The sequence below is a fragment of the Dermacentor albipictus genome, chromosome 7 (assembly GCF_038994185.2).
Source record: "Dermacentor albipictus isolate Rhodes 1998 colony chromosome 7, USDA_Dalb.pri_finalv2, whole genome shotgun sequence".
Lineage (NCBI taxonomy): Eukaryota > Metazoa > Arthropoda > Arachnida > Ixodida > Ixodidae > Dermacentor > Dermacentor albipictus.
The window spans coordinates 91,276,312-91,348,400 of NC_091827.1; the positions used below are offsets into that span (position 1 = coordinate 91,276,312).

The 72,089-nt window shown below is 46.0% G+C and overlaps 1 protein-coding gene and 1 pseudogene across 1 annotated transcript; one reads left to right on the forward strand and one right to left on the reverse strand.

Moving 5' to 3' along the window:
* Window positions 1-7,789: 7,789 nt before the first annotated feature.
* LOC139048067 (uncharacterized) lies at window positions 7,790-58,062 on the reverse strand. Its single transcript, XM_070522461.1, has 6 exons — window positions 57,962-58,062; window positions 31,166-31,272; window positions 25,218-25,286; window positions 14,333-14,410; window positions 10,115-10,171; window positions 7,790-8,011 (listed from the first exon to the last, which is right to left on the reverse strand). The coding sequence occupies exons 2-6, from the start codon at window positions 31,175-31,177 to the stop codon at window positions 7,925-7,927; spliced, it is 303 nt and encodes a 100-aa protein (XP_070378562.1). The 5' UTR covers window positions 31,178-31,272; window positions 57,962-58,062; the 3' UTR covers window positions 7,790-7,924.
* On the forward strand, window positions 38,366-39,657 carry LOC139047433 (uncharacterized; annotated as a pseudogene).
* Window positions 58,063-72,089: the final 14,027 nt, after the last annotated feature.

A 72,089-nucleotide genomic window follows, 5' to 3' on the forward strand; every position in this document is an offset into this window, starting at 1 on the left:
TAGTCCTCCAGAAAGAAAGCAACAAAATCCGAATAAAGAAAGGCGTCAGACAGGGAGATACGATCTCTCCAATGCTATTCACAGCATGTGTACAGGAGGTATTCAGAGACCTGGAGTGGGAAGAATTGGGGATAAAGTTAATGGAGAATACCTTAGCAACTTGCGATTCGCTGATGATATTGCCCTGCTTAGTAGCTCAGGAGACCAATTGCAATGCATGCTCGAAGACCTGGAGAGGCAAAGCCGAAGGGTGGGTATGAAAATTAATCCGCAGAAAATTAAAGCAATGTTGAACAGTCTCAGAAGAGAACGGCAGTTTACGATAGGTAGCGAGGCACTGGAAGTGGTAAGGGAATACATTTACTTAAGCAGGAGACACACGGTACGATTCGGCGTCCGATCCGACGTGCGGCGCCGCATGCTCCGGCATGCGGCATACGATGATTCGGGACACACGGTGCGTGCATCCGAAAGATTGAGTGGCGCGTAAGCTCCGCCCACATCCAGCTCCCCAGCTTGAGTTCATGTCCACGTCGAGAAACGCAATATAAACAACTCTGCACAACACTGCGTCGCTTTACGCGAACACTTCCAATAACGTTATGCCCCTGCGAGTGACAGAACACTTCACGACGGCCCGTCGTCCACTGACGACTCCGCTAACAGCCAGCGATAGGGCCGGTAGGCCTAGCTAGGCAGACGCCGCGGCCGACGGCGCTTACGATCCAACCCGAGCTCGTCGAAGAGCGCTTATGTTTGCCAAAACAATTAACACTGTACACTTAGGTCGCCCGTAATTAAATACAATTGGTTTACTCGACGCAGTCATTGCGAAGGGCAAACGTGCAAGCAAAGCGAGCAGCCTCGCTCAGACGGTCGGTGTGTGCTGTCTGCCCGCGAAATGCCCTCGCGTCGCGTCTCCTGATCTCGCCAGTAGCCTAGTCCTAGTGTACTAGGCGTTGCTTTGAATAACAGGCACACGTCGAGATAATTTTACTGAACTAGTAACCATTTCGTGTCGGAAACAAACTGCAGCAGGCAAGGAAAAAAAAAAAACACTGTGAGAAACCGGCCAGCCAGCGCCGCCTCCGTGGAGGGAACGTCACATGCCAGCCGCGCTGTCATTGGCTGCGGCCAGACGACGGTGCGGTTGTCGGACGCGTCGGACGATGAAAATCTGCCCGGTTTGTCGCACGCCGGACGTCCGATCCGGCGCTCCGGCACGGCAAAACACCTCGATTCCGGCTGCCATTCCGGCGCGTCGGACGCCGGATCGGACACCAAATCGGACCGTGTGTCTCCCGCTTTAGGGCAGGTAGTGACCACGGATCCGGATCATGAGACTGAAATAACCAGAAGAATAAGAATGGGCTGGGGGGGCGTTTGGCAAGCACTCTCAAATCATGAACAGCAAGTCGCCACTATCCCTCAAGAGAAAAGTGTATAACAGCTGTGTCTTACCAGTGCTCACGTATGGGGCGGAAACGTGGGGGCTAACGAAAAGGGTTCTGCTTAAATTCAGGACGACGCAACGAGCTATGGAAAGAAGAATGATGGGTGTAACATTAAGGGATAAGAAAATAGCAGATTGGGTGAGGGAACAAACGCGGGTGAATGACATCATAGTTGAAATCAAGAAAAAGAAACGGGCATGGGCAGGACATGTAATGAGGAGAGAAGATAACCGATAGTCAATAAAGCTTACGGACAGGATTCCAAAGGAAGGGAAGCATAGCAGGGGGCGGCAGAAAGTTAGGTGGGCGGATGAGATTAAGAAGTTTGCATGGACAACATGGCCACAATTGGTACATGACCGGTGTAGTTGGAGAAGTATGGGAGAGGCCTTTGCCCTGCAGTGGGCGTAACCAGGCTGATGATGATGATGAATGTCCTCCTGTCTGAATAGTTCAGTTTAATGACTAGAATCAAGTCATGTGCAACAGGCGATTTGGAAAATTTCCATCAAACCTAACATTGATCACACTGTATGTGAACTGGGCGGATGCGACAACTCTGAATATCCAGGTAGGTAATTAAAGAAAAATATTTACTCGATAGATTCCTATTACACACATCGAGGTACATGTTGCAACTGCGAAACAGAAGACGAGGAGTAGTGAAGTCATGTTTGCATATCGGAAGTCGTAAGCGTAGCTCCACTTTCGATATATCCAGCAAAAAAGCGTCCTAACAAGTGCAAGGGTGTTGCAGCTAACCGTATCCCAGAAGCGTGCGTCAAGTAGTGTGTGATTAATATAACCCCTAATGCCAATTCTATTCTGAAAAACGGCACTAGCCAGGATTTCTGCTAAACAGACTTCAGTGCACTGCTGCCCATGCCATTTGAATTCAGGACACGTGTACTGAAGCGAATATTTCAAATTAGCGGGCTTTTTTCATTAGCCAAATGCAAATTGTGATTCGTCTCGCAAGTAACGTCCACCTCTTCATGTAACCAACTTGAAAGGGCAAAATTGTGCTATGTGCTCTAGGGGAATAAAATGAAATGTACGAGTACACGGTACACAAGCAGGACTTCACAGACTGCGGTGTGGCGCACGAATGAGACAGTTTATCGCCAGATGTGTGGAATGCGCACAATTTTACGGTTCTCGCACGTAGAAATGCGCTAGTTTTCTGTTTTCTTTGAGCTGCGGTAAAACGTTCTTATGGTAAAACAATTACAGGGTATAGCTATGTTTTCGAAATCATTTTGCGATGAAAGATTATTTGGTTAATAGGAAGCAATACTGTGCGAACGCAGAGATAAAAAAATAGAAAGATGCAGACGCTTAAGCTTTACTACTTGGGCACAACAGCGCTGTCGAGTGATTTACTTCAAAAAGTCGAGCGTAACGTAAGCAGTTGTGCCACGTGAGCTATGGGAATCTACCTGCTCCAACGAACGTACTGCTTCTATTTCAGGTGAAAGGGAAGGCTTTTCTCAGAGGAACACCCAAAAGCCTCGATGCGCGCTATGGGCGAAAGACGGTGGCTTGAGAAAGGCGCACTCATTGTGCGAGCAATATTTCCTATGCGAGTGCGCCAGAGAACGTGTGTACCCTATCTACAACAGGACATAATGTGCAAATTGGCCTGGGTTGCTAATGTAACAAATTGACTTAACCGAAACGTGTGTGATTTGACAGAACGCAAGTAACGTCGGACTGCGCAATGTTATTTTCTGTAAACAATTGCTAGGCTAGTGTCCATGTACTAGATAAAACGGCATTTGACATGTAGGTATGATCGCGAAACTTCTATATTGCATTGAAAGTGGTTAGGCACGTAGAATAAGTGCAAAAGCGCCGAGACTATGTCGAAAACACGCATACCGCGTGCATTGATGTGCAGATATCTGTAAAACAACTTACATGAGTCAAGTATTTAGAAGCGGACAGATGCAGTTCAAAGTATATATAGACATATTTTATTTGTAAATATAGAATCACCTTATCAAAGTGAGATAGGCGTTCCTCTTTATTATCATGTACTTTGAACAACACATTTATTCGCCGTCAAGTCAAAATTACTGCTCGGTATTCTGTCCATTAAGTAATAATGGGACACAGTATGGAAATCCGCCTATTTTTGCCCTCTTCATGGCAATTACTGGTATGTTCAAACAAAACAACAAACGTAGCCCTTGTTTACATATTTACATTGACATATTTACAAGAGAGCAAACATACGATTGGGGTGTGCGGTTCCTCGCAGCTACACTGTTGCGTAAACACTGGGGACTGAAGTACCTTCCCCCCACCATTTATCACCATTTGTGGCACTTCTCGGCAGTGGATGAAACATCTTCCTGACTTAGACTAGGACCCGACTCGTGGAGTTTTCGAGAATACAGATCTAGTATGTCACAGCACGATGTAAAACTTACACCCGGGTCATCATCATCATCATCATCATCATCATCAGCAGCCTGATTACGCCCACTGCAGGGCAAAGGCCTCTCCCATACTTCTCCAACTACCGCGGTCATGCACTAATTGCGGCCATGTTGTCCCTGTAAACGTCTTAATGTGATCCGCCCACCTAACTTTCTGCCGCCCCCTGCTACACTTCCCTTCCCTTGGAATCCAGTCCGTAACCCTGAATGACCATCGGTTATCTTCCCTCCTCATTACATGTCCGGCCCATGCCCATTTCTTTTTCTTGATTTCAACTAAGAAGTCATTTACCCGCGTTTGTTCCCTCACCCAATCTGCTCTTTTCTTATCCCTTAACGTTACACACATCACTCTTCTTTCCATGGCTCGTTGCGTCGTCCTCAATTTCAGCAGAACCCTTTTCGTAAGCCTCCAGGTTTCTGCCCCATACGTGAGTACTGGTAACACACAGCTGTTATAGACTTTTCTCTTGAGGGATAATGGCAGCCTGCTGTTCATGATTTGAGAATGCCTGCCAAACGCACTCCAGCCCATTGCTATCCTTCTGGTTATTTCAGTCTCATGATCCGGATCCGTGGTCACTACCTGCCCTAAGTAGATGTATTGCCTTACCATTGCCAGTGCCTCGCTACCTATCGTAAACTGCTGTTCTCTTCCGAAACTGTTAAACATTACTTTAGTTTTCTGCTGATTAATTTCCAGACCCACCCTTCTGCTTTGCCTCTCCAGGTCAGTGTGCATGCATTGCAATTGGTCTCCTGAGTTACTAAGCAAGGCAATATCATCAGCGAATCGCAAGTTGCTAAGGTATTCTCCATTAACTCTTATCCCCAATTCTGCCCAATCCAGGTCTCTGAATACCTCCAGTAAACGCGCTGTGAATAGCATTGGAGAGATCGTATCTCCTTGTCTGAAGCCTTTCTTTATCGGGATTTTGTTGCTTTCTTTGTGGATGACCACGGTGGCTGCGGAGCCGCTGTAAATATCTTCCAGTATTTTTACATATGGCTCATCTACACCCTGATTCCGCAATGTCTTCATGACTGCTGATGTTGCGACTGAATCAAACGCTTTTTCGTAATGAATGAAGGCTATATATAAGGGTTGGTTATATAACCACCCGGGTAAAGAGGCTGAAATGTTCACCTCAGCTGAAGTGGATGTTGTAAACTGTGGCAATGTGACGCAGAAGTAAGCTAAATTTTTGGCAAGAATTTGTTTCTTTTAATTTAATATATAAATAAATATTCTTAAGTGCCACAGGAACCAGAAGGATCTGAAGTAAATAAATAATGTCGCGACGCGATATGTGTAGGGACAAGCTACAACCAAGATGGCGGATTAACTACAAGAGCTCCTTGCCGATGGCCATTTTCATCGGTTTGCTGATTGCTGTAATGACAGGTGGCAATAGGGATTTTTTTCCTTCTTGCAGATATTTATGTCCCTGCGTTTGTAGTACAGTTATCTGATAATTCTCCAGCGCTCAATGTTGCTTACAATTGAAAGTTCGTTTTTAGGTGAGAAACCATCGTTTGGGTATGCCGCACAACAGAATCAAGTATCCCATTACCCAATAGTACTGGTACTGGGATAATTTTGCTCCTTATTGCAGGTCCAATAATCATGTACGGCATTGACCGACTACCAGATGATTTTTCACTAGGCTTGCATACTCCCTATGCTCACTTCAGTCGTTACAGAGAAATTATCTTTGCCCCAATAAATCAGTTGTGGCGGAATGAACGTTGGCGAAGCTGCCATTACACATTTTTATCAACACACAGAGAGAGCGTCTTGCAATAAACTGTACCAAAAGGTGGCCAAATCAAAAAGCAAAAAGCATGGGACATCTAGCTAGTAAACGACTGTTTCCCCCTAGTCTGTCTGAAACAAAGTTAGTGGAACTAAGATTTGGAAGGTATTTTTTATGGCGTAGTGAGAATTTCTGTCTAGTTGGCTTCTATAGTATCGGTCGTATTTCACACAGCGACACTTCATCCACTTGTGTTGTTTATAATACTAACAGGTGGCTCGGTCTTAGTACATGAAGAAGCAACGAGGCTCTAAAGTTAGTGGCAATTAGCATTATTTGGTATGTCTCCAGCTCTATAGTTAATACTCATTCAGGTACCCTCCTAATGCTAAGGTAAAAAAAAAGCCGTAAGAAATTGGACGCTTTCTTTCTTGAAACATGGGGCGTCACAGATATGTGTTGCTATCTTGCAACACCACAGTCTGAATAAAATATTTGAATACGAAAAGTAGCCCGGAATATGTGTGTTTAAGTTTTCACCAATTAGCTTGTTTTTCTTGGAGGACATCTTTCCGGCATTTCACGAATAAAAAGCAAAACGTCACAGTCAAAATATTATGTTGCTCTAACCTAAATATTATGAGAGTTTCGGGAAGACAAATTAGATGAAGAAAAGTAACATTACGGCTAACGCCATTTGTCACACGGAGGTCGTCTTTCTGTCAGTGCCCTGCCTCGACATTCGTTGCAAGTACATGCGCCATAAGTCAAAGCACCGGCGGCCGCTGAGGCCTACACTGTCAACAGTGTCATTGACTGCTAGAAATGTATGGAGTGATTCGGCACGCACGTGCAGAGCTGAGGTACTGTTCCAACAAAGACACCGAATGAAACGCAGCAAAATCCGTCTGCTTCAATATGCCCCAACTGTGTACCCAAGGAAAAATAAGCTCTCCATCACCTTCAGGAAGTAGGTTTGCTCTATGACATCTGCGCTCTGCGCAGTCGTTATACTTTGTACAGAAAGCGCCAAAGGAACGATGCACCTACCCCGGCTATAGTGGCTTTCATTTCGCGAATTTCAGGGAACAGTATTTGTAACCTCGCGACTGCCGCACTTGTTTACAGAGCTGTGTGATTTCGAGAAGCCTCTGTGAGCTATCTCACAGAAGTGTCGTATTGAAGATTTTTGTAGTGCCGACACATGAAAGAAGTCACCCAGGCGAAACAACGTCCAACCATCAAAGAACCCTTTTATTCTCGCAAAAAAATATTTATGCACTTTAGCAACGCCGCGTGATGGGTACATAGTTCCAACTATATATCAGTCAAATGAAGATAATAGGCTTTCACGCGATCTGAGCTTGGCCTCTCGTCAACCTCGTTAATTTCGTGCGTTATCTTATCATGGTTCTTGATCATTGACGTACCTAAAACAGGTTCTCAAACACGTGGTCGCGATGATGCATGATTCAGCCATCATGTACGCTTTGTTTATGATTCCACTCTAAGTCGATTATTGACTTTACTTAGCTTTCCAGATGGCAAAATATTTTACGATCACCGTATGTGGGGTGTACTTTATAGTTTTTTCGAACGGCATTTGCAGCTCTTTGGGGAACTTGCTATCAGGGATCGTGTGTGCACTCTTGAGTTATTAATGCGCCATTGCTGACAGGCTTTTCGAACCCGTTGAAAGATGAGTTGCTGCAAGTGTCACCCTACCAAAGTAACGCGGCAGAAAGAAAACCACATTCCAACCGACAGAAATCGCACCGTGTTTCGCAGTACAATCAATGCTCCCGTGCAAATGACTAAACACTGCCACGGTTAAGGGCCGTTAAGAGACTACTGGACTGGATGTCAAATGAGCAGTACAGCCAATCGCGTGAACGCTTTGGCCATGTGGCTGAGTCGTTGGACGTGTTTACGTGCTTACTGAGATTTCGGGCTCAAGCACTTCGACACGGCGGACGCGCACAGGGTCAACACGGGTTCATCCAAACTCTGTTATTTTGTGCGGTGCTCTCACACAATCTCATCGCTCAGTGACGCCAAAAGGCAAGGTTCCATGACTCTCATCTCATGGCAAAATTTTGCAAATGTTGCAACCAGCTGGAAAATTATCGATATGGCCTTCTTGAACGCACGTCTCATATGTTTTATTTCGATTACTTGTCCTCATAACTTTATGCTTACACGTAACCATGACATTTCAGATAATGAACGCGCACACTAGTCTGAACTGTATCTAATTTTGCATGGTCCTCTAAAACAGCGTGTCTCGCACCCATTTTATTCCAAAGAGTGCGATAGCTGGGTCCTCCGGGAACACTTTGTGTTTCCGGGCGCACTTCTGCGGAAAGAAATGAGAAAAATACGAAAATCGCTAGTGTGAAGACTTCTTGGTTTATATCAAGTCTGAAGTTCTGTAATATATGTGGTAGCATTCATCTTGAGAGACATATGCCTACACACGCTATCCCCGCTAATGGTGGAACAATAGGTCGCGCTTTTCTCATGTGACTTTTAATTGCTAACGTTAACTACAAGCTACCGAACTGTTCAACCGTGTTAATGTGGTCAATTGTAAAGCTTTGCTTCAGCATCGATTCAACGACGGTCCCTCTTTTTAATTAGGAGCATTCTAAGCACCACCCAAAGGCCATCTGTGCCCAAAACAAGACGTATACCGCATAAACTCGAGTCGAGTGCGCCCTCGAGTGTACGCCCACCCGGCTTTCGCGGACAGAAATATAAGCGCGATGCCCTTGTCTGTCCATTTACTTGTCCTTTCTTTTATTGTGAGAGGCATTTTTTTTTTAGAATTTCTAAAAAGGTAGTTTATTGATCTTGAGTCGCAGTGGACTGATCATCTCTCATTGGCCCTGCTGGATGCCTGAGCATCAGTATCAACAGCCCCAGAACATCCGATATGCAGTGCCGTTTATTAAATTTGAAATGCCGCATTCCTTAAACGTTTTTCAGGCCATGGCAGCCTAAGATATTTATGGAGGGGGCCCAATGGTACAACAGCTTCCACATTCACAGAGATGGGTTCGTTGGATTTGGTTTTAATCAGCTAACACCAGTCTTATCTTTAACATCAGAGGTTCCAGATGCTAAGGTCAGCGTTTACAAAGCCACTAAAAAGGCTTGTGGATGTTCTAGACCTGTATACATGGCTGCAGCAAAAACAGTGACCAAGACTGTCGAAATTCGAGCATTGTTAATGCAGAATTGCTTTATTGATGAATATTTTTGTTTATACTTTGTCGTCATTCCTCAAGTAGTAGGAAACTTGTATCTGGTATCATCGTCGGAGTATCCGGTGCTGTACACCCACCCGACTAGACAACATGGATCACTGCATGTCTCGAAACCTTTAGCCATTCTACGAGAAAGGACATGTGGTACTGTGACTCAATGGCTATAGAAGCCTTACATGTATTTACATATATGTTGTACTTCCTGCATACAAAGCTTTCATTACCATTCTACCCTAGACAAGCATCATAGGTAACCTCCGCCCTCGTGACAAAGAGAGCTAACAGCAGCCAGGTCATGCGCATGCAACCTACCACCAATGCTATCTCGTCAACTCAAACAAGCATAGCGTCTTTTAGATTCCAACATCACGTTGGATCTGTCTTATATTGAACTACTTTTTTCGACCCACCACGGTGGTGCAGTGCTCTCGGTGTTGCACCGCTAAGCCAAAGGACGCCGGATCAAATACTGACCGTGGCGTCTCCATTTCGACAGGCGCGAAATGGCAAAACACTTGTGTACCGTGTATTGGGTGCACGTTAAAGAACCCCAGGTGACCAAAACAATCCGGACCTCCGCACTACAGTGCGCCTCATAATCATATCATGCTTATGGCATGTAAAACATCAGGATCAACAACAACAACAAAAAAACGGCGCCTTAGGACCGAGTAAAACAGGAAATTTGGCTGTGCGCTGGCAAACTCGATAGTTTTCTGTCGGGCGCATTTCATGTCGTCTAGCACAGTGCCGAGCCGTGCACTGCCTTTACAAGATTTGGTGATTGCTACGTTTAAGCGTCGACACTGCAGTGCGCTTCGTTCGCGGCCACGAAGACCTGTGACTGTAACCCTATGTAGAAGGGATTTATTCATTCATCCCTTGATCGATCCATCGATCTATTGACCGAGTTGAACGTTTTAAACCAACTCTGCGGCTACGGGAGACACTGTAGTGAAGGGCTGCGGAATATTTTCACCAACTGCGGTTCTTTAACGCACACCGAACCTAATCACACGAGTGTTTTTGCACATCGCCGCTATCGAAATGCGACCAGTGCGGCCGGGAATCGGACCCTACAGTAAGGCAGACGGGCTAGATCACACTACCGTTTACTTCCCCTAATCCTGGTGTCTCCAAACAAACGCTGTTAGCTTTTCGCGATGAATGTCACTCGCCCACAAACTTACAACACCTTCGTAGTACAGGCCCGAAGGATCTTGGCCGGACTGATCTTCTATCCATTCCTGGAATTGAAAACGAAAGCAAAACGTTCCAACTTGACTGAAGGGTAAAGCAGTCTGAGTTATTGAAACAGCGAACTCAGGTTACGCTAATTTGCTAATTAGATTAATGGCATGCGATCACAACCTTCACATTTAATTTGCACAACAACATAGGCAACTCAATGCTTTAACTGTTCTATCAGGAGTCCTGGCCATTGCGTGGCTGGATGACCATAGTGAACAAACCGATATAACGAAGAAAAAGTACAGTTTTTTAATTGATTCAGAATGACATGAATAGCAATACAATTGAGAAAAAGAAAGGTATTTAGAAAGGTATGTATAAGATACTATGAGTTTCTAACGATGACGTAGAAAACAGTGGTTGCGGTTACCGCGGTCTCTGCACACTATTTCAGTAGCGTAACCATACGTGTGTGGACTGGATGTCATAGATTCTTTTCCAGCTGAGAACTATGCTTTACAATGACGGTGAGCTTGTCGAAATGTGGTAGCATCCATACGTGCAATGATAGCAGTGCCTTCTATTTTTTTATCTGCATCTTGCTTGGAAACAACAGCGTCGCTAAGCCATGACCAACACATAACAGCTTCAGCTCTTCATGTGGTTAGAAGCAAATTAAAAAAATATGCTGGAAGTTGCCTTGGGCTGCTCCACAAGATGGGCGTGATGCCCAGGTTGCGATGCGGAACCATCGGTCAACAGCGCCCTCAATGCCCTGTCTACCAGTTTCGGGTAGCGGACAACGCTACTGGTGAATGTAATTAATGCAAGGAGCCGTGGTTTATCTGCTCGCCTGAGCTGCGCTGCGGTGGCAATTGGGCGAATATAGTACATCGGAGGATTTCCACGGAGAAAGACGCAAAAATCTCGTGCCGTACGCGTACACTGCGTACGGCGCTTTCGAGATGGTGTTTTACTAACCATGTGTTCATACGCTCGTCATCTTTTTTCCTATAGGAATAGGCGCGAGCGGCTCTAGTGGTGCCGCTACACTTAGTTAATTAGTCATAACTACGGATTCATTATTCAACGCAACTTGAGCGGCTACCCTTTAACTTTGTGTATTTCTCTGCAAAAAAAGCAACTCTGGTGTTCGCGATCAATAAAGTTGTTACAGTGCATTCATACATCAAGAAACCTGCAGTAACCGTCAAGCGAAAAGGACGGAAGTCATACAGGTACGGTGGTCCTACCGAACATTATTGCTTAATTTTCTAGCAATTTGTAATCAAACTCATGTAATTTTCTACGGCGCTTGTGGGAGTACAAGACAAGCAGTTTTAACGCAATAGTAAAATCTGACTTTACGGTGACAGTGATAGATTTCTGAGATCTCGCTTCCAAATGTCGCGTAACCCGGATCTTTATGTGCCACTAACTCATCGTGGATGCCGGTAGATCAACTTTGTCAAGACCTGTAATGACCGCTGCTATACAGATATTTAGAAAAAAATAATAAGACAGCCTTAATCAAATTGCTATAAGGTTTTTCCAGGATGTGATGCGTCTGCATGTTGATGGTGCCGCTGCTTCCACAATCTAATCTCTAAACAGGGTGACCCAACTATCATGCACGAAGATTTAAAAACATACAAACGCCATGTAGCTAGACAGAACCACGGTAATTTTCTTTGCCATCGCTTGGAGTGACCCAGAAAAGTTTTGCATTCGGCCTAAATAGATAATTCGTACTGAATTATTTAATCAACTTTTTTAATATTATAGTTAGACGAAAAGGCTAAATGAGAAAAATTTCGAGCAACATGAAAAGATCCAGATACAGCTTTCTGTTCAATTTATGCTACACAAAGAGTTTTTCCGAGCGTGAAAGAAGCCCGCGAATACACGCAAAGTGTCTAGAGCAGCCAGTCGCGCGGCAATCTTTGGTGTATTCGCGGGATTGTTTCATGCTAGAAAAAAAACACTTTTATGTAGCACGTATTGAGCAATAGAAAGCTTTAACACGAGTTTTTCATGTTGCTGTAGAATTTTCCCGTTGACGTTTCTAACCTAATTAGAATATTTGAGAGGTTGATTATATACATCAAAATAATTGAATGCAAGAAATATTTTGAGTATCTCCAAGTGCCGGCAAACAACAGTTATTTTGGTTCTGTCTGCCTACGTGACATTTGCAATATTTTTACATCTTCGCGCATGATAGTTTAGACATTGAAGTATATACCTGTCTGTAAACACTTTCACTTGGCACACAAAGCTACATCAAGTGTGGCAATAACTGTAGCGTTCCTTAAGGCGATTCATTTCATAGTGACTGTGCATTGTGATGCGAAACCAGTTGCGCAAGTAATTGATGGCATCTCCTTAAAAGCATTCTATTGTATTACATACCTGACGACGTGGCAGAGTTCTATATCGCACAATGATTACATGCCATCGTATCACATTTCAGTGGGTTGCAAGGCATTGTGATCTGGAAGGAGATGTACTCGCCAACTGCGAGACAAAAATATCCATCTACAATGCGACGGGATATTCTGACCCAATTAGAGACAACAAACGAATGCTCTAATCTGTCATAGACAGCAAAAATTTTAAGATGTACAGGCCTCAACCGAGTCAGCGTCACCAATATCTTTACGAATTGATCCACACATGCAAATACATTTGCAGGCAAGCATCTAAATATATTGCATACGTTTACACAGAAGTTACACCTAGGTGGGGAGATCACTCCGCACTACCCACAGTTTATTACCTGTGCAGAGAGGCCGCACAGTGAAGAGTGCATTCTGTTCAGACAACAGAAAACGTGTTCTGCAGCTTCCCGTTGCGCGCAGTGCAAGTACAATCCTTGAAAGAGCATTTGTAGAATTTTTACAATCGACGTCTGACAATCAACGATTTTCTTGAGACCTCAGATAAAACCGAACTTTACTCCTACATTCGGGAAGCTGAGGACCATGAAAAAAAAAAGAACTTCTTGACGGGCTTGACTAGGCACCCAAACCCATACAAATGGCGGGTTCGGGCAAATATAGCACAGAAAAAGTTCATGTAACACAAAGAAAATTGTAAATTGTGCCTAATGAGCAACACAATAATGTCAGACTGTGTGCAGAACCAACAGAAGCATTAGCGCAATGCACGGTGTCTAACATTGAAGGCAGACGATAAATACACAATATCGTTATAAACGCAACATTAGCAGTAAGTCTACAATAAATAAAATGTAGAAATGAGATTGATCGAATCAGGCGGTAGAAATAAACGGAAAAATTTACATCCCGGCCCTGCGAAAGTGCATGTCCTGCGAAGCTCTTAAAAGCCACCAACACAACTGCCTACGGGGATATGCTATGCTGTATTGCTTTAGAGCGATGGAAGTAATGGTAATATAGAGTAATAGTAGCGGTATACAAGTAATGGAAAATTTGGAAGCACGCCACCGATAGTCGTCTTTCGATATCTTTTCTCTTCGCCGCTCCTGGTATTCACGCTGCTCCTCGGGAGTTCTGCCTATGCGTTGCCTACCCACAGCGGTGCTATGACAACAACGAAGTCATTTGTTATGCTGGTTCTTGTATATTCGCAAGCTGCCGTCGCCGTGGAAGCTTGCGCAGTAGTAATCTTTACCGGTAAAAGTGTGCGGGGAGTGCTACGCGCTTCAAATTGTTGTCATAGACTTTGGTTTGGATGCTTGTTTTTTGCTTGTTTTTTATTGAAGCGAATGCTATGCTGTGTGTTGTATGCGTGATACCAAACAATGTAGGCATTTCTCGCTTCAAGCGCTGGAGATATTTTTATTCCGTGAGGACGCGCAGCGACAGATTGCGGCCAACTAGAGAGTTTTGCAGGTATGCTGCGAAACTGCTCGGCCCGACCCTCCACGATATTTCTAAAGCCTAAAGCGCGATCTGGATGTCATAATTTATTTAAACCTTCTTGTTCGCGTTCAACATGTCATCATTGTTGTTACCATAATCACTTTCCTCTCTTTTTTTTACTACCAATTCCCTTCCACTATGCTGAGTAGCTGGTGCGAACTTCGATTCAGGCCGCACTTTCAGTTTTGCCGTCATAATAAGTGTCTAAATATCTAAGTCTGCACGTTTGGAAGAGCAGTTGCTTAGCGTCAACTCGATATTAGAAATGGCTTCCCGTTCTTCAGTCAGGCATGAAGTCGCCAGACTCACCGGGTTCAATCGACTGGTGAGGATGGCTGACGTATTCCCAACGCACGTGTATACTGATTCTCGATATGCATCAGATCCCTAGAAAAAAACAAAAACAAACAGAAGTCACTTGAGTGTACTCGCGTTGCTTCCATAAGAAGCCTCAATATGTCGCACGACAGTAAAACGCGCGGGGATGCTTTTTTTTAATCTGTCGGGAGTCAGTGGTTTTACGAATATGATACCTGACATAATGCGAAAATAAACAGGAATCGGTATTATCGGCCAACATTATCGTTTGCGTCAACCCAGTTTTTATCGTGTGTTAGGCAACCAGTAAAAACGAGTCAGTAAAAAAAATTAGGCATCAAATCAAATCAAAATTTTATTTCATCTCTCAACAAAGAGAGAAAGGGGGTGGTGTAAAAGTGCTGCATTACTGTAGCTTGACTAAGCTTGGTCCCCTATGGTACAATTCGACAATGTGCAGCAGTAGTACATGTACATAACATAAGTCTAGGTACTTTACAGGAAATGTGAAGAAAAAAATAAATGATGCCATGGACGTACAGGCAGTAAATTGTTTTTTTTTGTGCAGAAAAACAAAAAAATGAAGAAACGGGAGGTGCATAGGAAATAATTTCAGAAAATAAGCTGTGATAATGCAGCTAAAAAGAAAATGAAAACAAAATTGAATACATCAGACGCATCAAACTGGATATATATAGACCACATACGCATATGTGCATACGTACGTACGTATATACATACGCTAATACTAATGTATACTAATACTAATATATGTATTAATATGTATACATTAATCAAATACAAGGCATGGCATTGTATGGATAGTCATCATACATCACTTCCGCACAGTGACAGGGTATTGTCCCCCTCCCCGCCCCCATATATATATATATATATATATATATATATATATATATATATATATATATATATATATATATATATATATATAACAGGCTGAAGGAAGCTCAGTCTGCTTTCGAATATCGGTAAGGATTACGTACTTCCGGAAGAAGTCGACTAGTGTCTGCTCACGCTCAGCCACAGACGTCCGCTTAGGAAGCAGACTTTTGCCACCCTGCTTATGGGCGTCGTAGACATTGGGTCTCACTAATCTCGCCTCGCGTGCAAGAGATCCGTGGTTCGAATCCCGGCGCGCGCAATTTTCCACCGGATTAAGAAAAAAAATTCGCGTGTTGATGAAATTGCATAAACAGGCCTGGAGTGTGGCCTGATCCCGGTGACCAGAACCGGTAACGCACTCCCTCACCAGAGCAGGATTGGCCACCCTGGTGCAGTACATGGCCACAACCTCCTATATGAACAACACAATCAAACCCCGGCGCTCAGTCCCCAGCAGCTGCGAAGCAACTGACCACGGCGGCGGTCAGTCCTGCGACGCTGCAGAGGGTGCTAAGAATCACTGGCTCCGGACAGGCCGCCATTGGAATATGAACCTGGCAACGTTTAACGCTAGAACGTTATATTGTGAGGCGAGTCTAGCAGTGCTATTGGAGGAATTAGAGGGCAGTAAATGGGATATAATAGGGCTCAGTGAAGTTAGGAGGCCAAAAGAATCACATACAGTGCTAAAAAGCGGGCACGTCCTGTGCTACCGGGGCTTAGCAGAGAGAAGGGAACTAGGCGTCGGATTCCTGATTAATAAGAGTATAGCTGGTAACATACAGGAATTCTATAGCATTAACGAGAGGGTGGCAGGTCTTGTTGTGAAACTTAATAAGAGGTACAAAATGAAGATTGTACAGGTCTACGCCCCTACATCCAGTCACGATGACCGGGAAGTCGAAAGCTTCTATGAAGACGTGGAATCGGCGATGGGTAGAGTGAAAAATAAATACACTATACTAATGGGTGACTTTAATGCCAAGGTAGGCAAAAAGCAGGCAGGAGACAAGGCAGTGGGGGAATATGGCATAGGCACTAGGAATATCAGGGGGGAGTTATTAGTAGAGTTTGCGGAACAGTATAATATGAGGATAATGAATACCTTCTTCCGCAAGCGGGATAGCCGAAAGTGGACGTGGAGGGGCCCGAACGGCGAGACTAGAAATGAAATAGACTTCATACTCTGCGCTAACCCTGGAATCATACAAGATGTGGACGTGCTCGGCAAGGTGCACTGCAGTGACCACAGGATGGTAAGAACTCGAATTAGCCTAGACCTGAGAAGGGAACGGAAGAAACTGGTACATAAGAAGCCGATCAATGAGTTAGCGGTAAGAGGGAAAATAGAGGAATTCCAGATCAAGCTTCAGAACAGGTATTCGGCTTTAACTCAGGAAGAGGACCTTATTGTTGAAGCAATGAACGACAATCTTGTGGGCATCATTAAGGAGTGTGCAATGGAAGTCGGTGGTAACTCCGTTAGGCAGGATACCAGTAAACTATCGCAGGAGACGAAAGATCTTATCAAGAAACGCCAATGTATGAAAGCCTCTAACCCTACAGCTAGAATAGAACTGGCAGAACTTTCGAAGTTAATCAACAAGCGTAAGACAGCTGACTTAAGGAAGTATATTATGGATAGAATTGAACATGCTCTTAGGAACGGAGGAAGCCTAAAAACAGTGAAGAAACTAGGAATTGGCAAGAATAAGATGTATTCGTTAAGAGACAAAGCCGGCAATATCATTACTAATATGGATGAGATAGTACAAGTGGCTGAGGAGTTCTATAGAGATTTATACAGTACCAGTGCCACCCACGACAATAATGAAAGAGAAAATAGTCTACAGGAATTCGAAATCCCACAGGTAACGCCGGAAGACGTAAAGAAAGCCTTGGGAGATATGCAAAGGGGGAAGGCAGCTGGGGAGGATCAGGTAACAGCAGATTTACTGAAGGATGGTGGGCAGATTGTTCTAGAGAAACTGGCCACCCTGTATACGCAATGCCTCATAACGTCGAGCGTACCGGAATCTTGGAAAAACGCTTACATAATCCTAATCCATAAGAAAGGGGACGCCAAAGACTTGAAAAATTATAGACCGATCAGCTTACTGTCCGTTGCCTACAAACTATTTACTAAGGTAATCGCAAATAGAATCAGGAACACCTTAGACTTCTGTGAAGCAAAGGACCAGGCAGGATTCCGTAAAGGCTACTCAACAATAGATCATATTCACACTATCAATCAGGTGATAGAGAAATGTGCGGAATATAACCAACCCTTATATATAGCTTTCATTGATTACGAGAAAGCGTTTGATTCAGTCGAAACCTCAGCAGTCATGGAGGCATTACGGAATCAGGGTGTAGATGAGCCATAGGTAAAAATACTGGAAGATATCTATAGCGACTCCACAGCCACCGTAGTCCTCCATAAAGAAAGCAACAAAATCCCAATAAAGAAAGGCGTCAGGCAGGGAGATACGATCTCTCCAATGCTATTCACAGCGTGTTTACAGGAGGTACTCAGAGACCTGGATTGGGAAGAAATGGGGATAAAAGTTAATGGAGAATACCTTAGTAACTTGCGATTCGCTGACGATATTGCCTTGCTTAGTAACTCAGGGGACCAACTGCAATGCATGCTCACTGACCTGGAGAGGCAAAGCAGAAGAGTGGGTCTAAAAATTAATCTGCAGAAAACTAAATAATGTTTAACAGTCTCGGAAGAGAACAGCAGTTTACAATAGGCAGCGAGGCACTGGAAGTCGTAGGGGAATACATCTACTTAGGGCAGGTAGTGACTGCGAATCCGGATCATGAGACAGAAATAATCAGAAGAATAAGAATGGGCTGGGGTGCGTTTGGCAGGCATTCTCAGATCATGAACAGCAGGTTGCCATTATCCCTCAAGAGAAAAGTGTATAATAGCTGTGTCTTACCGGTACTCACCTACGGGACAGAAATCTGGAGGCTTACGAAAAGGGTTCTACTCAAATCGAGGACGACGCAATGAGCTATGGAAAGAAGAATGATAGGTGTAACGTTAAGGGATAAGAAAAGAGCAGATTGGGTGAGGGAACAAACGCGAGTTAATGACATCTTAGTTGAAATCAAGAAAAACAAATGGGCATGGGCAGGGCATGTAATGAGGAGGGAAGATAACCGATGGTCATTAAGGGTTACGGACTGGATTCCAAGGGAAGCGAAGCGTAGCAGGGGACGGCAGAAAGTTAGGTGGGCTGATGAGATTAAGAAATTTGCAGGGACGGCATGGCCACAATTAGTACATGACCGGGGTCGTTGGAGAAATATGGGAGAGGCCTTTGCCCTGCAGTGGGCGGAACGAGGCTGATGATGATGATGAATCTCGACTAGTTCTGAACACTCAACTAACCTCAAAGCACGTGAACTCTGTGGTCAGACCACACATACGCTTGCCAGCGCGCGTTCATTTCTGACCGTTCCTCGCCTTGGCAGACATCGCTTGGTATTGAGCAACACAGCACTTGAAAATGCGCAAGTTGGCTGTGGCTACTATCCGTCGGTCAAGCTGGTACAGGACCGAGCCGGTCAGCACCAGCCGGTCCGCCCCAATCTGAACTGTGCGCCACGGTGATGTTCAGTAGGCGGAGCGTTGTGGACACACCCCGCTCTGCCAAAGCCTTCGCAGTGCCAAGACCTAGGAGAATGAGCGGGAGCACCTCGAAGCGGATCATTGGTTAACTATCATTGCTAATAACTTCGTTTCTGCTGAACGCATTGAAATTTATTTTGCAGCAAAGTTTTTCTGAAACAGCCTGCTTGCTCAAATGATATTGGGCAACAAAAAACGACATGGACGTGAAAGGGCGACACACCAAGCGCATGGTGTGCTTGGTGCGCTTGGTGTGTCGTCCTCTCACGTCCGTGTCGTTTTTTGTTGCGCAATATCATTTGAGTAATGGATTACCAACTTGCCCGGAATGCTGTTCTTATTAAGCCTGCTTAACTTAAAATACATTTCTGGAATTCTGTTTCAGGGTCCCTTTAGGGGCCTAGACTCTCATGTAGTTTTTCAGCGGTGTTTCTTTAATAGCGATATTAGCATGATTGGGAATACTGCACCTTACTGTGCGTAACGTACTTCGCACCCGTTAATTGCCTTAAGGTAAAGGGTATAAACAAGACACGCGGAAATGTTCTAAATATAATATTAGCATAGAGATTGCTTTGTTGCGGTGAAAAATAATCAGCAACCCTGTGGCCATGGATGACCTCATGTTTAACCTTGGCTGCGATTGGGCAAGGAAACCCGCCGTGGCTGCTTAGTGGCTATGGTGTTGGGCTGCTAAGCACGAGGTAGCGGGATCGAATCCCGGCCACGGCGGCCGCACTTCGACGGGGGTGAAATGCGAAGTGTAGTTAGGTTTAGGTGCACGTTAAAGAACCCCAGGTGGTCCAAATATTCGGCGTCCCCCACTACGGCGTGCCTCATAATCAGAGAGTGGTTTTGGCACGTAAAACCCCATAATCGATCTTTTTCATTGGGCAAAGAAATGCTTCGAATTTGAAAATTAGGAAGACTTATTTTCACTGCAGAGAAGTAACAATGAGTGCCTTGTTATACCTGGTCATATGCACTAAACCTGTAACGCGTATATTCTAATCGACAAAAATGTCACCGACGATTACAATAATACCTAAAGCGAATTTCGATCACCATTGTTTACGTGTTTTGAATACGTGATACTCCGTGGCAATGAGTGATTCTGAACAGCAGGGTCCTCTCGGCGGCGGTGCTGAGCCTCACGTCGGACAGCTCGTTCAGCAGCTGCGGCAGACGAAGCACTTGCACTGGTTACGTCGATCATTGTTCAGAAAGAACTGACTGACACTACTCTGTATTACGATCGTATTGTCACATGGTGGTGCGAGTGAAGAACGACAAAGTGTCCAAACTGTGTGCTACCAATTTAACTCTTTATCTGGTGAACTTGTGCCCCGGCAGAACAAGTAACACTCATACGCAACGACTGCGGCTAGAGGAGTGGGCAATCGCCGAAAATCTGATGTGCGGGTCAAGCGCGTCGGATTTCACAGATGACTCGTTGAATGTTCCAGTATAATCGATCATGCCCGCGTGGCACCCAGAAAGTATTCGCGCCACGCATACAGTCACATTACAAAAAGCTTTGGTGACAACAGCCAATGAATAGAACGCGCAAAAGGCGTCATAGTTGAAAGAGCGGTGGCACTTTCAACCAGTTTTTGCGACCGTTTTCCAGCACTACAATTGGTCTACTTGCCGTTGCCGTTGGAAAGGCGCAGGCATTGCGTTTTGCTTGCGTTTTTCCTTTACGTTGGTGCCATTTCTCTGATTAGCTCGGCTGGCATGGCGCAGCGAACGTCACGCGCTCTACTTCCTACGGTGTTGTGCTAGCGATATGCCGTGCTGTAGCGCATATAACTGCAGCAAGAAGCCTGAAGTTGATTGCGCAGTTTTTATGATACCAAAGAAAAGCGTGACGCCTTGCGCAAGAAGCAGTGGATGCACAACATTGGCCAAAAGAGCTTTGTTCTGACAAAGAACAGTGCTGTTTTCGAGGTAAGGCGCCTTTTCATTAGTTACATCATTGCGTCCCCTAATGCTTCACTTTTTTAATGCTTCCGGCCTGCTCATCAACGTGTTTGCTGCAATAAATTGTACATTGCATAAAAACGGGCTGAGCTCAGTATGCTGAATATTCTGCTGGGACTCAACACCTGACACGTCGTCAACTGTTATTCGCTCGGAAATGCAACACTATAGGTTCTGCTTTCCGATGCGAAGAACTATGTGCAAAGATACAGTCCGTGGCATTTTTCTCCTCAGCTCAGCTGCCTCGTCGCTTTAGCTCGGCGTAGCCAACGTTCTACGATGTGTTTTCTGCTCTCTGTGCTAGCGCTACGCCATACTGTTGCGCATATGACTGCAGCAAGAAGCCTGAAGTAGGTTATGTAATATTTGTGATACCACCAGGAAAGCGTGAGGCTTGCCCAGAAAGTAGTGACTGCATAACATCGGACGAAATAATGTTGTTCCGACAAGGAACAACGTTGTTTGCGAGGTGAGGCGTCTTATTGCTCTTATCAAAGCATCCCCTAATGCTGTACACTTTTAATCCTTCCGGCCTGCTCACCAGCTGCGGCAATTTTTGCGTTGCATAAAAATTGGGTTGTCGTCAGTATGCCTAATATTCTGGCGGAACTCCATGACCTCGCAAGTCGCCAGCTGTTGTTAATCACTGGGAAATGAAGCATTGTAGGTTGTTTTCCGCTGTGAAAAATTCTGAGCGATGATACAGCCTCTCCATCGCACTTTTAGTTATTGTTAGGATCCGTTGCCTGTTTAACTGAGAATTGAATAAGCGGCTTGTAGAGGAGCTATTATTTTCAGCATTATGTCGATACGTGCGTCAGTCATACAATGAATGCAGGCCGCGAAAATATTTGCGGCAAGTATACCTGTGGTATTGCAGGGTATGAGCGCTAGCTAGTCCACATTGCGTTTCTTTGTTTTAAGTTTTAAGGCGAAAGCCTCAGGTCTCTGTCTCAAGGTCAAGTTGTGAACAGAAAATATCACGCGACCCAGGAAGACCAGTAACGACCGAAAGCATGTCCAGCCGTGTATGATTAGCCAAGTTAACTAATGATCCATTAGTGATTTAATTAAGGTGGATTAGGGGAGGAATAAGGTTGATTAGGGTGTATTAAGGTGGATCAAGGTGCATGAACAAGGATTGAGGCGCAATAAAAAAATTAGGGTGGATTGAAGTGGATGAAGGAGGATTAGGGTTGATTAGGGAGGATTAAGGTGAATTAGGGTTGACGAAGGAGCAATAAGACCAATAAGGGTGTATTAAGCAGGATTAATGTGGAATAGGGCGGATGAAGGTTGATGGAGGTGGCTTAAGGTGAATCACAGTAGACTTTACAAGGCTTTCCGTTCGCAACTCTTAGGCGATACCTAAGTTCACCTTGGATTTCTAGAATTTGCTTTGAACTGCACTTCCACGCACGCATGAGTGGGCGACGATTATTATTTGCTTTTCTCACGGATACAGGCAATGTGCAGGGGGGTTCACATGATCGTGCACGCTTGCTGTTGATATTGACATCTAGGCAGAGGCCGGGAATTTTCGCTTCATTAGCGAATGTTTTAAAACCGCCTTTCTACGGTATTGTTCTGTGCGGAAAGTTTTTTTCATTGATTTAATACGACCCGACATCATTGCATCAATGCGCTTTGATTACGAAGATTGAGCAATTAATCATGATTGTGGTAATGATACAGTAATGCAAGACATATTCTGCTGGCCATAATATTTAGCACTCCAACGCATTTCAACCTAATCCACCTTCATCCTCCCTCTTCGACTTTAATAATCCTTAGTCCACCACAATCCTCCTTCAACCACCTTAATCCACTTTCATCCTCCCTAGTCCCCCTTCATCAACATTAGTCCATCTTAATTCTCCTTAACACACCTTATTTCTCCTTAATACACATTAGTTATTCTTAATACAGTTTCTAGTCAACAATTAAGTTTGACAATCAGTGACCACCTCTTACACACGGGTGGACATGCTTTGGTTTGCTTCCGGCCTTCCTTGGGTCATGTGCTTTTTTCTATAACTCACAATGCGACCTTGAAACAGAGATCTAAGGCTTTCGCTTAATAAGCAAGACGCAGAGGGATGTGCCACAAGCAATACTAGTTCAGACGCAGAAAGTAAAGCATCTCAACATGTGGCAGAAAAATTGTCGACAGTATCGAACTCGCCTTAAGCTCCTTTTACATCGGTATACCCTGTTCATAAGGCTTTAGGAAAAAAACAACATCTTCATAAGTGTTGCCTTCAGCATGATCGATGCGGTTATCGGCATTTCTCAAAATTTTCAGCACTACTGGGCCGCGCAACGGGCCCAAAATAACGCACTTTCATAGAATGTTGCAGCCCGTCCGCGGGAGCCGAGGAGAAAAGGCGAGGAGAATCGAGGAGGAAAGCACCGCGGGGAGGAGAGTGTCGCTAATTTCAAATTATCAAGGGGTTTAAGACGGCACGCGCTTCTGGCGCCATCTCGTAGCGGTGGTCGGAAGTCGTGCGCCGCACTGCGATTTTCTTCTCGAGCTGCGCTCCGCCTTCGCTTTCATCTTTGGCTGAGCTCGTTCGCTCGGTTACGCCGAGGAACAGCACCGCCGATGCCCCAGGAACGGGCGCCTAAGCGCTTTAGTCTAAATGCTTACGCTCTACCTGACAAATCTTAGTAGGGAGTTTCTCCACTAATCTTTTTGTCTAAGTTGCTGGGTATGCCAAAATGAATGATACCACGCTTCGTAGCATCTTTAAAATATTGTACGCTAGTGCGGTGATGGCAATGCGTTAGAGACAACACCTCCTGCTGCGTTTTTAGGACTTGTCCCATCTGTCATTGCTTCTTAACAGTACAAAAAACAACAAAAAACAAATCACCAAAGCCCGTCTGCATCACTAAAACAAAATAAAAGAAAAATTAATATTAAAACCAGAGGATATCACCGCTGTACATCTGAAACACTGTTGCGAAGCGCATAGCCCACGCCAGGGAAATCCCCGGCTTCTAGCATAGCCTTTTGGATTTAATGGCTCCTTGGCACGTCGGTTGGTGAATTCGTACGCTGAGTAGTCGTCAAAGACATCATGCGGTGTCACGCTTGTGAAATTTCATTACCAGATAGCTGGAAACTGACGTCAAAAGCGAGTACCTGTTCTCTGTGAATACCAGCTACAAGATAAAAAAACGTTAGTTGCGAACGGAGTGCGACAGACTGCACATGCTGCACTAGTTCGGGAGTTTCAGTGTGCTCGACTTCCGCTATTCTATGCTGACTTTTACATAGAGCAGGTTCGGCTGCACACATAATTTTAATTTTCTTTTGGAACACCTGTAAAGCACTTCTTATTTTCATTTGGAGCTGCAGATTTACTGCAAAAAGTGAAAAAAAAACCATCTTCGATATTACTAAAATCTGCCAATGCAATTCCCCAAAAGAGAGGAGTTCTTTTTGTGATGGTCATGCTAGCTGTTATCAGGTTGCCTTTAGTAATCGCTGCACGAGACCTAAAAATGTCACCTAGCACCTTTTGACAAGGTACGATTATTATCACTGCGCAAGTGTGTACCGTCGTCCGCTTTGCGGTAACGGTGTAGCGGAGGTAGGTGCAATAACTTATAGGCCTCGGCAATCCATAAATTCCTCTAAGATGCGTCGTGATTATTGATGTATTGATCTGAAGAACTCACACCACGTGTACGATTCAAAATAGTAATAAAATTTGCACAATAAGGATAACTAAGAACAAAGCAGGATATTGAATCTCCAATGAAAAAGGATGTCTTGCAACATAGACACTTCAAGTTTTTTGCTCTACTGCTGCCAAGGGTGCAAATACACGTGTCCTACTGATGATTTACAACGCAAGATTTCGAGATGGCAACTTTCGCTGGTCCGAAACGGATTTGCTCCGGCGACCAACGGGCATATAATACACTGCAGCACTACGAGATTTGCAAGTTTGTCATTTGTCATGTCACTGCGGCTGAATAAAATAAGTATTCATAATGTCGTATTGAACAGGTGCGTTAACCATTTTCGGCTAGCCTCATGAGTACATCACGTGAAGAATTAACCCGAGCCGACAATCCTTGGAAATGTGCGCACCTTCAGCGAACATTATTATTTGGCAAGGCTCTCACTGCATAGCGCTCAGCTGATATTCGATCTTACAAGTTGAGCATATCTTTTGTACGTTGTACCAGTTGTACTTTCCCCTGGATAACATGCGAATGCGCGCGGAAATGGATTCGCATGTTATTTCTCACATAACCCCGTGAGTGGCGTAGTATCGCAACGCCTACATGTTGTGACCCTTCAATGAGGCGTAAGTAGACGAAGCCTCTCACCTTTGCTTGCTTCAATGGGATGTACTTGTGAAGGCAAAAACGAAAGACGATGCACATTTTATATGCTGCCTGCGCCGAAAAAGAGTGGAAACATGTGGAAATGCCCAATTTTCCGTTATGTTCGGATCATTCCACGTTGCCTGATTAAGTATACGTACTAATGAGATCATATAAGATAATTTGGAATATACTCGTAACAGTCTTAGATGATTACTCATGGCAGTATTTTGTTTCGCTTCATAAGTAATATAAGTCTTGTAAAACGATTTTCTATACGTGCGATTGTAAATTTTAGCACAGTGATTTCGAAATCGCTTGTGAATAGACAGTTTCTGAGTTGAGGAAAAGGAGTTAGCGAAGAACATTCAACAGATAGCAAGTGCTACATTTTATGCAGAACTTACCTACATTAAACGATCGTAGCAGGGCTTAAGTTTCTATCTATCTATCTATCTATCTATCTATCTATCTATCTATCTATCTATCTATCTATCTATCTATCTATCTATCTATCTATCTATCTATCTATCTATCTATCTATCTATCTATCTGTCTGTCTGTCTGTCTGTCTGTCTGTCTGTCTGTCTGTCTGTCTGTCTGTCTGTCTGTCTGTCTGTCTGTCTGTCTGTCTGTCTGTCTGTCTGTCTGTCTGTCTGTCTGTCTGTCTGTCTGTCTGTCTGTCTGTCTATCTATCTATCTATCTATCTATCTATCTATCTATCTATCTATCTATCTATCTATCTATCTATCTATCTATCTATCTATCTATCTATCTATCTATCTATCTATCTATCTATCTATCTATCTATCTATCTATCTATCTATCTATCTATCTATCTATCTATCTATCTATCTTGCCTTTTACGCCGGCCAAGTGACACAAGTAGTCAGCAGCATGGACCGGAGTACGTGGTCTATGTGCCATTGTAGTCATTTTATCGTCGTCATTCTAGCTTCGTGATCTAAAGCTCGTCAGGCCATCGTTGTTAGGCCTTTTTCTCCGACACAAATTTTGAATAGTGGTATTTTACATACCGAAACCAGAATGTGATTATGAGGCATGCCGTAGTGGGGGACTTCGGATTAATCTTGACCACCAGGGGATGTTGCACGTGCCTCAATGCCCAAAGCACGGGCGTCTTTGCATTTTACCCCAGATCTAGGCTGAAACACTACCCCAAGTTGTCCAATGGCTTCGAGAATTGGGTATGTGCGCGTGGTAGGGATGCTGTTGTGGCCCTTGCATCATCGTCGTTCAAGTTTTGTCATCCGATTCTCGCCACGCCATCATCACTTCAGTAACGTCTTCCCATTGTGATCATACCATCATTGTCAAAGCACTTCCATCGTTCTATTGATATGGCAATCCGCCTTCATCATTCTATCGTAATCAGGATGCCTTCATTCAATAACGATTTTGCTGCGATTATTATGTCATCATGGTCACTGCGTCGTTGTCCGACAGTCGATGTCGACACATGTACTTCTTTATCCTTTTTTTCTGGGACTGCATTTCATATCCTAACTTAGTTATCACTGAGCGCAAAACCGCGCCTGCATGATAGTGTATTTATTCAAATGTTATCGTTAATTATATGTATTGTTTTTTAGCACCGGACCTTGCGTAATCAGATTGTATGCGCAACGCGAATTGTGCAGTACTTTCTGGAAGCCACGCGGGCACCAGCGATTACGCTCGAACCTTCGACGAATCATGCATAAAAGCCGACGCACTTGACCCGCAGATCAGATTTCGACCATCGCCGACCGTGTTTACCGCTATCGTTATGCTTCCAGCGTCACTTATTTTTGTGGATACGGGTTCACCGATAGAAAAGTTAATTTCGTGATTCACAGTTTTACTGTACTGTGTTCTTCGCCATCCTTACAACGTGAGAATATCACGCATCCTTAATCATAGCACACTGCCTTCGTGGTCGTGCAATCGTCACGCAAGCTTCGTGCTCTGACTATCGTCGTGCGGTCATTGTCATGTTATCTGGCCTTGGCCTCTTCGTCATTCCAGCTTCGTAATCCGGTTGCCGCCATAGCGTCATCGTCGTGCTGTTGTCATCATGCACTCTTCGTCATGCCATTATCCTCATGTCGCCGCCCTTTACCATCATCATGATTTAGGAAACGTTATGTCAATGTCGTCATCTATTCATCGTGGTACCGCCTTTGTCATTTAGTCGATGTCATTCCTTCTTTGTCATTCTATATTCCTCCTTGCTTGGGCGTCATAGAGTTGTGGTCATACCACCATACTCAAGTGGCCACCGAGGGCTTAGGAACAATTTCGCAGTATGGTCACTTATAGCCCAAGCAACGTGACTATCGGAACAATGACTACAAATGTTAAAAGAATCTGACTTCAGAATTATGGTCTGTCGCTACAGTGCTCGAATGCTAGTCGCATTACTCGGAGATGAGTTCTTCGTGTTGGATATCAACTGTATGACGACGATTCCATGACGACAACGGGAGGAAAATGGCCGCACAATCAGGACTGAACGGCGAGAGTACGATCACAATAGAATGACGAACAACGGACGCTGATACATGGACGAAAGCAGTATACGACGACGATGGCATGATTGGAATAGAATGACGTTACCGAACTGATGACGATGGTAAAACGACATCATCAGGACGACGGAATCACAGCAATGGTATGACGAGAGCCCGACGTAGTAACAATGGCAACGGTGAAACGACCGCGACGGTATCACGAATGTATTGCGACCACTCAATGACAACGCTGGAATGACAAAGGTATGTGGACGATGGGATGACAGTGAGTCTATAATGGCAATAGCGTGACGACGACTGTATCATGAATGGTGTCTGTATGATGATGATGGCGCAAGGACGAAAGCACGGCGATTGTCGGATACCGAAACTAAAGTCATGACCATAGCACCACCACGACAGCATGACGATCGACGACGGTCTGGCAACGGATACATGACAGCGTGACCACAATGGGCCGGCAATGGAGGTACAATTACGATTCAATTACGACAGTGTGATTACAATAGAATGATGAAGGAAGATTGACAATCTCAGTGGAACGAGGAAGGCTGTATGATGACGACGGTGTGGAAAAAATCAGATGATGTTACCGAAGTGGATGGCGTTGGCAAAACAAGAGCGTCACGACATTGATATTACGACGACTGTGTGATGACGATGGCGCGGCAACGACGGTATGACAAGAGCCAGATAACGAAGTTAGAATCACTGCGATGTAAGGACATCACAGAATCAGAACCACGAACTCGTACATTGTGGCCCAAGCTAATAGAGAACTTGGTTCGATGGATGGATGCACAAAGCGTGGCGACATGACGAGAGTCTGATGAGGTAGCTGCAATAACGACGCTGGAATGACCCCAACGCCTTCCCGACGACGAGCACAGCTCTAGTGCCCCAATGTGGTAGAAAACTTGGGTCACTGGGTCAGCGTGAGAGGCCAGATAGATAGATTCAAATATCCGAAGCAGGCGAAAATGCTAATCGCATTAAAAGAGCGATGAAAGAAAATGACGAGGACAGCAGGATTGATGCATATATATAATGACCACGTAACAGATAGATTTTTTATTCTCTCGAGTCTTGTCCGGTGCTATTCAAATAGTTCATAACATCCCTTGTAGTTGTTGGTACTATGGAGTCTTCACCCACTGCAAGGAAAATGATACTTTCGGACAATGTTTGTCTGCGAATGCCTTGCTAAGGCAGATACGTTATAACGGGTGAAGAGAGCAATCGCAAAAGAGATGTGCAGTCTCAGACACTTGGCAGCGCTCACAGTTAGGGCTGCCCACACGGGGATGGTGTTGTTGAGCCCAGTAATGAACTGTACAACTTCGAATCAGTGAAGTCGACAACGTGTTTACGTCATTTTGCTATTATGGTATTTCTACGTGAATTGCCTTAGAAACAGTTCTTATATATGGAACGTCTTATATCACCTTAGCTCTGGCAAAATCTCGTGCAGTAGACACATTCATGCAGAAGCAACATGAACTTCGCTGGTCATCTGTCTAGCAAGCTCGCGCAAGTTTCGATAAGAACGGCGCGTTAAAGAAACGCAGGTGCTCGAAATTAATCTGGAGTCCCCCTCTATGGCGTGCCTAATAATCAGATCGTTGTTTAGGCATGTAAAAGCCAAGAATTGAATTTTAATTTTAATCAATAGTAACGGTGGCACTCCTTCACAGGAGAAATGTTCCTTCGTGGTAAGCCCTGATTTATCCTTTATGCTAAGTTCTCAAAACTTACGAAAGGACGCTTTTTATTGTGTATTCTAGAGGGGAGCATGCCAATTTCTGCTAATTGCCCTTAAAAACAAAATTATTGGGTTTTACGTGCCAAAACCACTTTCTGATTATGAGGCACTGGAGGACTCCGGAAATTTCGACCACGTGGGGTTCTTTAACGTGCACCTAAATATAAGTACACGGGTGTTTTCGCATTTCGCCCCCATCGAAATGCGGCCGCCGTGGCCGGGATTCGATCCCGCGACCTCGTGCCCAGCAGCCGAACACCATAGCTGCTAATTACGCTGGCCTTGTATATAATTAGAATAGCTAAATGAGCTATGCCGAATGAATAAAAGTTTATCCATCTTCTTTTGCACGAGTTCATTGGTTGTGCAAAAAGGAATGCCCTCGTAGATTTCCCAGTGTCATATTTTTAGGCTTTATGGAAGCACGAGTGTCGAGAAATAATCTATAGCCACCTTCTATAGCATCTGTATTATCTGTTGCTTGCCCTTGCATGAAAAATGAAAACAAGGTATAGAATCTACCTGACAAGATGGTACATAAAGGATTGCACATATGCAGCGTTGACTAAAAACTGTGGTAATTTTTTCTTTGTAATCATGAACCGGCTAAGCAGTCAGTCAATCCTCGTAGGTAATAATAAGTACTATGCGGAGGTGTTTCGCAAAGTGCGTTTTGTTGTAAAGCTTATCTGTGTGTTTTGACGTCTCTAGTCCTCGGCAACTCAAAGGGCTGTAGCGACGAGGCAATCGTCACGCAATAGAACAAAACGGCAGTGAACCTACACGCGTGGCATATACAGTTGTCCTCGTGTAAGACTAACTATGCTCGACATTTAATCCAATAAAGTGTCGTTCTAAACACGTTGAAATGATAGATGCAGAAAACTGGTGCTTTGATAGAAGCACTTTTAAAGTATGGAAGCGCTGATTACAGTATGTGTAGAGCAAAAAAAAAAAAACAGATTTTGGCAATCGGAGCGGCGACAGGTGGCAGCAATTATTTAAGAATTAGTTCTGGAGAGACCATTACTCAGGTTTTGAAATGTTGTAAAGAAGAGAAACCCAGTAAAGGAATTTTTTTCCTGACGTTTTTGATGTCTCATTACCGGCAGTTCCCAGCCGGTTTTCGCTGCAATCACAAATACCGGGTATTTGGTTCAAGTCCCACAAGATTTTTAAGAAGCACCTACAAAATTTACTAGAATGAATCAATTGAGATGACTTATCCGCCCAGGCGGAGATTATTAAAATATTGCGGCAATTCATTACGTAATTAAATTCGTTACCTTCTTAAGCACACATTTTACGGCACGTTTCTCTAAACGAAAATTGAAAGAAATCGTCAGAAAAGCCTAGTTACGGATTTTCACATTTTATCACCGCGAGCCACACTTTGTGGTCTCATGCGCGTAAATGAGCTGGACAAAAAATGATTTAAAGCCAGTTATCGAAGTTGACATGGCCATATTGATATGCAGAAACGCGAGCCTATATTTTATGGTGGCTTCCTTCAAGTTTTATTCTAAACACGTGCCGTAAAGCTTGTGGCAAATAAGTTATTCGATGAAATGTTTTAAATGTTGAATGAATTGTTGAGTTTTTTTTTCTTACATATATTGCAATAATGTAACTAAGTTAACTTTGCAATGCGTACCCTCTGGAACATTTTGGGGCTGAATTTGTACTTGCCCGCGACGGGCAGGAAACACTTGTCCAATAGCTTGGCTCCTAGCTGTGTTGCCTTGGCCTTCTGGGCAATTCCTGAGAGAGAAAGAAAACAGATAGGTGTACTTTATTATCTTACACTCTAAGAACAGTTTACACCCTTTGGCGTGCCCCTTCTGCCACACAACGATAATCGTCATCTGCCCTGATGCGTTTCCTTTCTTTAACGCTGCGAGCCCAGAACTTTCCAGTAACGAACGGCACGCGCGTTATCAGCATAGAACAGTTTACACCCTTTGGAGTGCCCCTTCTGATAACGCGCCTGCCGTTCATTACTGGAAAGTTCCGGGCTCGCAGCGTTAAAGAAAGGAAACGCATCAAGGCAGATGACGATTATTGTTGTGTGGCAGAAGAGGCACGCCAAAGGGTGCGAACTGTTCTTAGAGTGTACCAAAAAAAGTTACATGCACTATTCACGATGCGCACAACCGTCTTCAGCGTTATCGAGAGCGCTAGACGATGCAGCTGGTATTTCTAGACGATCCGTGCGTTGAGTAGCCGACGCTGCATCGATAGTGCTCCCACTTTCTTGGAATATAAATGTTTCATATACGAAGATCTGGGCTATGGCCGTGGTGCAAATTAGTTTGGTCGGTCGAACAGTACGAACTAGGTGGTTTAGTGCGCTCGCTTCTCTTAGAGTAGATGTCTATGCAGAAATCATCACATGTCTCCGCTAGCGTACACGTTTGAATAATGTCTCATGCACTTTAAGGAAAAGGTTACATTTTAGCGACAAGTGTGTGAGTGTTCACCGCTGACTGCCTATTTAGGGTCGCCTTGCTTAGGAACATTAAAAAATGAAACGAACAAATCAAGACCACAACACAGTACTTGCAATATATTTACATATGTAATTTCTTACGCTATGGATACTTACTGCGCAATATTTTATTAACTGCAAATATTGCGGCAATAGTGCTGTGAGTATCCAGCTCCAAATTATTTGGTTCTGTTATATTCTATAAAATAAGATTGCGCAACATGGCAATCCATTTGCTTTGGTTAGGGTCTGTAAGTTAGAATGAGCTAACCTATTTGCGTTTTAGTATACCGTTATTTGACTTAATCCGCATTTCTATACATGGCGGTAACAATGTAGGTAGCTCGCGTAAGTTATATTGGATTGGCTCCTCATTTGTTCGCCTGTATACTGTAGAACACGCAGATTATAAATTAACAATGCTAGGTTTACCCTGGATGAAAATCTTGTGGTCTCAACTTTTCTTGGGCATTTCCGATTTTGATTAAAAATTCTAAAGCAGGTAGAACCCAAACCTCCCCTTCAATGTTCAACAAGTTCCCTTCAAGTCGATCTAGTGGCAGCCCGATAACATTAGTAGTTCCCAAGGCCATCTGGTTTAGGCAGAGCATGAATTGTTGAGCATGAATTACGTTGTTTCAGACATTGTAGTCTAAAACCACGTTATGACGCTTCAGAACGCATTACTTTATTGAATGTACTGGCTTTACTCATTCATATTTAGGCGCAGTGTTTTCCTTCCATTATCACCACCAATTGTTCACACCACTGCCATTCCATGCCTGGTATTTGCCACTCAAAAATTATGCGCCTATTTGGAACCACGAGTGCAATAAAGGATGTGAAGGTTGACAGTTGTAAAAAAGAGGTGGTTAGTGTTCTCTGTCCACCTAATTGTTGAAACATTAAGATAAGAAAGAAACAACCACGAAAAAAATATCGGTGAAAAATATCAATTGCTTAAGGGAAAAGCCGTGAGTAGAGCATGAAGAACAGGTCTTGTGCCGATGCCGATTCTTCTAAACGACATTCCATTCTTTGTTGTTTACTAGTGAAGGTGCTGACGTCTTTAGAGCTACATATTTCGATGCGGTTGATTGGGAAGCTCATTGTATATCTTTGATTAATGCCGAAAATCAGCGGGTATCATACTAATAATGTAATTATACTAAATGTAATTTCACTGAATGAAATTTTCGATTTACTTACTGCACAGCATCATTCGTTATCAACCCAATCGTGACGTCCGCCGCAGTGAATGACATGCTGCCGTACTATTTGCACCTTGTTCCACCTTGTTCCACCTTGCACCTGGTAACTTATCATAACACAAGCTGCATAACCTCTCAAGGCACTACGTACTCAACTGTGCACGCCAAGGTTGTGCGTGAAAAGCAAAGTACCGAAGAAAATATTTTTAAGCGCGTCACATTGAATTGATACAAGTATGATTGGATTTGCGCTGCAAATGTCTGAGTAATAATGAAAGTCTTTTAGTAAAAGTTATTGCAAGAAAATTGCAAGAACGGGGACCATCGTTTTGGCAAAAATCATTTCGAAGCACGTAGGAAGTATAATATGGAAAGAATTGAACATGCTCTCAGGAACGGAGGAAGCCTAAAAACAGTGAAGAAACTAGGAATCGGCAAGAATCAGATGTATGCGTTCAGAGACAAAGCCGACAATATCATTACTAATATGGATGAGATAGTTCAAGTGGCTGAGGAGTTCTATAGAGATTTATACAGTACCAGTGGCACCCACGACGATAATGGAAGGGAAAATAGTCTAGAGGAATTCGAAGTCCCAAAGGTAACGCCGGAAGAAGTAAAGAAAGCCTTGGGAGATATGCAAAGGGGGAAGGCAGCTGGGGAGGTTCAGGTAACAGCAGATTTGTTGAAGGATGGTGGACAGATTGTTCTAGAGAAACTGGCCACCCTGTATACGCAATGCCTCATGACCTCGAGCGTACCGGAATCTTGGAAAAACGCTAGCATAATCCTAATTCATAAGAAAGGAGACGCCAAAGACTTGAAAAATTATAGACCGATCAGCTTACTGTCCGTTGCCTACAAACTATTTACTAAGGTAATTGCAAATAGAATCAGGAACACCCTAGACTTCTGTCAAGCAAAGGACCAGGCAGGATTCCGTAAAGGCTACTCAACAATAGATCATATTAACGCTATCAATCAGGTAATAGAGAAATGTGCGGAATATAACCAACCCTTATATATAGCTTTCATTGATTACGAGAAAGCGCTTGATTCTGTCGAAACCTCAGCAGTCATGGAGGCATTACGGAATCAGGGTGTAGACGAGCCGTATGTAAAAATACTGAAAGATATCTATAGCGGCTCCACAGCCACCGTAGTCCTCCATAAAGCAAGCAACAAAATCCAAATAAAGAAAGGCGTCAGACAGGGAGATACGATCTCTCCAATGCTATTCACAGCATGTTTACAGGAGGTATTCAGAGACTTGGATTGGGAAGAATTGGGGATAAAAGTTAATGGAGAGCACCTTAGCAATTTGCGATTCGCTGATGATATTGCCTTGCTTAGTAACTCAGGGGACCAATTGCAATGCATGCTCACTGACCTGGAGAGGCAAAGCAGAAGAGTGGGTCTAAAAATTAATCTGCAGAAAACTAAAGTAATGTTTAACAGTCTCGGAAGAGAAGAGCAATTTACAATAGGCAGCGAGGCACTGGAAGTCGTAAGGGAATACACCTACTTGGGGCAGGTAGTGACGGCAGATCCGGATCATGAGACGGAAATAATTAGGAGAATAAGAATGGGCTGGGGTGCGTTTGGCAGGCATTCTCAGATCATGAACAGCAGGTTGCCATTATCCCTCAAGAGAAAAGTATATAATAGCTGTGTCTTACCAGTACTCACCTACGGGGCAGAAACCTGGAGGCTTACGAAAAGAGTTCTACTCAAATTGAGGACGACGCAACGAGCTATGGAAAGAAGAATGATAGGTGTAACGTTAAGGGATAAGAAAAGAGCAGATTGGGTCAGGGAACAAACGCGAGTTAACGACATCTTAGTTGAAATGAAGAAAAAGAAATGGGCATGGGCAGGACATGTAATGAGGAGGGAAGATAACCGATGGTCATTAAGGGTTACGGACTGGATTCCAAGGGAAGGGAAGTGTAGCAGGGGGCGGCAGAAAGTTAGGTGGGCGGATGAGATTAAGAAGTTTGCAGGGACGGCATGGCCACAATTATTACATGACCGGGGTTGTTGGAGAAATATGGGAGAGGCCTTTGCCCTGCAGTGGGCGTAACCAGGCTGATGATGATGATGATGATACACAACCACTCATGCCCTCCATGTAGCCCATGGAAGTTATGAACTAATCGGATTTCGCAAGGTAAAATACGCCAGCAAAATCGTAAAGTACTACTTACACTAAGAATACAAACCTAGAGCGTCGGATTGTAATTTGAATATACAAAAAAACGCAATTTTGTTACGCGGAAACTCTAAACACACGCCCATTTTCCAGCATTTCTACCATTCTTAGAATGCTGATGGCCTCCGATATGTGCGCGCGCTGGCACGCGCAAATCTCAAGGCCAGGTAACAAGATCTTGCAACAACTAAAGATGGCGCTAGCTTACGCTGCATCGCGATCCACTCAAGAGGCCACGTTTCTACCAGAAAGCTCGCCATCGTGCATAGAGTTATCCGCCAGTGTTTACCGGTGAACATTACGGATACAAAAGCTGCAGTTGTCGGGAAGGGCGAGAAGCACTCAGGGATCTTTGAATACTATCGCGTTCCACTCTTAAGGGGGTTTAGTAGGGTACATTCACCTAAAAAGTGATTTTTTGATTTCACCAATAAAAAATAATACACACTGTGGGGAGCAAAAAAAGTGCAGCGGCGAGCGCGTAGGAGCGCCCTAAGCCATTTAAAGATGGCGCCAAAAACCGCGCCTCCTGGTATTTAAAAATGACAGACGCGAGGGTTTGTTTACATCTCGTTTTGCGTCATTTCTTCAGTGTTTACCTAATTTTTATAGTAAATATGGTTTGATCTGCTAAGTATATTCACTTTTTGGCATTTTTTATAAGTTGCGATTGCAAATTTGTCCACCAGGGATGCTTTTATAGCGAATCGAAGCCTACTGGTTGTTTTTAGTTGTGGGCACCTTCCGCGAGTGTTATTTGACGTTGTATATTGCCGGGTATTTTGCCTCATTATGGTAAGAACGGCTGGGAAGTGGACGAGGAAGAGGAAGTTTCGCGGCAACCAATTTACAAGGAAAGAAAGTACCTTGGTGTCATTTACGATGGCAAACTCACCTGGCACAGTCACATTGAATATATTAAAACAAAGGCAGAACGAGCCGTAGGTATGCTCCGCCGGCTCAGCCACCGACGCTCTGGACTACGCAGGGATACTCTACTGATGATCTATAAAATGTATATTCGGCCCATATTAGAATTCGGCTGCGTAATATTTTCCGGTGGCCCGGCCTACAAAATTAAACCTCTGGTACTTTTTGAAAGAAAAGCTCTACGGTCATGCCTTGGGCTACCTAGATTTGTTGCCAACGTTGTTCTTTATCAGGAAGCTCATATACCCACCCTAGATTGCAGATTCTGCATACTTACGGTTCAGACATTTTTGAAAATTTATGATTATTTCAAAAGGCGTACGCAATATATATTTATCACTGAACCGTCTGAGTTTTTCCAAGTATCGTGGTCGAGATTCCACAGTCCTCAGGTAATATTCGTTCAAGAACAGTTACAAAAATTGGATGTGCCCCTACACCATGTTTACCATTCAAATGATCCCTTCCCAGACCTCAAAATTCAGTTCGATGACATATTTCCAAATCATACTAAGCTATTACCAAGGCGAGATTTAATTAATATCTTAAACGGCTACCTACACCGGCTAACCACTGACAATGTAATAGCTACGGACGCTTCTGTGTGCAATGAGAAGGCAGGAGTGGGGATCTTCTCTGAATCTCTTCAGTAGTCTTACTCCATTCGCCTTCCCGACTTCGCACCTATATTTCAGGCAGAATTATTAGCGATAACACTAGTATTACGAAAACTGCCCCAAAATGACCCATTAGCTGTTATTGTGACCGATTCGCTATCTGTATGAACAGCACTAACTGCATCTTTAAATTCAGCAATTCAAAGAACACTTCGTTCGATGGTGTCTCCGTACTTACGAAAAGTACGTTTGCTTTGGGTACCCGGACATCATGGGTTGCATTTGAATGAAATGGCTGATTCTCTGGCAGGAGCTTCGCTGAACGGCCCTATCATATCTGTTTTGCCGACATTGGCTTATGTCACCGCGGCTAGGTACAGAAATTTCGCTATATCTCAAAACTCTGCAATATCCATGCTAACACCCTCTTCTGATTTCCACCATCTTGGCTTCCCATGGAATACTAATTGGTGTCCTTCAAGGCAATTGGAAGTTTCCTTTGCAAAATTGAGATGTCGCATACCTCCTCTAAATTTTTACTTACACAGGTCTGGTCTCGCAGTGTCCCCTCTATGTTCTTTTTGCAGTGAGCCTGAAACTGTCGAACATTACTTTCTCTCGAGCCGCCGCTTTCTAAGACAAAGAAAACTATTAGAATACTCATTTACTAAACTTAGCCTTTCGCTAACCTCGCCAACCATTCTTTCTTTTGGGGCGACTTCACTGGGATCCAGCCACAGGGATGCTTTTCTGGCAGTTTACAATTTCATCAGAGTCACAAAAAGAGTGCCTTGCTGAATTTATAAAATTATCCATAATTTATATTATTTCATTTCTTCGCGTTTACTTATTTTATTGGAATTCCTAACAATAATTAATTAAACTTCTAATTTACAGTACTATAGTCCCACGCTCCACTTTACAAATCTAGATTGTCTCTACTTCTAACCATACGGAAAACCGCCTGCTTCTTGGCCAATCCCCCATAGTGGGTACGCGCCACTCTCGCGGCCACAAGACAAGACAAGAAACGAACGAGGAGCCGGCGCGTCGAAGTGCTAATTTTTCAAAAATAGAGGTGAGTGCACCATGTGGCACATTCAGCGTGGAAGAAGCTACCGCTTCTGGATTTCGTTTTGCTGACATTGAGATCCTTCGAGATTTTCTACGGGAGTCGGTATTATGCAGGAAATGCGGGAAAGCTGAGCTTCAGCTAAACGAATACATTGATGAGAGGAGTGGACTGGCGTGCACCATGAACGTCTCTTGCGATGAATGCAGTCCGACGAGCTCATTCAAGACATCTGAGCGATCACAAAGAGGCTTGTTTGAGGTAAATGAACGGTTTGTTTTGGCGCTACGGACATGTGGAAAAGGATTGCTGGCTGGCCGCGTGATGGGCGCTGCTATGAACATGCCTCCGCCACCTACGAAATTTGCGTCCTACACTGCGCGCCTACTTCATGCGACAGTAACAGTTGCTTCACGAAGCATCACCCGGGCCGTTGACGAGGTGAAGGCTGACATGCATGGCAGTTCCCAACCTCAAGAAATCGCTGCTACTGTGGATTGAACCTGAATGAAGAGAGGGCATTCATCCCTGCACGGTGTCGCCACACTCATTTCAGCTGACACAGGCAAGGTGCTAGACTTCGAAGTGGAGACTAAGTTCTGGTATCTGTGTTCGCGAAATCTCCACACTGACAGCAGCCAAGACGAGTGCAAAGCAACACACATTGGACCGTCTGGAGGTATGAAAGCTGCGGGTGCTGTGAAGATTTTTGCGCGGTCTGTTGAAAAACATTGAGTGATGTACATCAAATATACTGGTGTCGGGGACAGCGAGGCATACATTGCTGTGAAAGAAGCAAAACCATATAGCAAAGACATTGAAAAGCACGAGTGTGTCAGCCATCTGAAAAAGCGTATGGGAACCAGGCTTAGAAACCTGAAGATTAGTTTGAAAGTTCAAATGAAAGGTCAGAGAAGCTGTCAGATGGACTTCCACTATCTGGGAGAGTCCGTCTCACAGAGAAAGATATTGACTCCTTACAATTTTACTACGGCAAGGCCATTCGTGAGAACACTGATAGATTAGAAAGCATGCGAAAGGCCGTGTGGGCAATCTATTTTCATAAGTTATCTACAGACGAAGAGCGCAACCATAGACTGTGCCCCAAAGGGGCGTCATTATAGTGTGGGTACAACCGTGCCTTCAGCGAAGGTAATACTGGAGCATATTGCCATAAAAACAGCCTGCCAACTGCTGTTCTGGAAGCAGTCAAGCCAGTGTTCCAGGCTTTATCATCACGAGGCCATCTGAGCAAGTATCTCCACGGCTGGACACAAAACACCAACGAGTCAATGAATCAGCTGATTTGGTGCCGCTGTCCGAAAACAACATTTGCTGGCACTCACACGTTGAAACTTGCCACTTGCAATGCTGTGGCGTACTACAATGACGGCAATCAAGCACAAATCGCTGTTTTGGAAACACTTGGCATCACGCCAGGTGTGTTCTGTACAGTCGGTCTGAACCGGCTTGACAAGGAGCGTGTTGAAAGGGCTGAGTTCCGAAGCTCATCGGAAAGCAAGGAGCGTCGCAGAAAAAAGAGAAACATGAAGAAAGGCTTTGGGGAAGACGCGAAAAAAGCCAGAAAGTGTGTGTACTCTGCTGGTTCATGTTGAACTGTTGTAGTGCAGGTGCAAACATAAAAATGCGTTTTTCTCAAAATCACTTTTTTTCGAATTTTTCGGAACTTGATGTACCTTTTCTGAAAAAATATACCGCCGATTACGCTGAAATTTTCCCACAATATAATCACATCCCTTGCAAATAATGTGAACCTAATTGTTTGAAATAATCGCTCAGTTATAATTAAAAAAGATTATTAGAAAGGCCCTCACGGTACAAGACATGTGACGGCAATATTTTCTTTTTCTTGTGACGTGAATGCGGGAAAACATTTTTTAAAAGTTCCAGCTAAACCCACTATTATACGGAATTATAGTACAAAATTTCACGGTCAAGCTGTTTTTTTGTTTCTGAGAAAAAGTACATTTTATTTTCCATCATAGCGTAAAATTTGGTTCTCAAATACAAAAAAAAACATAAAACGAGCTGCAGTGAAAACAATTACGCCAATTGACGCCAACGCTATTCCTATTGAGCGTGCAGAATTTCACGCTAATATATAGAACAGTTGTAGACATATAAAGCTATAACCAAGATGGCTCATGCACCCTACCATACCCCCTTAAAGGCGAAGCTTAAGCGTCATGCTAGTTTTCTTCCTTTTTCATTGTTGCCGCAGCAATCTCCATCAGCCACATTTTTCAAGTGGCCAGGTAGGTTTTTGGGGCTACGGTACTTGGGCAATAGTTGATGCTCTCATATTATTGTGAAGTTCCAGCATAGAGCTCCCACCTGAAGTTAATTTTTCCAAAATTTCACACAACTCACTGAAGAATAAAAAATTCCTAATAAATTCTGTAGCTATATGTTTTGCACACTTCTGAAGATGCCTTGAATGTGGTAAAGCTATATTTTCAGACGGCAGAATAATTTGCCACTTCTAAGGGTTCAGCTAAAAGAAAGAAAACACATGAGGTTACGAGCAGGAAGCAGCGCTAAGCGACAGGACGAACACAAGGACACATACTACAGCGCTGGTTAGTTCATGATCACGAGCAGAAAACACTAGGTTCCTGAGAAAAAAAGCAAAATGTCACGCAAACTACGTCCGCAGTATGAAACATGCATCACTGATAGTGTTGCCAACCGAGGCCTCCCCCCACAGTCAGGCAAAATGACAAACCTAGCAAACTTGAGGATAGTAATGCAGTTTCTTCCGCAGGCAATTTCGCGAAGGCATGAAGCTCATTATTCATCTGCCGGAATGAGCAATTGGGGATTCGATTCTCTCAAAATTTTACACAACATGCGCGCAATGAACTGTATCGGTTGCTCACCCGTCTTCTCTTCGCAGACATCGAACTTCTCGTCTTTGCATGCACTGAACGAAAGGAATGTGAGGCCGAAAATAAAGCCCACAAGAGAAGCTGTAAACGTCATCCTGCTCATTGCCATACGCTTCTGCGCACGCAGTCGAGTGGTCTCCTGTATTTAGGTCCTTCACTTGCGAATGATTTTCGGCCTTCGGTTGAGCCAAACGTTTATTATCGCCCAAGTTAAGGTAAACGTTCTAAAGCAGAGGACCACGCACTATGATTAAACAAAAACAGCACTCACAACAGCGCGATGGATACGAGGTTACCCAAAGTGAACCCTTGGCCAGATTCATGGCGACTTGTATGATGACACTTGCGTGTTATAAATGATGTCTATGTAAGCAGTTTCAACTCGAGGGGTTTCGATGGCACACGTGTGCTCACTGTCACTAGGTTATTTTTAAAACCTCAGAAGCCATTTCTACGACGGTGGCATTGTTCAGGTTTTTTGAAGTGCGGATTCTGGAAATTTAAAATAAAGTCCTTCTAGTCCACCTGATTTAAAGAAAGAAACAATAGTGCGAGCATCGCGGTTTCGCTTGGATTCGCTTACGTTATTTCCGCTTGTGTGTCCATGAACATGCCCTCGGGACGAAACAAATGCAGCAGCTGCTTTGCTCCTTAGCTGAGACCTCGCACAAGTAAGACAAATGTGCGACCAACTGAAGGCGAGTGCCGCTGTTTGTACAGTTTCTACAGGGTGCAGCGCCATATGTACACAGCAAGTGCATTTCGAGTCAATGGTCACAGATGTGCCGGGAACTTTCTTATAAGGCACTATTATTCATTATCAGTCATCTGAAGCCATAAGTACGAATTTTTGACAAATCCATGGAACGCCTAACTTTATCATGCTCACTGAACCGCCTTACACACAGCTACCACAGCCATTAGCCCCAGAGTTACCTCTAGTAATTATTTTAACAAGCTATGAACCATACGAAGCGGTGAAATGCAATACGAGGCGCAGTACGTTCTCTTGACGCAGCTGTTTGCGGCAGCGTCCTGCAACCATCCTTTGTCATTGTGGCGGGCTTTACAGAAGCTCTTGGAGGAACGCGACACCGCGGCAGCACCGACAAAGCATCTTCGCCGTCTTAGACTGTCGGGTGTCACAAAGGAAGATTCACTAAACATGGGCTTAAAACCACATGCGACTTCATTCCACTAAAATCGAAGAATTAGGGTTCAACAAATAAGTTTGCAAATATATCACGGCATGAATGCGTGGGCTTCCTTTCCAGGCGTAATCTTTTTTTTTAATTTTCAGTTAGCAGAGTGCTGTCTAGCTAGCGGAGCCATGCCTAGCGATGACAAGAGGCACCTGTTGAGCCTGTTAATTACATATAAGACAACACGACGAACCATACACTTTACCCTGCGTTATACTTCGTTTTGTCTCCCCGCCTCCATACATTAGGGAGTAAGCAAGCAAGCATGCAAAAAAAGCAAGGAAAGCTCTATTATACTACATCAATACTCCAACCAAGAGTACATAATGCGCCAAACAATTAGGACGTAAATATGGCAATAGGTATTCAGACGTGGGTGTTCCACGACACAGATTCATATCTAGACCGTCATTCTTCATTGCTGGTGAACTATATAAGCATCGTAGTGAGGTTGGCGTGGTGTTACATCAGGGATATCGAGGGCAACAGGTCTACGTTACAGGCGCCATATTTCCAACATGATGTCCGCGGAAAGTACATGTTTGAAACCTTTGTAAATTATCAAAACACGCTGCTGAATAGTGTCAACATGTGTGTAGATTCGCAGGCTTGTTGAACTGGTAGAACTCGACACACTCAATGCAGCGTTGTCTTTTTTTATAGCCATCCTCGCAGACACCCTGGAAAGAAGCACCGAAAGAGCCTCAGTGCGTCTGTACTTGAAGGCGCGAACTTAAAAGAGAGAGCAAGGACAGGAAAGGTTGGAAGGCCAACCAGACGAGCACCCGGTTCGCTACCCTACACTGGGTGCGGGGGAAATGGGAATAGGACGAGGAAAATAGAGAGAGTGATCGAAAGAGGTTAAACAAAACCTGTGGGCTCGCAATACCGACTGCAAGTTATGGGGTTGGTATAGGCGTAACAAAAATCGCGTAAGCAATCGCACTTCACCCAGTTGTGGAGGCTGCCTTAGGATCCATCCACTCGTCCATCCATCCATCCATCCATCCATCCGTCCGTCCGTCCGTCCGTCCGTCCGTCCGTCCGTCCGTCCGTCCGTCCGTCCGTCCGTCCGTCCGTCTGTCTGTCTGTCTGTCTGTCTGTCTGTCTGTCTGTCTGTCTGTCTGTCTGTCTGTCTGTCTGTCTGTCTGTCTGTCTGTCTGTCTGTCTGTCTGTCTGTCTGTCTGTCTGTCTGTCTGTCTGTCTGTCTGTCTGTCTGTCTGTCTGTCTGTCTGTCTGTCTGTCTGTCTGTCTGTCTGTCTGTCTGTCTGTCTGTCTGTCTGTCTGTCTGTCTGTCTGTCTGTCTGTCTGTCTGTCTGTCTGTCTGTCTGTCGTGTTCACAGGCCCTTTTGTGTATGCGACTTTTGAGGGACCCTTTCCTCGAACTGCCAAGCTCACAGGAGAACTTCCACGAACCAGCAACGCGCGAAAGAGAAGGGATCAGCTGTCTACTATTCCCAGGACCGCGGACTCAATACGCCAACTGGAATACGCCAACTGGGAGAATGGATCAGTCGCCCTTCCGCACCAAGACCCCATTCCCGCGAACCAACGTCGCCTAGAAGAAATGAAAAACGGCTACATTTCCGGACTTGCGGCTTGGTATCTACGGAAGCGGGACGCCCTTCCACAAACCAGACTCTGTACATGTCACGTCACGTCGACGGGAGCAAGATCCCTCCCACGGTTTTAGAGAGCGTGTTTAAGGGGCTCCGAAATGCACTTTTAAATCACTTCCTTTTCTTCTTTTGATCTTTCACCAACCTTTGAATAAACCATGCAAGTTTCGCACTGGAAATAGTCTCGTCCTTGTCTGGTCGCCATGGTCTACCAGATGCTTGCAGCCCGGCGACAACGCCATACTACCCAATAGTAACGTCGGTCGAGCTTCGATAAACAGGCGTCGCTACAACTCGGCAGCAGTACGATACGCTACCCTGGAGTACGCAGCAAACTCGCTGGCAGCGATTAGGACACGCAACCGTGGAGACCTCGACTTGGACTACATCTACGAGATCGTAGCCTCTTCGTCCTGGTGACAACGTTCGGAATGAAAGTGTCAGGATTCATGGCTGCATATACTGTGTGCACGGCTTTTTTGACTAAGATATCACTTGGCGTTACATATTTTGGGGGAGTACAGAGCAGTGATTTTTCTTTAACCGTTGACGGAAGTTTTCAGTACGTCGAGGTTGTTATAGAGTGAAGAGTTAGCAACACTAAGGGCAGCCATGAACTTGAAGGCACTGAAGAAGCCGGAATTGTTGAGCTTGCCCAGAAAGAGAGAGAGAGAGAGCGAGAAACAGCTTCATTTGCCACTGCAGGGTAGGAAGTTGGGCAGGTAGGGCTAGTGTGGCTCCCAGGTGGGGGCGACGTCTTGGGCCCACGAGACGAGTGCCAGTTGCGTTTTCTTGTCTGCTCTTGTCAGCAGCTGGTTCCAAGCCTCTTCGGAGGGAGCTGGCAGTATTGATTGTGGGGGAGGTTTACCCCGGCATCCCCAGAGAATGTGTGCCCGCGTGGCGAACCCTCCATGGTCACAGTTAGTACAGACGGGGTCGTAATCCCCTCCAGTGATTAAATAAAGCCTAGAATGACTGAGAATTGAGTCGCTCTGCAGTCGGCGAAGCATGGTGGCTTGCGCTCGTTCGAGGTCGGGGTGGGGAGGCGGGTACACGTGTCTCGTCTCCTTGTAGAAGTTGGTAATGTCAGCATAGTATTTGGGGGCCTCTGCGAGCGCATTTGGGTTCGAGGGGCCGACCTCCCGGCTAATTAGGCCTCGGGTTAAACGGTCGACCCGTTCGTTCCCAGAGTTCCCTGCGTGAGCAGGTACCCACACTAAGCTTACAGTTCTGTCGAGAGCGCAACCGCGGAGAATGTGTGCGGCGTGGAGACAGAGTGAGGTTTTTGAGAAATTTCGGATGGCTTGCTTAGAGTCACTGAGAAACGTGCTTGTGCGGGGATACGTGATGGCTAGCGTGATCGCAACCTCTTCGGCAGCGGTGGAGGAGTGTGTGCGCACTATAGCGGCACTGATGAGAGTGGTGGTTGGCATCGCTACGCAGGCTACGTATGTGTTGGAGTCGCATTTCGCCGCGACCACGTACATGGCATCTTCGTCGGCGGTGTAGGTGACGTTTAAGGTTTGTGCCTTCAGTTGGCGGCGCCTATCATGGTGGCCGGGTAGCATATTCTTGGCCATGGGTTTGATGACCAGCCGACTGAAGACTCCTGTCGGGAGGGGAGCAGTGGGGTTGATGTCACCTGTAGAGATGATGTTAAGACGATTAAGAATGTAACGACCATGTTCGGTGCGAGAAAGATGGTGTATCTGAGCAGTCTTGTGTGCCTCTATCAGCTCTGTGAGGATGTTTTATACTCCAAGCTGGAGGAGACGCTGTGTGCTCGCGGACTGGGGCACTCCCATTGCCGCCTTGTACGCCGAGCGAATGATGCTATTTACCACCTCTTCGTCTTTGCGGTGGAGGTGGTAATAAGGGCATGTGTAGACAACCCTACTTACGAGGTAGGCTTGTGTGAGGCGGCAGTGGTCAGTCTCCCGCATTCCCCTGCGGCGAGTGGCAATGGGGTGGATTAGGCCGAGTCAATGAGAAAGCCAGAGATCATTGAGGCGATTGAAGGGACCGGAGCAGACGACGATGTACTGAAGAAATGCCTAGAAAGCATTGCGGAGAAAGAGGAAGAGCGTAAGCGCCTAGAGGAAAAAGAGGAGCGCGAGCGGGCCGCATGTGAGGCCAAAGAAGAGCGCGACCACGAAATGAAGCGCCTGTAGATTGATCTTCTGAAAGCTTAACATATTAGAAGACCTAGCAGAGAGGTACGAGAAAGCGAGTGCAGAATGACACACTTGATGGCACCCTGCGCAGTAGGAGGGGACATAGGTCTTTTCCTGGTACAGTTTGAGTGCACGTGTGAGAAGGCGAAATTCGCTATAGACCCGTGGCCGCAACGTTTGCTTACGTTACTGCCACGTGAGGTAGCTGATATCATTGCCTTCATGGGGAAAGAAGCAGAGGACTTCGATGAAGTCAAGGCGAAGCTGCTTAAAAAGTATAGATTATCAGCAGAAGCTTTCAGGCGAAAATTCAGGGAAGTCGAGAAGACCAACGCGAGTCATACTCAGATTTGCATACACCTTGGAGGTAAATCTAAGGGAATGGCTCAGAGAAGAGGGTGCACTCGGCGACGCCGCAACGACAATGCAGTGCATTGCTTTAGAAAAGTTCTGCCGCCGGCTGCCAGTAAACATAAAATATTCGGTTCAGGATAGGTCAGATGTAGACACTACCACGAGAGCGACCAATCTCGCTGAGGAGTATGTAACTCGCCGTGCGTTCAAAGGTAACGAAGCTCCTAAGGAGGTGAATAAATACAGACCCGATAAGCCAGAGCGATGGCTGAAATTGAATCCGTATAAATCAAAGGAAAGGTCAGATTCGCTGAAAAATAGTGACGAGAACAGCAAGGGAAGGGAGCAGTCACCCGAACAGAGTGCATAAAGGCAAAAGAAAGAAGCTTTCGAGGCCAAGAGCCCAATAGTTAGCGACAACTGCCAGCAAACGGAGCATATCTCCGTGGGATGTAAAAATCTCAAAGTAGTGTTGATGTCACTAACTAGTAACGAGCAAAATCTGAAATTGCTAGAACCGTACACTCAAGACCTCGTGGTAAATGGCAAACCGTGTAGGGTGCTTCGCGACCCGGCAGCCACAATGGACATAGTGCATCCATCGTACGTAGAGGAAGGCCAGTTCACGGGAGAATGTGCTTGGATAAGGCAAGCGTTGGAAACCTCCAGTGTTTGTCTCTCTGTGGTCAAGATTCGTATCGTAAGGCGTTTTGAAGTACTAGACACTGAAGCTACAGTCTCAACACATCTCCCGCCTCAGTATCCATATTTGTTTTCTAACAAATCTGAGGATTTGCTACGACGCAGGGGAATCGGGTTTAGTGAAGGGATACTACAAGCCTTAACTCGTTCCAAGGCACGGGAGCTCGCAACCAAGGCAGTGTATGAGTGTCCAGTGGTGGAGAAAACAGGTTTGACGGAGGATTTGTTAACCAGTACCGAACAGGACAGCTCCTCATTTAGTAATGTTTTTCTCAGCAGAGGCATACCTAGAGAGTCACGTTTTCGTACAATGTAAAGGCATCCGACTATCTCTTACGCCTCCCAGCGACAGTCCTTTCAAGGTACTCAAGCGGCCAGAAAACTCTGTTACCATCGACCTCAACCGACGTGAAAATGTCCTGGCGATAGACAGGGTCAAACCAGCCTACCTAGCGACCTGGCCACCATAATTCTTTTTCAACGACTTTACAACAACTGAAACGACGGATCTACGCTATCGCATGGCTCCAAATGGTGTTTCTTGGACTTCGCTGCACCGCTGCTCTTCTCGTAAACACAGGGAGCCCCATAGCAGCCATCGTCATCTTCCTCGGCCGCCTTTTATACATGACACGTGTGTTTCGTGCCTCATGCTGCGAGCTCAGATATGAGAAGAAAAAGAAAAGGAGGATAAAGAAAGCTGCTAGTGCCCCTGCTATCGGTCCTAACGCTTCTCAGGTCTTTCGCTCGTCGACTCAGTGTTGTATTTGAGGCAGCTTTATTGTCTAGGATTGCTTGCAGCATTTGAGCATTGACATCATTTGACATTGAGTGTCCTAAGGACACTCAATGTCTTGAGACAACAGAATCGAAATTACAGAACACTGGTGAAGAAAAATAAAACAATTGCCAGGGCATAGCATTACTTACAAAAATCGCTTATCACTTCTAAAACAAAGGAAATATGGGCAGTCATCATTAGTAGATTCGCCATTGATGACGTCACCAGCTACATTTGACGATCCATGTATATTCAAGAAAGAAAGCTGGTTCAGAGCAGCAGGCGGACTGCAGTACACAAGATGTTGCGTAGCTCGCCTGAGCAGCCTCACCTGTAAGTACCCAACTCCCACCCTTCCAAGCGAGCGGGCTGGTCAGCATTAGGAGCACTCCTGAGACCTTGCGTAGCGCTTCCGTGCGTTTGTCCATGTCATGGCCTTCGGGATTTGGTTAGCCAAACGGGTGACAAGTTCCTCTCGTGTATGTTGGATCTACAACACGGACGAAATTAGCATCCTATTCGGACCAAGCCTATTACACGCGGTCGCAACTAAGGAAGGTACTGAAGAGTCGCTACTATCGGTCACCAGCCAACTGGGGTCGTGTTGAGCCACGTAGCTAAGCGCGACGTTCAACTGGGATCCAGTCCAGGTTCGGCTCCTGCCATCGTCGAGGGTCCTCCAGACACACGGCGAACTTGGGCCACGACATCCAGCGGCAGCAATGCTCGCAATCGCGGCCTCCCTTTCTTAGAGACGGGCACTTTACTACGTTGTCTCTGAGTAGGTACGTGTTCGTAAGGTTACGGCGAACCTTTATACTTTGTGCAAGCAGGGATCCAAAGGGACACCCATACAGCCAGTCACCTGCTCTTCAGCTCACGCATGGAGACCGGTGCTAGACGATGGGTACAGATTTGTACTTCGCCCCGTATGTTGGCTGTTCCCTATCTCTCCCTCTCACTATTCTTGGCAACGCGAACAAAGCGGCGCGTGAACTTATAAACCTGGAAATTTGTCTGAGTAGCGCTCTAGGCCAATCGGCAGAGAACGCACATCAACCACCTAATGGCTCCATATGTAGCAGTTCTCTCGCCGCTTTGTTCAGATTGGTGTGAAGAGTTTCATTTGCTATCACGCCTGGCCTATCAGTGTGCACTCATTCACAGAGCACTGTTGGCGCCAGGGTGTAAGGAAGCCGTTCAGGGAAAATGTGTTTCTAAGGATAAAGAAAAACATTGGCTGCGGCTTAGCTCAGCTAACCCTGGATATGCAAAGCGAAAGCTTGGTTTAGCCAGGTTAGGTCTTGGATTCACTTAGTTAACCTTTGATTTAGCTGTAATCATACTTAGCTATACAAGCATCGTTAAGCCAGGTATGACGGCTGTGCATAGGTCGATGCCTAGACATGGTTGTGATTAGGCTTGGGTAGACACGCATCATTAACGGCGTTACGCGAGCCGAACAGCTCGCTCTTAGTCTCCGACGCTACCTTCGCGTGCTTGCCATCGCGCACCTTCTCCAGTGAAGCAAGTCGCCGGGCGATATCCGCGGGGTGGTCGACGCAAAAGTCCCTCAATAATTCCAAAGTAGAGAAAGGCTTTGATCCAGGCGAGGACGCCGACGATAGGCAAACTTCAGCGTTGGCGAGGATTTTACACGTCCTGTTCAATTGGCCCGCAGACACCCTCTTTCATTCGCAAAAAGCAAATCGGCGCCTTACTCCCTGCGCTTTAATACTCTGTTTATGGGTAATAAGCGCTATGTTTTCGATGAACGCACACACAGTGTGAAAGAATTGCAATAGCAGCCAACTCGACGCGGGAATCGCCCTACGGTATCGACACGAGCTAACCTCTACTTTTCCGTAATCTTTGCCAACGCGCGAAGCTTCCTCCCTAAACGCGATATTCTGTCTAACCTCGTGTTGTCGTCTCACAGTTTTTTGCTGATAATAACTGAAACCTGGCTGACGGACGATATTACCGATACTGAGGTTCTTGCTGACTTGCCGAATTTCTGCCTTAGCGGAAAGACCGCTAAATCTCACGAGGTGGTGGTGTGCTAATCGCCGCGCATCACCATTTATCGTGCACGCTTGCAACCATTGCGACTGACTTGGAAATAACATGGCTAATCTGCCGCGGTTCACCACAGACTGTTCTCTTGGGCGTTTGTTACAGACCACCACATAACACTCCTGATTTTTCGCATACACTTATTAACATCTTGAGCAAACTTAGTGAAAAACACCTTAACGGAGAAATCCTGCTTTTTGGCGACTTTAATTTTCCGCAAATCAACTGGACTAACCATAGTGCTTTAATCATAAGCAATGAAGCTGCTAAAGAATTTGTTGATGTGTGTCTTAATTTCCGCCTAACTCAACTTGTGCTAGAGCCTACGCGGGTTACAAAAGACACATCTAATGTACTCGACCTTATACTATGCAGCCATCATGACAGTCTATCATCCATAACTTCCCTCCGTGAGGTAAGTGATCATGAAGTAATCCATGCCACCTTTACCTTTCAACCCATGCGAAAACAAAAATCCAACAAAACTATATGCCTATATGATAAAGGGAACTACGAAGCTATTAGTTACGAGTTAGGCGACTTCTTTTCAACTTTTGAGACATTATTCCATATGCACTCGCCTCAAGAAAACTGAACACTATTTAAAAATAAAGTTAAGAACTCGTAAACAAACATATACCAAGAATAACTATGCAAAGTAATCAAAATAAGCCATGGTTCTCCAGAGCTTTAAAGAAGCTTGAAAACCAAAAGAAACGTCGGTTCCGGCTAGCCACGCGTCTTGGAAGCACCGAGGCTTGGTCAAAATACTACACAGAAGAGAACGCCTACCTGAGTGCCCTACGCAGTGGTAAATATCTTTTTATAACCTCGACCTACCCCAGCTACTTATTCAAAATTCTCAGCAGTTCTGGCGCGTTTTAAATCCCCAAGAAGCTCGTACCATCAGCGTGACGAATGCAGCAGGCGACACCACCACGGACGCCGAGTGCGCTGATATATTCAACACAGCATTTTTTCCGCGTTTACAAAAGAAGCTACCACTCCAGCCTTTCCACTATCTACTAACATAACATCACATATGCCACCCATTGCATTTTCGATTGATGGTATACTATCAATCATTGAAAAAAAATTATGTACTTCTTCTGGTGTAGACGAAATTAACTCAAAGATCCAAATGAATACTAAGCATATATCCGTGGCATGTTTCACTCTGTTGTTCACGCAATCATTGTCTACAGGTACTTTACCGGATGATTGGAAAGCGGGAAAGGTCGTTCCAGTATTCAAAGCAGGTAACAAAGGCTCTCCCTTAAACTACCGCCCCATTTCGCTAACTAGTGTTCCTTGCAAAATCATGGAACATGTCATATACTCGGATATCATGAACTTCTTAGACTCGGCAAACTTCTTTCATCCTTTACAACATGGTTTTCGTAAAGTGCTTTCATTTGAAACATGACTAGCTATCTTCCTTAATGATCTCCACGTTAATCTTGATAACAATGTTCAAACCGATTCCATCTTTCTAGACTACTCTAAAGCTTTTGACACAGTGCCTCATAATCACTTGCTAATACAATTATCTAGATTGAACTTGGATCCTCTTGTAGTACAATGGATAAAAGAATTCCTTACTAATCGTTCCCAGTTCGTCCTTGTCAATAACGTCTCCTCCGAACCACTCCCTGTCACTTCAGGTGTCCCTCAAGGCTCAGTCTTAGGACCGCTTCTTTTCCTAATATACATTAACGATCTTCCGCTGCATGTATCTTGTCCTATTCGTATGTTCGCTGACGACTGTGTGATTTATCGTACTGTGACTAACACCTCTGACCAAGCATCTCTCCAGAATGACTTTAATAACCTGCAGGACTGGTGCAACCGCTGGCAAATGGCCTTGAACCGTAACAAGTGCAAGTTTATTTCAATTCGCCGCCGTCGTAACTCTTACCTGTCTACTTACACAATTGCAAACGTCCCAGTAGGATCAGTCCTAGCCTATAAGTACTTAGGCGTAACCCTGTCTCACGCCCTTTGCTGGAATGCGCATGCGACTAACGTAATCTCGTCAGCGAACAAGTCCCTTGGGTTCATGAGGCGTCATGAACCCAAGCAGTTTTCAGCTCTCTACATGGTACCAAAGCGTAACCCAGGGGATTGACGCCCGTGCGTTGTTGAGCGACTACCGTGTGCTCAACGCTCACCCCGTCCCTAATCGCTATCCACTCCTCCACATTCATGACGTCGCATCCAGCTTGCTGGAACGGTAATATTCAGTAATATATATTTAGTGAAGGCCTGCCATTAAATTCCTGCCGAGTCATCGGACATCCCAAAAACTACAATTGTGACACCATTCGGGCTCTTAGAGCACCTCCGTATGCCTTTCGGGCTGAGAAACTCTGCTCAGACGTTCCAGAGGCCAATCGGGGACTCCTCTTAGACTTTTTCCTACCCCATTGACCTCCTGGTGGCTAGCACTTCTCCAGAAAACCATAGCAACCATTTACGCCTGCTATTTTCTCGGCTCCAGGAACACGGCATTCTCGTCAACCGTGCGAAGTGTCTCTTTGGTGTCCACGACATTGGGCTCCTTGGACACCGCGTCACTCCCGAAGGAATCAGACCATTGTAAAAGAAAGTTCAAGCCTGAGGTGAGTTCCCTCGTGCAACTTCACGGCAAAAGCTTCGTAAGTCCCTAGGGCTGCTCAACTTTCAGCGCTGTTTTGCTCCTAACATCGCCGGAATTAATATGCCACTGACCGAGCATTTAAAGACCACTAAGGCTCCGTGCTCTCCTTTGTCCAGAACGTCCGAAGCCAAAGAGTTCTCTCAAGTTGCCAAAAATGCATTGGCAGATGCCAACCTGCTAGTGCATCGTCCACATGTTTCAACAATGAGTCTTATCGCCGATGCATCAGTGCGGCTGTCGGCGCCGTTTTACAACAGTTCCAGCGCAACTCCCGCTGCCCACTCGTGTTTTACAGTGAAGCTGTAAGTGGCTAGAGCATTTCCGTCGTCCGCGAAGAAGGGGCAAACTAGCTCGCGCAACCGTGCTACCGTGCGAATGCATTGGTGCCAGTGCTTACGGGTTCGTCATCGTTGTCTCTTTCCACAGCTGGCTCCATTGCTTAAGTGAGTATTAGCCATTCATTGGCAAGAGGAAACTATTGCATCATGATCAAAAACAAGTGTCATCGTCAGCAATGGCTCGAGCATCGTAGTCTTCTTCCACAGATGCCTGGAACTTGGTGGTTTGGCTGAGTTTTGGGTGGATTTGACATAGTTATCGCACTTATAGTATTTTTGTAGGACTTATCCGTGATTGAAACAACACTGATGTCTAAAAACTCTCCTTGGCAAGGGCCCAGCCCTTGGTCAGCCGCCCTTTGCCCTGATGATTTGCCTTTACAATCTTTCTTCCGCAGCGGTGTTAGCACATCCCTGTCGCGCTGGTGCCCCCGAACGATGGATTCATCCGGCTGAACAACCCACAAGCTGTTCAGGCCGAGCTCCAGGCCATGACGCGTCATTTCCAGATGATAAGCGATGTCCGACAATTTGGAAGAGGTGGGATAGTCTGTAGGTCATCAGATTCGACCTGTGTCGCAGACCTCCTAAAGTGTAAGACTTTCGCATCTGTCCCGGTGAGTGCGTTTATTCTTCCTCATCTAGCATGCACTAAAGGCATTGTCCGGGGCGTAGACTCTCGATTGAGCCCAACTGAGACTCTGGAGAAATGGTCTGGTGCTGGCGTCATGGCTGTATACCGGTGTAACCGACTGGTAAACGGAGAAAAAGTTGCCACAGAATCAGTTATTGCTACGTCTGCTGGCATGTCCTGCCCTTCTGAACTGAAAGTGTGGCCACTTATTTTTAGAGTGGAATCTCTCGCTTCCTGTCCACTTCAGTGTCGGAACTGTTGGCGTTTTGGCCATAGTGCAGGAGGCTGTAAATCAAATGGACGCTGCCGCGCCTGTGGTGACGATCATTCTCCCAATGAATGCACAGCTGAGTTCGAAACTTGCTGCCCATGTGGAGGAAACCATGCGGCTGACTATGCAAACTACTCGGCTAGAGCTAACGATATACAGGTACTCGAGGTAATTGACAGGCGACGATGTTCGCGGCGAGAAGCTATTGCAGTCGTCAAGGAAAGATCCTTTGGATACGCTGGCGTCACTGCGAGGCAATCTATTTACAGGAAGACAACTTGTCGAAGCTCATTGAATCGGCCGTAGAAAAAGCTATGACAAAGGCTATGCAACATATTGTCACAAGTGTTACCGACTGTCTTTCCCAAGTGTTTCCTGCGCAGATGACACAGGTATTGCAAACTGTTGCAACACCAACCACCAAATCAATTGCTTGTGCTGCAGAACTGGTAGCCAGTTCAGTCCTAGTGCCGAGTACCACATCGGACCCAACATTTCTTGGATCCGATCCTTGTTCTTCGCGTCAGTCAGATCGCAGGTCGATATGGAAACAGGTCATGACACCAAGCCGCAAAAGCAAACTGGGTCTCCAGTAACTGCGTCTTGACCATATACCAAAAACAAAAAGGGTAATCCAATTTCTCATTCTGGCATCCAAGAATGTTCATTGCGACGGTAGTCGCTGAAGTAACTATATCAATTAGATCCTCACCATAGCTTCTTTAAAAGTGCTGCAGTGGAACTGCCGTTCCCTGTTTTCTGCTTCAACAGACTTATATTGCTAAACAACTCACCTTAATCCTGACGTCATAATCTTACAAGAAGCCTGGCTTACTCCTGAGAAAAGTTTTCATTTTAAAGATTTTCAATCTTTTAGATTAGATCGCCTTTCACAAGGAGGTGGCTTAATGATTTTGTTGTCATCAAAATTCTGTCATACGGCGAAATTATTTTTCAAGTTAATGTCTCCGGAATGTGAAATTTTGGCAGTGCACCTTAGCATCCCAGGCTACCGTTCATTTTCAATTATATATGCTTATTTCCCTACGAGCGTGCACAGTACATACCAATTAGATAGTGCGCTTGCCAGCTGAAAAATGAAGTGATTCTTACTGGTGACTTCAACTCGCATCACGTTCCTTGGGGTCACAAAACAGATTCAAGTGGGACACGTCTGTGGAACTGGACCTTAGATAAAAACCTTTCATGCCCTAATATAAGAGGACCTACATTTGTCCGCGGACAATCTCGTTAAGTGTTAGATTTGACGTTTTTTAGCACAAGTGTCACTGTGACATCTTGGACAACGATTGATTTCTGTACAAACAGTGATAATCTCCCGGTATAGTTTGAAATTGCATGCCCTTTAACATCAGTTGAACGACAAGGCAGAATATTTGTGAATTGCAAAAAATTTAAAGACTGCTTGCCGTCCACCATTGCGTCTCTAACTAATAGTAATGACGAAGAAATTGGCTTGAATATTTGTTGAGCATTACAGACGTCCCGACAAAAGTCTGAATTTCTAATTCAGACAGCTAAGCGTTCCTCATCTAGTCCCTGGTGGAACAGCGAGTGCACACGAGTTTATAGAAGACGGAAACCTGCTTGGAAAAAAGCTTCTACATAATCAGAGCCCACAAAATTGGAAAGATTATCAATTTATTTCAGCAACCTTAAACTTACTATTAAACATGCAAAAGATGAGTATGATAAAAACCATTTTGATTATCTCTCTGAATCCAAAAACAAACGTGCTTTCTTTAATTACCTTCGTTTTAGAAACAAACTCCCAATGAGCATTAATGTAGACTCAATCGTCTATACCTCACAGGAAATGCAGGAGTCCTTAGAACTACTGGCTAAAGGACTGGAGAGTCGGTTAGCAACGCGCCTTCAAACTTTCGTTTTTTCTCCTGCATTCTCGGGGTACAAGGAGATATCGTATTCGGAAGTAGCAAAGGTTATGTTACAGTTGCCAACTACAGCGCCTGGCCCGGACGCCATAACAAATGCAATGTTACAGATTTTCTTTCAAGAAGCTCCACGTGAGCTTCTGAAGTTGCTACGCTACTCTGTTAGTAACGCATGGATTCCACAAGAATGGAAGATCGCCAACATTATTCCGTTACATAAAAAACAAGGGGTAGGATATACTATCGACAACATCAGACCAATTGCGTTGACATCAAACATAGTGAAACTTATTGAAAGAGTGCTTCTCGGACATATAATAGCGTTTATTGACGACAATCGATTGTTGAGTCGGTGTGAAATTGGATTTCGATCTGGCTGTTCAATATGGCACGCGCATGTAGACCTTGAAAGTCGCATTAAAATCGCCAGACAGAAAAAACAATACGCGGCTCTAGTTACCTTAGATATATGTAAAGCCCATGACAGCATTGAACATACAATTTTAACGAATCGGTTACAGAGCCATTGCTTTCCAGGCTATATTGTAGCATGGGTGCATGAATTTTTAAAAGACAGTGAGTTCTATTGTTTTCGAAGCGGCTATTCTTCCAGTAAATATAAGCAAACAAGAGGTGTGCCTCAGGGATCGGTACTTTCACCAGTATTACTTAATATTTTACTGAGTAGAATCCCCGTTCACCCAGGTGTCAGTACATACGTTTATGCTGATGACATTGCAATTTTTGGTATGGATAGCGACGTATACTCTTTTTACTATATACCACAGTCGTATCTAAGGGAACTGGAAGGCTGGCTGGATGGCTTACACTTAAACCTGAATGCTAATAAGTGTGCTATCCTTGTTTTTCCCGTTGAAGACGCAGTATACATATCGCTTAACTATCATCTCGAAAATATCCCACAAGTAGAGTCACTAAAATACCTTGGAGTTATTTACAATTTAAATCTTAACTGGCGGCCGCATATTGAACATATTGCGACAAAAGAAGCTCGTTCAATGGGCATTTGGCGCAAGTTGAGCAACCGAAGAACAGGTATGCGAAGAAAATCCGTCTTGATGGTATATAAGATGTATGTTCGTCCGGTGTTTGAATTTGGAGGCGTTTTATTCTCAGGTGTTCCAGCGTACAAGCTTCGGTCGCTAGTTTTGTTGGAACGAGAGCCGCTACGTTTGTGCTTAGGCCTCCCAAAATACGTTTCGAATACCGTATTATACCCGGAGGCAAAATGCCCACCCATAATATGCCGATTTCACCTTCTGACAGTTCAGACTTTCCTAAGGCTATATGAATCCCCATTAAACCGCCTTGAAATTTTCCTCTCTGATCCAGAATTATTTTTCCTATTCATTGGCCCAGGTTTCATAGACCACAGATTATATTTGTGCAAACATTACTTGAACCACTAAATGCGCAAATTCGTGAGGTGCTTCATGATAATACGCATTCAAAAAACCCAGAGGTCAGGTTCGATGACATTTTCCCTAACCACGGGAAACTACTCGCTTACGGCATCTTAAACGCCATGTTGCAAGACCACCTAAGCAGCCTAGAAACAAACGTTGTCATTGCAACAGATGCCTCACAGTGCGAGGAAAAAGCTGGCACTGGAATATTTTGTCCTGCACTCGACTGGTCTTTCTCTTTAAGGTTGCCTGATTTTGTGCCTATTTTTCTAGCCGAGTTGTTAGCAGTAATTCTAGCTTTACGTAAATTAGACCCAATGATTACAACGGCTGCCATTCTGACTGACTCCCTTTCAGTATGCTCTTGCCTAATCGCTACTAATGAGTCACCCATGCTAAAATTCTTCCACTTACTAGTTCCAGAGCATGTGCAATGTGTTCATTTGATTTGGGTGCCAGGGCATGAAGGTTTGTTTTTTAATGAAACTGCTGATTCACTGGCAAATGCATCACTATCCGGCCCTGTTCTTCCTATTCTACCAGTGACAGCATATATCACGGCGGCAAGATTTCCGATGCAATCAATAAGATTAGCCTTATGAAACCAACATTTGACTGCGTCTCCAGAATATAAGCACCTGGTATTTCCCTGGCATAGCGAATCCTGTGACACAAAGTTGCTTGAGGTCTGCCTCACCAAATTACGCTGCCGCATACCCTCGCTGAATTTGTATTTACACAGGTCGGGTTTGGTTCCCTCCCCGGTCTGTTCTTTTTGTAACGAGGAAGAGACGATACACCACTTTCTTCTATCCTGTCGCCGCTTTACTGCGGTTAGAAAAAGATGGATGGAAATACCTTTTCGAAGAATTGGCCTGGACTTGACAGAACCTGCAGTTCTTTCATTCGGAGCGTCCACTCTGGGATTAGGCCACAGGGATGCATGCTTCGCTGTCCGAACATTCCTTACGGAATCGTAACCAATGCCCTGCTAAATTCCTTTCTTTTTGTTTTTACTTTTAAATTAATTATTACTCATTCAATATGACCTTCCTGATTTTATTTAACAGGTAATTGTGCGCTGTTCAATGCTATTTCAATAGCTATTAGGAAATTTATGCTCCATAATAATTTCGAATAATCCACCCATTTCTTGGCCAATCCCCCATCGTGGGTAGGAGCCACACGCATCACAGGCTACAACAACAACAACAACATGCCTCCGTTGCCGCTCATCATTCCAGCGTAAGATAGAACGACCGCGAGTGCTTCGTACGCTGGACGGCTGCAGCGGTGTCGCGTGCGTCTTTCGCGTCGTCTCGCGAACTGATTGAGTTGCCATATACGTGAGGAACGACGTAGCCGCCGCCGTCGGGCCGTACAACTTTTCGTCCACCACCCAAGAACTAGACAACCCGGTGTTTTGTGTCGACGTGTGTGCCATGAAGACCGCCGTCGGGACGGTCGTTGCCACCATGTACGTTTGACCTGCTTCTCCCAAGCGCGACGCAGATGACATTATAAACGACCCCTTTGAATGCGTGTTCGATCCAGGCAATGACCATCTAACTCCAGTCCTCATCATTGGCAACGTCAACATGGATGTGTCACGGCCAGATGAAAATTGGCGGCACTCGTTTACGCTCGAGCAGTTCGGGCTACAGTGCTACACCGGTCCCAAGTTACCAGTGATCACGAAGCGCTCGTATTTGGTCTTAACTTTCGCCAAGAACCGGTCCAACCTAGGCGCTGGACCCTTGGCTATCTACCATAGCGACCACAAAGCTATAGTAACTTGTGCGAAATAATGAACAAGACAAAAATATTAGAGGACGCTTAAGCTTCACCTTTAAGAGTGGAATGCGATAGCATTCAAAGATTCCTGGCTGCTTCTCATGCTTCCCGGAACTGCAGCTTATGTAACCGCATTGTTTACAGGGAAACGCTAGCACCAAACGCTATTCCCGAAGGTGAACTTTCTGGTGGAAACGCGGCCTCTCGCGCCATGTGCAGGTGTTGCAAGGAACCGGGCGTGCCGGGCGCGTCGCTGCAAACGTGGCCTTCAAGATTTGCGTGCGCCAGCGCACTCGAATCGCGGACGCCGTGGCCGGTCTATGTATGGCAGAAACGCTGGAAAGAGGTTTGTTTCAGCTTCCTCATAGCATAATTATGTATACATCCATTCGTCCGACGCTATCCTGTTTGTAGGTTGTGTCGAAGTCATACTTTAACATTTTTTGATGTATTTTACTTTGAGAACTTCAATTAGTTTAGTAGCTTCTTTGCGCCATACAGATGTTTCGCGTCGTTTGGTTTCCATGGTTCGGAATGTTTTCGTCGAAACAATGGTGGACGCGGGACGCCGACACCTGATTGTGTGTGGCACGGGGCCCCTAATGTTATCGCAATAATATTTATGTATGTCTCTGTTGTACAATATACCATCTATAAGGCTTCGCTGGTCATCCAACTTCACAGAGTGGAATGGCTGCTAAATTTTTCTCCCAGAAGTTGAAGCCTGCAGATTCGTGCTACAGCCCATTCGGTCACGAGCTGCTTGCGGTAAACTTGGGCATTCGGCATTTCCGACACCTGCTGGAAGGAACAAGCTTTCGCATTCTCACGGATCACAAGTCTCTGACATTGGCGTTTTGCGGTGATCATTGCACTTATAGCGCACGACAAATACTGCACCTAAATTTCATCTGAGTTTACCGTGGACATACGATACATTGAAGGGCTTGTCAACGCAGCCGCAAGTACCTTCTCCCGTACTGACGCAATATCCAGGCTGCACTGGACTTGGGTGCCGCGGCGCAGCGTTTGGACGTCGAGTTTCGGGACCTCCAGTCTTCTGCTACGTCATTAGCGTTGTCTGACATGCCCCTTCGTATTTCTTCAGGCGCTGTCACTTGCGAAGTGTCAACGGGCCGAACACGCATATTCGTTCCATTCCGGCTCCGCCATCAAGTACTTGACAAGCTACACGGCGCAAGTGATTCCGGAGTTCGTACCACCGAGCGTCTAATTACTTCCCGCTTTGTGTGGCCGAGTGTGAGCTCTGACTTACCCCGCTGGGATCGCGATTGCCTACACTGTCAACGCTCCAAGACAAAACTACACACGAAGACGCCAATTCCCTCCTTTCGTCCATCTGACGCCCGGCTGGATCACATCCACATCGACATCGTTGGCGCACTGCCTCTATCCGGAGGTGCTGGCTCCATACTCACTTGTGCAGATACTCGCTGGCCTGAAGCATTATCTCTCACTGACATAACGGCACTTATAGTGGCTTCAGCGTTTGTCAGTGGCTAGACCTCACGCTTCGAATGCCCCGGCGTTGTTGCAACCGATCGCCGCCGCTGTATGACACAACATGGCGGTTGCCCGGTGAATTTTTCACACCAGCTACCATTGCCAAACCCAATCCAGACAGCTATTTTGATCAGCCACGCTTCCTGCTTGCACACTTGCATCCTTGCTTTAGAAGAGTTGCCTCCTTTAGTGATGTTTTTCTCAGCAGAGACATACTTACAGAGTCACGTTTTCGTAAGATGTAAAGGCATCCGACTATCTCTTACGCCTCCCAGTGGCAGTCCTTTCAAGGTACTCAAGCGGCCAGAAAACTCTGTTACCATCGACCTCAACGGGCGTGAAAATGTCGTGGCGATAGACAGGGTCAAACCAGCCTACCTAGCGACCTGGCCACCATCATTCTTTTTCAACGACTTTACAACCACTGAAACGACGGATCTATGCTATCGCATGGCTCCAAAAGGTGTTTCTTGGACTTTGCTACACCACTGCCCTTCTCGTAAACAGAGGGAGCCCCATAGCAGCCATCGTCATTTTCCTCGGCCGCCTTTTATACATGGTACGTGTGTTTCGTGCCTCATGCTGCGAGCTCAGATATTAGATGAAAAAGAAAAGAAGGATAAAGATAGCTGCTAGTGCTCCTGCTATCGGTCCTAACGCTTCTCAGGTCTTTAGCTCGTGGACTCAGTGTTGTATTTGAGGCAGCTTTATTTTCTACGATTGCTTGCAGCATTTGAGCATTCGTTGGCCTATCCTCAATGTCTCCAGACAAAAGAATCGAAATTACAGAACACTGGTGAAGAACAATAAAAGAATTGCCAGGGCATAGCACTACTAACAAAAATCGCTCATCACTTCTAAAACAAAAGAAATTTGGGCAGTCATCATTAGTAGATTCGCCATTGATGACGTCACCAGCTACATTTGACGATCCATGTGTCCATATTCAAGAAAGAAAGCCGGTTCAGAGCAGCAGGCGGACTGCAATACACAAAATGTTGCGTAGCTCGCCTGAGCAGCCTCGCCTGTAAGTATCCAACTCCCACCCTTCCAAGCGAGCGGGCTGGTCAGCATTAGGAGCACTCCTGAGACCTTGCGTAGCGCTTCCGTGCGTTTGTCCATGTCATGGCCTTCGGGATTTGGTTAGTCAAACGGGTGACAAGTTCCTCTCGTGTATGTTGGATCTACAACACGGACGAAATTAGCATCCTATTCGGACCAAGCCTATTACACGCGGTCGCAACTAAGGAAGGTACTGAAGAGTCGCTACTATCGGTAACCAGCCAACTGGGGTCGTGTTGAGCCACGTAGCTAAGCGCGACGTTCAACTGGGATCCAGTCCAGGTTGGGCTCCTGCCATCGTCGAGGGTCCTCCAGACACACGGCGAACTTGGGCCACGACATCCAGCGGCAGCAATGCTCGCAATCGCTGCCTCCCTTTCTTAGAGACGGGCACTTTACTACGTTGTCTCTGAGTAGGTACGTGTTCGTAAGGTTACGGCGAACCTTTATACTTTGTGCAAGCAGGGATCCAAATGGACACCCATACAGCCAGTCACCTGCTCTTCAGCTCACGCATGGAGACCGGTGCTAGACGATGGATACGACGGGTATGATGGGTACGAGAGGTACGCGAACAAAGCGGCGCTTGAACTTATAAACCTGGAAAGTTTTCTTAGTAGCGCTCTAGGCCAATCGGCAGAGAACGCACATCAACCACCTAATGGCTCCATAGGTAGTAGTTCTCTCGCCGCTTTGTTCAGATTGGTGAGAAGAGTTTCATTTGCTATCACGTCCGGCCTATCAGGGTCCACTCATTCACAGAGCACTGTTGACGCCCGAGTCGTTACCGACTCGCAACAGGCCTGCCGTAACTTTACGAACGGACGAACACCGCTGCTGGCAGCTCAGATTCTAGGCCCGAGGCTGCAAGAATACCATCAAATCACGTGGACGCCGGGTCACGCGGGTCTGGAGGGGAACGAAAGGGCGAACGCCCTAGCTCGAGCGCTAATCAACCGAGCGGGGCAAGACCAATCGTCTCATCAATCCCCAACCTTTACCTTCATGCCCCTGCCATCCAATTATTGCGACCGACTGGAGATCCAGCGACTCAACCGCAGGATTTATCCCCCGCCTCACAAAAATCTCAGCACTGAAGATGCCGTAGCTCTCCGACTTATACAGACCAACACATTTCCAAACCTACACAGATACAGTAAAATGTTCCCACATACATATCGCGACATCTGCCCCTGGTGCGGCGACACACGCCCTACACTTTTTCACATCTCTTGGGGGTGCGAGGGCAAACCTCAACACTTAAAGACGCCTAGCACGTCATTTGAGCGGTGGGAGGTACAGCTGACCGGCGATACCCTGGCGGGACAAGAAGCTCTCGTCCAGCAAGTACGTCGAGCAGCCACGGCCAGTGGAGTCCTGGAATGAGGAGCCCACCCACTCAACCCCAAGAGCAACCACCTCGGTGGTCCAAATAAATGTTTTCTCTCTCTCTCTCTCTATTGACGCCCGGGTGTAAGAAAGCCTTTCAGGGAAAATGTGTTTCTAAGGAGAAAGAAAAACATTGGCTGTGGCTTAGCTCAGCTAACCCTGGATATGCAAAGCGAAAGCTTGGTTTAGCCTGGTTAAGTCTTGGATTCACTTAGTTAAGCTTTGATATAGCTGTAATCATACTTTGCTATACAATCATCGTTAAGCCAGGTATGACGGCTGTGCATAGGTCGATGCCTAGACATGATTTTGATTAGGCTTGGGTAGACACGCATCATTAACGGCGTTACGCGAGCCGAACAGCTCGCTCTTAGTCTCCGACGCTACCTTCGCGTGCTTGCCATCGCGCACCTTCTCCAGTGAAGCAAGTCGCCGGGCGATATCCGCGGGGTGGTCGACGCTAAAATCTCTCAATAATTCCAAAGTGGAGAAAGGATTTGATCCAGCCGACGACGCCAGCGATAGGCTGATCGGTGACATGTGACCTTGCTCCGCCTCTTTGCCGCCATGAAAGTTCCTGCGCGCCGGGCGAAGTGCGCGCGTTTCGGCTGTTGTGCTATGCACATGGCTGCGATAATTTAGTTCCGGGAGGGCCGAAGTGCCTCGCTGCTGTGTGTTTGGGTGCCGAAACCGCACAAAGGGTGGCAAGAAGTTATTTTGCATCCCGCGCGGCAACCAGAACCTAACCAGAAGAAAAGTATGGTTGCACCCGAATTGGGACGGAAAAACTGAACCATCGGTAAGTGCACGACTATGCGAGGAAAGTAACGTACAGCAATACGAAGGTGCGAGAGGAGGTATGCACGTGTGTGTGCAGAGCTGCGATACTATTTCATTCGCGCGCAGGAATGTTGACGGCCGAAGTTTGTGGAGATGATTGATTTTAGTGCATTATGAGCCCGTTGACTTAGCAAGTGCAGTATGACCTGGTATGCAAGTAAATTGTGGGGCAGAAGCACATTAACTCGCTGACAAATGTTCGCATTACCTTATGTGCGATAAAAAATCATAAATTTCATCAGCGATTTCTACTTTTGCACTTTCCTGTATGTCACAGAGTGCATGCCCGCGCCCCTCTCAAGATGCTCGCCATTGCCGCAGCAGCAGCAACGCCGCTTGCACGGCGATGGGGAAGAGAGCTTCCCATTGTGCCTGAGCTGGCCAGACCGGTTTGGTCACGTGTGTCGCCTGAGCGCGGCGGAGGGACGAGGCGACTCGGCGAGCGGCAGAGCGGCTTGGAGGACGGAGCAGGGTGGTCGTGCACCGGGAGACAGCTGAAGATGTGGTCTGCAGGCTGAAACCTCCAGGCCGAATTCTTCGCCGTTCGACCGACAGACGGTGCAAGTCCGTCAGGATCTTCGGCAGCGAGGTACCAGCAGCCAGACGCTCTTCAGACCGGGATCTCGGCAAGCACGCCACATTTAAGCCTCGTGTTCCAGCCCGCTCTCAAAACTTTCCGCCGGACTGTATTTTTGTAATCGCGTTTATTCTTTCATTTAATTATCCATCGAGTGTTGATTCTTATATGTCCTGTTAGTTTAGTCTTTGCCGCATTTATTGTCGCGTATATTTTGTATTTGGGTCGCGTATTTTGTTTGATATTTCGCGAGTGTAGGATTCCCCACGTGGTGGGCTTAGTGTCGCGCGAGCGGCGTCAGGGCGTGTGTTCTGTGACCCGCACGCCTTCTGCGAACTAGGCCCCGCTGCTGGTAATTTGTATGTCTTTCCAGTATGTCTTGCACATGATTTCATTTTATTAAATTGACTGTGTGTGTTGTACGATGTCGCCTCCTGTCTCATGCCTCTGGTTAACGGTCGATCAGGCGTGGACCTTATCGCCGGTCAGCAGTCGAACCCTCAATAAACGCACGCGGGGTGGGTTTGTTGTCGCCCCATCCCCTCCGGTTCGGAGAGTGCGAATTGCTCACCACCAATCTTTGACACTGTGTTTGTGCGCGCGTTGTTAACTGCGGTTTACAATATGACCAATAAGTCATTTCCAACCCTGCATATCCTAATCGTATTTTGTGCATTGCATATGTGAATAAATACATTTCAAAGTACCCGCATTACTCTGGTTTTAAAAACAAATACTGCATATCCACTGCTCCTAGCCATCCAATAATGTAGTCTAATACAATATATCAAAGTACATTACATACACATGCGAGCTCGTTCCTTCAAAGTTTCCCTTACACTCGAAGATGTTTCTGTAATCGGCAATGCCATTTTACTAATCAAAAACACGCACCTGCAAATTGACATAAGGAAAACGCCAGAAGCGATACACGGATTGCCAGCAAAACACAGTGTAGTAATAGCTAGGCCAATCTGCGTGCGTTCCGTATAAGGGCCCTCTTATTCTTACGGGGCTTTAGCGGTGCACGGGGGCGAACAGGCATAAACACAATAATGCGCATCATGATTCAAGTTTACGCGGCGACGTCTCACTGTTCACGAGAACAGTCAACCGCATTCACACACGCGCACTCACTACGCTCGATGTAGGTGTGCCGTGAGATTCGATCGCGCTGGTAGCCCGAACACGATCGAGGAGACTCGCTGACACGATCCATACCGCCACTTCAGAATGTCACGACAGTTGCACTGGCTCGTAGCACTGAGCCACAAAACACAACAGTCGTCGTGTAACCGTTACACGGCAGACACACTCAGCGGCAAGAAAGCTGTTGGCGCACTTGTTTTCACAAACACACAGCATGTTGTTTAGTTGCCGTGAAGGACGGATATTTCATTGGTCCAAGCAACTGTCGGCCTTTTTTACACGAATTATTCGTTCAAAGTAACCGCTATGTGTACGCAACACACTTACAAGCAAACTGATTCACAGAGCGAACTGGATTAAGCGCAAGCGATCACCAAGGCTCGCGCGGTGATTGAGCTCAAACGAACGAAAGGCAAACATGGGGAATCGAGGCGATCAAGCACTCATTCCGCTCTCTTGAGCGTTTTTCGTTCAGCTCTCATTTAAAATTAAAGGACTGGATTTGGAAGTTGGGGCCCTTCTTTCTTTTTTCACCACAGTCACCAGCAGGTTTTATTTTTTTTATTTCCGAGCGTGTGCATATATATTTTCACCTCACTAATGCCGCGCCGCCGCGGTTTAGCTTGGGCGCCATCTGCTACAGCAACTTCCTTAGTGGCGCGCGCGGCAGATGTCGCTACCTTATTATAGAGGGACCGTAGGCGCCGACGGCTCAAAGCCTCTCACTCCTGCCCAAAGCTCAGAGAACAGGACCCGGTCTCGCGTTCATCCATGGCCAAGCACGCACTGACTATACCCGCGGACAACTTTACTTGGCCATGAAGCGAAGGCTACGGCAACTAAACGCGCGTCTTCCACCGCTGCTGGAAGTAGAGCCGCAGTCTTGCTCACGTTTTCGTACGTGGTAAATAGAAAACAATACTTTTTCGTTTGTACACCACCTTTGAAACGACACATAACATTCACCAGTCAAAAATTGCAATTTTATTCTATTTTTAGTTTGCTCTTTCGAGTTTTCGCACACCCGAGGCTGTCGCAAGTTTTGCGAATTCATGAAACGTAAAACGACGCCCGTGTCCTCTGGTGAGTGTTCGTCGCTTGCTGTTCCGCCAATCAACTCCCCTGAGAGGCTGTTGTCCGACTTTAGAGAAAAAAGCACGCACAAAAAAGTTTTTTCCAGCGTCTGCGCGGAAACCAAGCGAACCCCACTGGAAATCACAACCATCGGCACGTAGTATGTAGAAACGAGTGAGCGAGCTGACTGCTGCGTCGGCTCTACCAAGCCAGCGTCAGTTGCGCGTCCAAGTCCTAGCCGACGCCGTACGGTTGCTTCGAAGCTCCGACGCAGGCTGCAATGCTCGCTGCTCGAAACTTGGTATATATCGGATGTTAATAAGCGTTGATAGCTCGGCACGGCGAGTCACGTGATGCTTTGCCAAAGCTACGGCGCAGCTGGGGTTAAATGAAGGTCAAATTGCTAGCGACGGCGAAACTAGGCTTGATTACGTCAGTAAAACTCTTACATTAAAGTACGGGAAATCAGTATTACACGGTGACAGTTAAGTAGTTCACCTAATTCCTAACCACTTTACAATTTCACAAAATTTTTCAGTAGAATTACATATGCATATTTACGCATAAATTATGGACATGCAAAAACGAGCACGCAAGGGCAAGTGGACACTCGAAGGAGAACGATAGAGGCGAGCGCAGCCGGCGATCACCAGAGATTGGAACTGCGGCTCAGGCTTTTATATATGTCTCGTTGAGGGTTCAATCGCAATTGCTCTTGTCCGCGTACCTTGCACTGCGTACTTACACAATTGGTGTCATGCATACAGTCGGATTACACAAGGTTCGGTCTCAAAAGACAACGAATAGACCCAGCGATAACATTCGCGAAACTTCAGATACAGAAAGGTGCGACTTGCGCTGAGCAACATTGTAACACAGATTGGATCATGAAAAGCCGTCCCGAAAATACAAATTTATACGCGTGTCAGTACACGTACGCGTACTTTTGCTGCGCATTTGTGTATGATGTGTCGACGGTGAAATGTTCAAGAAGGTGCGACGCCTTCGTCGTCATTCCGTTACTTATTTACAATGTTTCTGTTGACCTTACAATAAGGCCAAAAGCAGGAGTCAGCAGTGAGACATTGTCTCTGTGATGGAACAAAATACATTATAGCACACTGTAATATTATACGAAAAAGTCTCTCAACACACAATAAGGAACATAGTGAAATTCAGCATACAAATAAATTGCACAATGTGTAACATAAATACACCTCTAGTAGCGGCGTAGCGGCGACAGTGCAAAGGAAGAGCTAGGAAGGCCAAGAAGGAATAAGTTCGCGTGCTATCTCCGCCCACTCTATAGCCTGGTGCCGTCGCCGTTGTTTTTCAGACGCCAGCTGTCCCCATTAAACGTCGTCCATCCTTTTTTGAGGCACGTGACAAACTGGTGGAAGTGCTGAGTATTTATCACTCATGCCGCCGGCCCCTTCTGGGAGCGGTGCCACCAACCCAGTGCCAATAGAGACTGCCGTCCATCGGGCTTCTGCAGGATAAGGGGACTCCCTCCAGAAGACCACACAGCGATTCCAACCACCTCAACTGGCATGGATAGTTCGATGACGACCCGGTACACACTTCAGAAGCCACGCGTTCCAAGGTCGTTTCATGGTGACGTGTTCTAAGATGTCGAAGATTGGATGGCCGACTTTGAGCGTGTGGCCGAGTACAATGAATGGGACGACGTCACTAAACTTAAAGATGTCTGTTTTTGCCTGAGGGACGGCGCGCGTGCGTGGTTCTAAAACCGTGAGGAGCAATTGACGTCATGGCCCGAGTTCCGCCGTCGGCTGCTAGACACCTACGCCAGCGCAGATCGAAGCGAACGAGCAGAACGAGTGACCAAGGCCTGCGTCCAGCTTCCCAATGAAAGTGTCACCACGTTCGTCGAAGACATGACGTGCCTCTTCAGACGAGCAGAACCTGTAATGAGCGCAGACAAGAAGTTGCGTCGCCTGATGCGAGAAGTGAGGGAGCAGCTCATCGCTGTTCTTGTGTGGTGCCCTCCGAAGAATGTCGCCGAATTTTTACCTGAGGCTGTAAGTATGGAGAAGGTCCTTGAGCAGCGGTCGAACTTCTACGAGCGGCAAGTGAGCGCGACATCCACGCCCCATATTTTCAGAGCGACCGGAAGCAACAATGGCAACCTCCGAGAACTCATCCGCACCGTTGTGCGGAAAGAAATGCAGAAAACTGACGGCGCGTCGCAAGCTACGGTGAGCTAAATTGCCAATGTGGTAAAAGATGAAGTACACCAAGCGCTCCGGTCCAGCTTACTTTTTGCGAACACTGCGCTTGCACCGACTGAACACCACCGTGCGACCTCCGCAGAAGCCATGAGACTCCCTGATTCCTCACCCCCGCTGTTTGTTCACGCCGCTCATCCGGTTACAGTTTCACCAGCCCAACCGGTACAATACATCACAGAACGACGCACGCCTCTAACGTTTTCGCCTGCCGCTCCTTATGTAGTTCTTCAGCCGGAGCAGCCAGTGCATCACGCCGACGATCGACGGACGATCCCTAGGAAGTCGGATGTTTCGCGCACAACGGACCGCCGTCCTCTGTGCTTCCACTGCGGTGAAGCAGATCATTTGAAACTCCAGTGCCATAGCGACGTCTCGTGTTGCGGTGCTTTTCCGCCTATTCGCCGCCACCCTGACCTGACCAACGACACCAGGATATTGGACATTATCTGGCTCTGCAGCGCACGCCGCCGCCTAACGGACGGCAGTCACGCTCGCCGTCTCCAAAACGATTTTCACCACAGCCCCAGCGATATTCGAGCGCGCGATCGCCAAGTCCCCGCCACCAAAAATAACTACAGCGACCCCTGGGGACAAGGCCGCTGGCAGTCGAAGCTCTAAAGACCTCCGATTGGCGTGAACAAGAACGGGTACCGATCCGACGTCAAGTGCTACTGAACGAAATGACCGGGTTTCCCACTATCATCACCGGGTCACCGGGTCGATATACCGGTGGTGATTGACAGTTATGCGGTAAGCGCTTTAGTGGATACCGGTGCGCACTTTTTAATTAAAAGCGGGAAGATGGCGATGTTCCTGAAGGAAGTAATTACTTCTTTGCATGGATCGCAGATTCTAAGGCTGGTGGTCACATCGTTACTCCGCTGGGAACCTGCATGAATAGAGTTCGGATTCGAGGATCGACATTCGTGGTCAGCTGCCTTGTCCTACGCGAATGCTCCCGTGACGTCATTCTCTGGGTTGACTTTCTGCAAGAATACGGCACTGCTATTGACCTACAGGGAGGTGTCGCCTTCTCAGCCGACCGAGCAATCGACGGGTACGACGACAGCCGACATGAAGACGCCGTTCGTGTTTCCGCCGAAAGTGCTACGCTACCTCCACCAGACAGTGTCCTCAGAGTAGTTATGTGCTGTGCAATGCGCCAAGATGAAGTGATAGAACCAAGTAACTTATCACGTCTACTGACGCAAGGTGTTTGTGCGGCTAGGAGTGCGCTCCAGCTTAGTGATGGCCGTTCTCAGTTGCTTGTCACCAGCTTCAGTAACGAGAATCGACACCTTTTCCGCGGTACTTTGATTGCATTTGTCGAAGAAATAAAGAACGTGGCTGAATGTTTTGCCACTGAAGCAGTGGAAATGGTTGACAAGTGACTGGGTAACATCGACATTATTTCAGAGCTATCGGAAGACGACCAGGCAGCACTACGCTAGCTCTTGCTTGAATTCAGGGCACGTTTCGCAACTTCGTCTAAGGTTCGTCAGACTTCAATGGCAAGCCACATGATCATCACATGCGACGACGCACGCCCGATACGCCAGCAGCCCCACCGCGTGTCGGTGAAAGAACGCGAAGCGATTCTTGCGCAAGTAAACGAGACGCTTGAAGACGGCGTTATCGAGCCTTACAAGAGCTCATGGTCGCCTCCAGTAGTTCTTGTGAAAAAGAAAGACGGAACACTACGCTTCTGCGTCAATTACCGGAAGCTCAACAACGTAACTGAAAAGGACGTGTAGCCACTGCGAAGTATCGACGATTCGTTAGATAGACTGCGTCACGCCCAGTATTTTTCGTCACTCGATTTGAAAAGCAGATACTGGAAAATCGAGGTAGACGAAAGAGACCACTAGGAAACTGCCTTTGTGACTCCCGATCACCTCTATGAGTTTCAAGTGCTCCCTTTCGGCTTGTGTTCAGCTCCAGCTACGTTCCAACGAATGATGGATACTGTCCTCGCTGGAATGAAGTGGCAGACTTGTCTCGTGTATCTCGATGGCGTAGTAGTATTTTATGAAACGGTTGAGCTACATCTTCATCGCCTGCGGAATGTGCAAGAACCGATCCTATCGGCTGATCTCATGCTTAAACCAGACAAGTGCAACTTTTGCTATAAAGAGCTCAAGTTTCTCGGACACGTAGTAAGCGCTAAAGGAATCCGACCCGATCGCGACATGCTTGCCGCGGTAACCGCTTTTCCTCCCCCTGCCGACAAGAAGGCTGTGCGGAGTTTCCTAAGTTTTTGTGCGTATTATCGCCATTTCATTCAAAATTTTTCCCAGATAGCGGAACCCCTGACTCGCTCTACAAGGAATTACATGCCATTTGCCTGGATAAATGAGGAACAGGTGGTCTTCGCTGAACTACAACAACGTATGCAGTCAGCACCCGCCCTGGCACATTTTGACGACGATGCTGACACCAAAGTACATACTGACGCCAGCAACATCGGTCTTGGCACAGTACTCGTCCAACGTAAAGACGGCAATGAAAGGGTAATAGGTTATGCTAGCCGCTCGCTGTCCCGTACCGAGGCGAAGTACTCGACCACAGAAAAAGAGTGTCTCGTGGTTGTGTGGGTGATCATAAGGTTTCGCCCTTATCTCTACGGCCATTTTAAAGCGGCGACTTCGCGACTGAACATACGCGATCCTTCAAGACGATCGGCAAGGTGGAGCTTGCGGCTACATGAATTTGACGTCACTATTGTTTACAAGCCCGGCCACAAGCACGAAGACGCTGACACACTCGCGTGCACCCGTAAAATCTGTCACTCGTGAGTCAGGACGATAACGGCTTCCTGGGCACAACTACTGCATCAGACTTGATAACACGGCAGCGTGACGACGCTTAAATTCGACCTATCATCGACCACTTAGAGGGCCGCCAACAGCCATTCCACGCCATCTATGTCGCATACTGACGTCCTTCTCTCTGCGAGGCAACATGCTTTACAAAAAGAACGCCCGTTCAAATGACGGAGCCTCCCTCCTGGTGGTTCCAAAAGTCTTGCGGGACGACATCCTTCTCGCTTGCCATGACGAGCCCACGTCTGGCCACTTAGGCTGCTCACGAACGCTTGTCAGAGTACGCGAGATGCATTACTGGCCCGGGGTTTCGGCAAGCGTGAAACAATACGCTAAAGGCTGCGGCGAATGGCAGCGGCGAAAGTAACCGCCTATGAAACCTACTGGAATATTGCGACCCATTGAACCACCTCATAACCCATTCGACCGAGTCGGCTTGGACATTCTTGGGCGTTTTCCATTGTCAAACGACGGCAGCAAGTGGGTGATTGTCGCGACTGACT

Coding starts and splice junctions, on each gene's coding strand:
- LOC139048067 (XM_070522461.1), bottom strand. Junction 10,172..14,332: donor TCACCAGTCGATTGAACCCG/GTGAGTCTGGCG, acceptor TTTCAATTCCAG/GAATGGATAGAAGATCAGTC. Junction 8,012..10,114: donor GCCTGTACTACGAAGGTGTT/GTAAGTTTGTGG, acceptor TTCTTTCCGCAG/AAGTGCGCCCGGAAACACAA.